Consider the following 72,089-nt stretch of genomic DNA (forward strand, 5'->3'; position numbering starts at 1 on the left):
TTGCCAACTGTTTTTCCTTTTTACGGCAGGTTCGATACATCATCCCAGACGTAACACCTAAAACTCACATTTTGGTCGGAATTTTAACGGATTTGAACCGATAAAATTGCTATTGGGAGTTGATTATAAGGTTTCCTAATATTGTGACGGGGTCTCATCAATTTTTTTCAAAAAATTTCAAAAACTTTTCACCAAAATTACTCTTTTATCTTCTTCAAAATCAAGGAAAATTATTTTTTGATTTGCAAAATAATTATTTGATTAGTTTAATTCATTCACTAATACTGATTAGTTAGTTTAATCATTTTAACTAGTACTCCCTCCGTTTCTGAAAAGTGTTACTTTCACTTTTCAATTTGACCTTATTTTAGGTTAAAATGAAAAAGTAAAAATAACACTTTTCCAAAAACAGAGGTAGTATTAATCAAATTCAGAATCGATTAATCACGATAAAGGTTTTATGGATTATTATTTCATGAACTATGCGGCCCTAAAAAACCGAACCTTTTTAAGCCCTGATAATATGATTCTTCTTATATATGTGGGTCTTGTTGTGTATACTTATTATAAAGAGCTCTTTATGGATTTTTCCAAGCACTGGAGTTTGGGCCCTCCCTAACTAAAGGTATGCACGCATGTTTAACATTGGAATTTCAGCATATACTGAAGTCTATGAGTTTCGCGAGAAAAAATTCTACACATATAACATTTTAGACAACACTAAAACAACCCTCTCACATATATTACACCAGTTTCTTTCATATATCTTCCAAGAAAAGATACAGAAGGAATAAAATTGTCTCAATCCAACAGGAAGATGGTTCTTGGCTTCATAACAGTAATGAAATAGCTCTCTGCTTCACCAACCATTTTGATACTATGGCCACTGCTGAACCTATAACCATCAACCAATCCCTCATTATCCTCATACCCACCACTATAACCATCACTGAGAATGATAGTCTTTTAAGGATCCCTGATGCAGTAGAAATCAAGAATATTTCTTTAATATGGCAGGGGACAAGGCCCCAGGCCCAAATGGCTTCCCACCAAATTTCTTCCAAGCCAATTGGGAAGTTGTAGGTGAAGACATCACCAACATGGTTCAAAATTTTTCACCTCTAGATATCTCCTTAAAGAGATGAACTTCACTTTCATTTCTCTAATCCCCATAACAGAAAACCCTAATGCCCCTTCTCAATTCAGACCCATACCATTATGCAATACCACCTACAAAATCAAATCCAAACTTCTTGCTCAAAGACTCAAACCTCTTTTACCCAAACTTATTTCCCCATTCCAATCTGCTTTTGTACATGGTAGACAAATCTCTTACAACATAGATATAGCTCATGAACTTATCCAACATATGAACACTATAAAAGGGAAAAAAAAAAGGAGCTAATGGTACTATGGGCATACAAATTGATATGACCAAGGATTTTGATAGGGTGAATTGGGAATTCCTCATCAAAGTTATGACCCAGATGGGGTTCAGTACACAATGGTGCAACTTAATTCTTCAATGCATCTCCACCACTAACCTTGATGTGTTGGTTAATGGTTCTCCTAGAGAATTTTTCAAACATACTAGAGGGGCTCAGACAAGGAGATCCTATATCTCCTTACTTATTCCTATTCTGCATGAAGGCCCTCTCTAGATATCTGATCTTTGCAGAATCCCAAGACCTTATTCATGGAATAAAGATCTGCAAGGAATCTCATGACATTAATCACCTCCTCTTTGTTGATGACTGCACCAAGACTTTGGCCAATCCTCTGGACAGTTGATCAACTTTGCTAAATCAGGAATATTCTTCAGCAAAAACACTGCTCCAGATATTGCTGACAACATCAGTGATGCCATGCAGGTCCAAAGGATCAACATCACAGATAAATATTTGGGCTTTCCTCTCTTCACCAATAGAAGTAAAGTCCAAGCTTTCAAACCTTGTGTGGACAAACTAAAACACAGATTTGCTGGTTGGAAAACCAACTTATCAACAGCTGGAAAAGTTACTATGATCCAAACTGTCACCTCTACTTCTATCATTTACCAAATGAATTGCTTCAAGATCCCAAAACATACCTGTAAAGAGATAAATGTTATACAAAGGGATTTCTTTTGGAACACTGAACAAAATAAATCTAAAGGATTATACTATATTGCTTGGGATGCTGTCAACAAACCAAAGGAATTAGGGGGATTGAGATTCAAGAATATGGAGTACTTTAATCTAGTTATGATCTCAAAAATTGCTTGAAGATTAATTGAAGAACCAAACTCTCTATGGAGCAGCAGTATGAAGGCATCTCACTATCCAAATTAAGAAGTCATCAGAATGGACACCAAGCCAAAGACTACTGACTCTTGGATATGGAAAGGAATCTTGGAAGGCACCTTGTATTCAAAAGTACTATATCTGGGAGATAGGGGATGGTAAAAACATCCCCATTTGGAAGGATAGATGGATCCATAACTTACCTTACATGATCCAAAAACCAACTCAATGCCCCTCTAGCCTCAAAACAGTCAATCAACTTTTCAATACCCATGGAGAGTGGGACACAGACTTTCTAGCTCTTTGGTTTACCAAAGATATTCAAAATCTCATTCTCCAAACAAATCATAACCCTAGTACTGAAAAATTTATGATGTGGAGCTTAACTCATACAAGGAAATTTACTATCAAATCCATATATGACAAGCAAATCAATGACAAGTATGTTAATGACACTCTCATAGCCCCTTGGAGTCAAATTTGGAAACTGGAATCTACACCAGCTATTCAACTCTTTACTTGGAAATGTGGCCATGGCATTCTTCCAACTAATGCCAAGTCTGCAAGTATCCTGAACTACATTGATCCCATATGCAACTTCTGCAAGAATGCCCCTGAATATATCACCCATGTTATGACATGGCCGCAAGTGAGGCATAAGGATTATGCGTTACAAAGTTGCAGGCCAAGTCAGTACTCCGCCGTAATGGTGCAATGTGAAGCCATAATAGCGCAACGTAAGCTATAATAGCGCAACGCAAGCCATAATAGCGGTATATGGTATAGACTGTCAAGCACTAAGATAGTAGCACCCTGCAGGTCCAGTGAAGCACAAGAGTGGCGCTACACTGTATATCAAAAGACCACATTTGCTAAGTAATGAAGCTTATCGGCCAACACAATAATGCTTCATTGAGGAATCGACAAGATGTGGCCAAAGTGACAGATGCAACATGCGATGTTGGCATCGATGCATATCCATGGAATTGAGTTGTCCCAAACTCAAGGATGATGCAAAGTGGTAGAATAGACTAAGAGTTGTTCTATGGCATTAGTGCAAGGCTGGCCAAAGCTTGAACAGTGCAAACAAGATGGTAATGCAAGAGTTGCATTACTGTTGTCAAGCTAATTGGCGAAGTGAAGCAGATATGACGCATGAGTAACTAGAGTGAGCTTAAGGAGCTGGCCTCGATGATTGAAGCTTAAGGAATGTCCGTGCATTAGCTTAAAGTGATAAGCATGTAGGTCCAAGAGGGATGAGCGTTGGAGCAAGACAGAATCCAGTATGGCACAACAAGTGGTGAAATACGGCTCAAGTGAGGGTTGCAAGTCAGTTATGAGCTTCACAAGCATGCCAATGATGCGTGATGAAGAGGAGAGGTTATAAAGGAGTTTATAAGCGTGGGAGAAGAGTTCTAACTTCTAGAGAACAGGTGTTGGAGGATTGGCGCGATTTAGAAAAAGAACTGGCTAGTTAGCACAGTTAGTGGCGGTTATAGAACTGCTCCATGGGACAGATGGCTGTCTCCAGCGTGTATAACGGTTGTGCACGGTTTGGCCAAGTAAATTTGTTGTATAAATAGTCTTAAGGAGGGAAAAATTCGGCAGTCTTGCAAAGATTAGCATATGTGAGAGTGAGGCTTGCATATGAGAGTGAGAGACTCAAAATATGAGAGTTTTTGTAAGACTAAGGCTTGGTTCAAGGTGAACAAGTCTGTGTAATGGGCAAGTTTCGTATTTCTTCCTTTTGATACAATAAAATGAAGTGATTGTGTCATGTTCTAAGTGTTCTTAGTTGGCTGATTGATGTTAGCAAAGTATGGCAAATATTGAATGTATTATGGGGTGTATTTGATGAGTTCAGAGAAGCGAAAGAAGGTTGTAAAGACTTCCGTTGTTTACCTAAAGAGTTAGTTGTTTGCATAGGTGCAAACTTATAAGGCTGAAGTGCAGGTGGGTGAAGATTTGTTCACAGAACCACTGTGCTGCCGGGTTACACTTTCGCATAAAATTTCTGTGGTGTTTGAAGGTGTGACACTACGGGTATCAGAGCTGTGTTTGGTACACAGTTCGAGTGTATTTGTTGGATGATATGCTGGTGCTTCTTTCCCTCTAAAGTTTTTTTCCTGTGAGCAAGTAAGTGACGCATTATTTTCATAGTATTGCATTAGAAATGAGTTCTAATGGCATGATGATCGACGAAGAACTACCGGGTACGTTCGATCAGATTGAGGAATATGGTGATCTTGGCGATTTAACCATTGACTTTGGTGCTGATGGCATTGAAAATCCTCTAGTTTCTGAAGATAAGGGCAGGCTAGACCTACTTGAAGGAAGAACATCAGATTGGTTTAAAGAATTCGATGAAAGGGTAAGTGTTGTAGAAGACAAGGTGTCTGATACAACCCTTTTGAATTGTGAAACCAATACTGAAGTGACTAAATTGAAGGTGCGATTCAGTGACATAAAGACCATACTAACAAGCCATGCGAAGCAAATGTCAGAGGAAGTGGCAGGCATTCGCGGGTTAATCAGTAACGGCATGTTTGCAGGGGGAAGTTTGCATGGAGAAAGCTCAAATTGAGTCTCTGAGCCAAGAATTTTACGCAGTTTCCATAAATGCTAGATAAATTGAGAATTTCTTGTATGACGTTGAGGCATACTTTGAGGCGAATGGAACTGGGGAAGAACAAAAAGTAACTCTCGCAGGAAATTACCTTGGTGGTGATGCAAAGGTTTGGTGGAGAACTATGCTGCAAGAAGATGAAGCTTCTAGTTATGACAATCCTATGTCATGAAATGACAATCCTATGTCATGGAATGACATGAAAGATGGGCTGAGATGTCAGTTCTGTCCAAGCAATGGTGCTTGGTACACAAGAGAAAGTTTGCGTAGGCTAAAAATGACGGGTACACCACAGGCCTATGCTGAAAGCTTCCTTGCATTGGTGCAAGAAGTACATGTCATGAGTGAAGAAGATCAGATGTTCCAATTTCTGGATGGCGCAGGTTCGAGTGTGATTTCCGAACTCAAGAAGCGCAAAATCCAGAGTATCGAGATGGCTATTCAAGTGGTAAGAGGACTTACCAGTTGCACAACAACTGAAGATGTGCAAAGTTGTGAAGGAGAAGCCAAAAGGAAGGAAAAATCTGTTGGCAGTAAGCGCAAGCATGAACCTAAGGAAGATGAACTACTCCCTTAAGCCCGGAAGTATAGGGGATGTTTCATTTGCAAAGGTTTACACTTCGCAAGAAGCTGTCCACTCAAGGCACAACTTAAGGCATCCGTTGGGGATGATTATGGGAATCATTCTAGCAAGACTCGTGAAGGACGAAGTGAAAGTTCGAGGAAGAGGCTTCGCAGCGAAGTGGTCGCTCAATTCGACAAAAGAAACTAAGGCTAAGAACAAGAGTAAGTGTTTCTGTCTCCATTGGTGACACTTTATTGCCAAAATAAGAGTGTTTCTGGCCTTGTTTTATGTAAGCTTTAGTTGTTGGTTGTTGCAAACTCTGTGTGTAGAGTTTGGTTGTAGAGACTTTTATTTGAGTCTTCAAGTTTGTATATACTTTGCTTTGGTGTAAGCAAGTTGTTCAGTTAATGAAATTTTAACTTTCCAAAAGTGATCAGTGGATCAATCATGTAATGGTACATGGTCTTGTTATGTAAGCGCAGTAATGAATGAAGGTGTTTTCGTTTATAAAGTTTTGCCTCTTTATTTACGATGTAAAGCTAGTTCATGGGGAGATGCTGCAAGTAGCATACTTAGCCTAACATATGCAATAGACAGACAAAGTTGAAATTTAATAAACAAAGCATAGGAAAAGGGTCCTAGTTGATGTAGAAATGATGTTGCTGTTTGGGGATTGCAAAATGGCACGACGGCAGATGGGCGGCGACAATGCAAGCAATACAACAAGTTGGGAATCACATCATCAGCAAGCATGAGTTGGGTAGAACTCATGGCCTTGGAGAAAGACACACTTTCCAGGCAACAAGCAATGCAGTTCAAAGAAGTATTTGGAGACATATTGGCTTTGAGGGCATGGCGAATGGATGGCTAATGGGTTAGCTAATGATATGTCCGAAAGATAGTCAGTCACAGTTTTAAATGTGTTGTGCAACTCAATAGTTTTGTTGTATGGAAGTTGAGCAAAGAAAACTCACCATTTCAGTACGGGTATGGAAGATGGCATAAGTATAGATTTTATACTTGGTGGCCACATTCATAGAAATGAGTTCTTGAATGAGGTTTGCATAATCAAAATTTGGCGAGGCATGAAGTATTGAGTGTGGGTGTCTTATACTAAGAGAACCCATGTTTACTTTGTGACGTGCTTAATGAGGATCACGGAGAACAACAGTTCAAAGGCATGGGCTAGCAAAACTGATTGAAAAATGAAGCCAAGTCGTTTATAAGTCCTTGTCACGTTGAGTGAGATGAAAAGGAAGAGTCGGGAAGCGAAAGGATATGGCAGTGATCGTGAGGATCAGATTAATAAGAATCATTATGTACACTTAGCCCCGTAAATGATGCAAGCAGAAATTCAAGATAAAGGGAGTTGGCTAAGAAGAATTTCAGATTTGCATTTGGGTATTGATGCATGATTTGAGTAGCAGAGTAAGCGTAGTGCATGACGCCTAGAAGTGGCTCAAATATATGAGATCAATGGCAAAACAGTAAAGCTAAGTAACGCGGATGCAATCGAAAGGGACCATTGACAAGGGTTTAGTCAAAAGTAGTTGTCGATTTTCAGAAAAGGTTCTGAAAGAAAGTGAAGCAAAGCTAAGACAAATATGGTGTTCATACTGGGTCGCGTTCGACGAGGACGTTGAACGGATTAGGTAAGAGAGGTCTATGACATAGCCGCAAGTGAGGCATAAGGATTATGCGTTACAGAGTTGCAGGTCAAGTCAGTACTCCACCGTAATGGTGCAATGTGAATCCATAATAGCGCAACGCAATCCATAATAGCGGTGTACGGTATAGACTGTCAAGAACTAGGATAGTAGCACCCTGCAGGGCCATTAAGCGCAAGAGTGGCGCTACACTGTAAAGCACATTGACTAAGTAATGAAGCTTATTGACCGACACAATAATGCTTCATTGAGGGATTGGAAAGACGTGGCCAAAGTGATAGACGCAACATGCGATGTTGGCATCGATGCATATCCATGGAATTGAGTTGGCCCAAACTTAAGGATGATGCAAAGTGGTAGAATAGACTAAGACTTGGTTTATGGCATTTATTCAAGGATGTCCAAAGCTTGAAAAGTGCAAACAAGTTGGTAATGAAAGAGTTGCATTACTGTTGTCAAGCTAATTGGTGTAGTGAAGCAGATATGACGCATGAGTAACTATAGTGAGCTTAAGGAGCTAGCCTCGATAATTGAATCTTAAGGAATTTCCGTGCATTATCTTAAAGTGATAAGCATGTAGGGCCAAGAGGGATGAGCGTTGGAGCAAGACAGAATCCAGTATGGCACAACAAGTGGTGCAATACGACTCAAGTGACGGTTGTAAGTCAGTTACGAGCTTCACAAGCATGCCAATGATGCGTGATGAAGATGAGAGGTTATAAAGGAGTTTATAAGCGTGGTATAATAGTTCTAACTGCTATAGAACAGGTGTTGGAGGATTGGCGCGAGTTAGAAAAAGAACTGGCCAGTTAGCACAGTTAGTGGCGGTTATGGAACTGCTCCATGGGACGGATGGCTGTCTCCAGCGTGTACAACGGTTGGCACGGTTTGTCCAAGTAAAGATGATGTATAAATATTCCTAAGGAGGGGAAAACTCGGCAGGCTTGCAAAGGTTAGCATATGTAAGAGTGAGGCTTGCATATGAGAGTGAGAGACTCAAAATATGAGAGTTTTTGTAAGACCAAGGCTTGGTTCAAGGTGAACAAGTTTGTGTAAGACCCTAAGTGGGAAAGTTTTGTATTTCTTCCTTTTTATGTAATAAAATGAAGTGATTGTGTCATGTTCTAAGTGTTCTTGGTTGGCTTATTGATGTTATCAAAGTATGGAAAAGATTGAATGCATTATGGGGTGTATTTGATGAGTTTAGAGAAGTGAAAGAAGGTTGTAAAGACTTCCGATGTTTACCTAAAGAGTTAGTTGTTTTCATAGGTGCAAACTTATAAGGTTGAAGTGCAGGTGGGTGAAGATTTGTTCACAGAACCACTGTGCTGCCGGGTTACACTTTCGCATAAAATTTCTGGGGTGTTTGAAGGTGTGACACATGTCCACTTGACATGCCCCAGCTGCTTCTGATGTTTGGGCCACTCTCTTTGGGAGAATGATCAACTCATCAATGCTTACACTTCATTCCATGATTGGTTCAACAGTTGGTTTCTCCCCAACAATCTCATTGCTAGCTGGAATGCAACCTTCGCTACTATTTGTTGGTTCATCTGGAAAGCTAGATGTGATCTGTTTTTCAGAAATATAAACTCTTATGCTGCTTCTACTGCTATAAAAATCACTCAACACCTATGTACCTTTTCAAGAGTGAATCATAACCTTGAGCATATTCTAAATAACCTCTACTACCAAAAAAATTCAAATGATGAAAATCTAAGGCTCAACAGTATGATCAGAAGCAACAAAGAAAAATTTGGAATCACTATTAGCATTCACTTCTTGGAAGTACACAATAATATGGCTAATAGTGATTTACCACCTTATACTAACTTTGCTTTTATGGCTATGGCTTTCACAGGTCAATGTATGGGAGAAAGGAACATCAAAGACACTACAACTGGACTCAGCAGAGCACGAAGAGCAAGCAGAGGAGCTCATCTAGCACTGAACTGGAGCAAGGAAATGCACCAGACCAATATTAACTTTGCAGCAGAGGAAGAAAAAGTGTTACAAGCCATTCATACAGGATACCAATTAGAAGTTCAGGAAATATTTCAAGGAGACCTCACTCAAAACAATGACAGGAATTTCGAAGCAATTGACTTTGTTTTAGGCAAGCTTATCAAACTTGCTCCACAGCAAAACACTATTGCAGCCAACTTAGCTAGACTATCTAGTTACTCTCATCTACTCCAAAACTTTAATTGGAAAGGTGTTGTATCCCTACAACAAATTGAACAATCAGAGAGGATGGAATGGTGAAGAATCACCTCTTGAATCAAGATTTAAGCCAAAATCTGTGTCAGAGGCGCAGCCAAATGATATTTCATTAAAACAAACTTCATGTTATTTTTAGAGATAACTCTCTTACACATTAAGTAGCGAATTATTGAACCCTAAACAGACTCAATCAGTAACTAACGCGTGGCTAACCATCAACGGTCCACAACTAAACCAATTACAGCATGTCTGAATGACTAAGGCACACAATTAAAAGGATAGGGGCAGAATACATAGTAGTATTTGAAGAGAGGACACAACATTGCCTACCCCTGAAAATTGTCCTTGTCCTCAAGAAAAAACCTAGGGTAATGATATCTAAATAATAGAGGAGTCCTCCCAGGTGGAATCTTCTGCAGATGAGTTGGTCCATTGGATGAGTACTTGGTGCACCAAGTTGCTACCCCTGAGCAGTGTTCTAGTCTTTAACACTTTCTCTGGGAGCATGATAACCTCAATATTGAGATCAACAGCAGGTATAGTAGGAGAGGGAGTGTGTTTCATACTAATATGCTGCTTCATCTGTGAGACATGGAAAACTGGATATATCCTTGAATGTGAAGGAAGCTCAAGTTTGTAAGCTATTGTACCCACTTTTTGTAAGATTTTGAATGGACCATAGTATTTAGCTGAGAGTTTAAAGTTCCTTCTGAGAGACATTGAAGCTGTCCTGCATGAATGGAGTTTGAGGTAGACTAAATCCCCTTCTGCAAAAGTTTTTTCCACTCTGGAAGAATCAGCATAGAGCTTCATTCTGGCTTGTGTATGATGTAAGGATTCTTTGATGATGTCAAGCATAGAGTCCCTTGATTTTAAGTAAGCTTCCAAAACATCCACAGAAGTAGTAACATTACATGGGAAAGCTAGATGTGGAGGTAAATATCCATACAAAGCTTGGAGTGGAGACATCTTTAGACCTCTGTGAAAGCTGGTGTTGTACCACCACTCTGCAAGGGATAACCAATTGCTCCAACTGCTTGTTTTATGACCTGTGACACACCTCAAATAATTTTCCAAGAAAGCATTCACCCTCTCAGTCTGATCATCAGTTTGAAGGTGATAGGCACAGCTTAAATTCAATCTTGTGTCCAAGGCCTTGAATAAATCAGTCCAAAAATTGCTGGTAAATACCTTGTCTCTGTCTGACACAATTGAGGAAGGCAAACCATGCATCTTGAATATTTGATTGAGAAAAACTTGTGCCACAGAAGAAGCAGTTTATGGGTGATGCAGGGCAATAAAATGAGCATACTTAGTGAGCCTGCCTACTACAACTAAGATGACATTCTTCTTGTTGCTAGTTGGAAGGCCATCAATGAAGTCCATTGTAATATGTTTCCAAGTATAATCATACACATGGAGAGGTTGTAGAAGGCCAACAGAATTAGTTGTGTCACTTTTGTTCCTTTGACATGTATCACAGTGAGACACAAATAGTAAAACATCCTTTTTGCGGCCTTGCCAATAGAAATGTGCTTTTTCTCTTGCATAAGTAACTTGAATGCCATAATGGCCTCGCACAGCAGAATTATGTAGAGAGTGCAAGATTGCTTGTCTAATATTGCCACCAATACCAATATATAGTTTGGTTTGGTATCTCAAGATGCCCTCCTTGTATGTGAAGTTTTCAACACTAGAAGGACTGAGGAGAAGTTTAGAAATAATACCTTGAGCTTTCTCATCATCAGTATAACTAGATGGTACTTCTTGATCCCATGCCGGTGTAGAAGCAGCCAATAAATTGCAATGAGCTGAATTAGGAGGTCTTCTAGAAAGTGCATCTGCCACTACATTTTCGGCTCCCTTCTTGTATTGAATTACATAATCAAATACCAACATTTTGATCAAGTATTTTTGTTGTAATGGTGTGGTGATTCTTTTCTCCAAAAAGTACTTGATACTTTGATGATCAGTTTGGATTATGAACTTAGTGCCTTGTAAGTAATGCCTCCATCTTTGGACTGACATGACAATGGCTAGAAACTCCTTCTCATATGTTGATAAATCTCTAGCTCTTGGACCTAATGGTTTGCTAAAGTAAGCAATGGGCCTTCCTTCTTGAAGTAATACAATTCCAATACATAGGTCACTTGCATCACTCTCAACCACAAATGGTTTGGTGAAGTCTGGTAAGGCTAATACTGGTATTGTTGACATGGAAATTTTGAGTTGTTCAAAAGATGAGGTGGTTATGGAAGTCCACAGAAAGGAGTTCTTCTTGAGAAGATCAGTGAGTGGTTTACTGATTACTTCATAATTCTTGACAAATTTCCTATAATAGCCTGTAAGGCCAAGGAATCCTCTTAATTCTTTGAGAGTGGTGGATGTTGGCCAAGATTGCATGCAAGCAATTTTACTTGGATCAGCACAAACACCTGCAGCTATAATAATATGTCCCAAATATTCTAGTGAAGACTGACCAAAACAGCATTTAGATAGCTTAGCAAATATTTTGTGTTATCTGAGTAAGGATAAGGTAAACTTTAGATGTTCCAAATGTTCAGACACGTTCTTACTGCAGATTAGGATAACATCAAAAAATACCAGTATAAATTTTCTCAATGCAGGTTGAAATACCTCATCGATTAGAGCTTGAAAGGTGGCTGGAGCATTAGTGAGGCCAAATGGAATCACCTTAAATTCATAATGGCCTTGATGTGTTCTGAAATCAGTTTTGAAAATGTCTGAGAGATGCACTCTGATTTGATGATATCCAGCTCTCAAGTCAATCCTGGTGAAGACAGTAGCTCCATTCAATTCATCCAATAATTCTTCAATAATTGGAATGGAAAATTTGTCCTTGACTGTAATGTTGTTTAATTTTCTATAGTCAACACAAAATCTCCATGTGTTGTCTTTCTTCTTGACCATAAGTATAGGTGATGCAAAAGGACTATTGCTTGGCTGAATGATGCCAGACTTGAGCATTTCTTGAACAAGTTACTCTACCACTCCTTTCTGAATGTATGGGCACTTATAAGCTCTGAGGTTGATAGGTGTGGAATTAGGCTGTAAAGGAATTTTATGGTCCAAGTTTCTTTGTGGAGGTAATTGAGTTGGTTCTTGAAAAATATCATCAAACTCATTTAACAAGGGTAAGATAATGTCAGGAGTTATAGGTGGTGAAGTAGGGGTAGAAATGGAAAAAAGGTGGCCTACCATGCCATGAGAAGTGTTGGAAAAAAAATTCGTGAGGGCTTCACCACTCATCTGGAGTAAAGAAGTGGGTGGAAAAATACCCTGTTAGGTAATTTTCTTACCCTGATATTTAAATGTAATGCTCAGTTTGGAAAAGTTAAAGACAACATCACCTAATGTCTTGAGCCAATCTGCACCTAAGACAATATCACAGCCCCCCAATGGTAGAATTCTGAGATTCTCCACAAAGGTAATTCCCTGCATGCTCCATTGTAGTTGTGTGCAAATACCATTACTGAGTGTTTGCTCTTCAGTTGCAACAGTGACCTTCATTGGTGTAGTTGCTTCAATGCTGCAATGGAGGGAAGCAGCCAATTCACTGTCAATAAAACTGGTTGTGCTGCCAGAATCAATAAGTATGGAGACATTGTGATTGTTAAGGACACCAGGGATTCTAATGGTATCACCAGTGGCATGACCAATTAAGGCATGCAAGGAAATTTCCATATCTGACTGAACTGGAGAATCTACAGCTTCTTCAAAGACATCTTCCTCCTCTCCAGTCTCTTGGGATTCAGTATTCTCTACCTGAAGCTTAAAGATCTTCCGCTTGCTTTTACAAAAATGGTCTGACCTATACACCTCATCACAATTGTAACATAAGCCATGAGTTATCCTCTTGTTTATCTCTTCTTGGGTGAGTCTCTTAATTGTAGGAGTTGTGGGTGTAGGTTTGGAATTGTTGTGGAAGGGAGACTTTGGAGTCACCGGGGCAGATTTAGGGGATGTGAGAATTGTTCTAGGAGAGAAATTTGTATATTGGTATTGTTTTGAGGAACTGAAAGGGGTATTAAATGATTTTGTATAAGGTTTAGTGAGTTGGTTGGCTGAACTGAGTTTTTGTTATTGTAATCTGGCTAATGAAAAAGCAGCAGCTAAGGTTTGTAAGTGAAATACAGACACAGATTTTCCCATCTCATCCTTTAGGCCACTAAGAAAACTCATGACAAAATAAGTTTCAGTAAGTGTAGGGTTCATATACAGCATTAAGGCTTTAAGAGATTCAAATTCCTCATAGTATTCATCAACTGTGGTGGTTTGAACTAGCTTATTGAAACTGCCTACAAAATTTTCTTCTGTAGGATTCTCAAATCGAGCACATAAGTGTCTGGCTAAATCTGTCCAAGTAATACGTGGTTGATTCACCTGAAAATTGAGATACCATTTTTCTGCTTTACCCTCTAAATAAATTGCAGCAATATCAACTTTCTTGTGTTCCTCGATATCATTCAACTGAAAATAGCATTCGCTCTTCTGTAGCCAACCTCTAGGATTATTACCATTAAAATGTGGAAAATCAAGATTTGGAAGATGATGAATATTACCTGAATGAGATCTATGTTGATGGTTATAGTTCGAACCTTCAGTATCGTGCATATTAGAACCACCAGTATCCTCAGGACGATGAGGATTCACAGGCCTAGTGAATAAGGTGATGAGATTTCGATTATTTTCTTGTAATGCCTCCTTGAAGCTAGTTTTTACTGTATCGATCTGAGAAGTAAGATCTGCGGAAAGGGTTTGGAACTCCGAGCGGAGTTGAGTGATTGCAGTGGTGTTAGCATCAGTTTTATCGGAAACATCCTTGAGAGTCACCGAAAAAAAAAACTTGGGTGGATTGAACGGCTTTGATGCCAGTTGTTGTATCCCTACAACAAATTGAACAAGCAGAGAGGATAGAATGATGAAGAATCACCTCTTGAATCAAGATTCAAGCCAAAATCTGTGTCAGAGGCGCAACCAAATGACATTTCATTAAAACAAACTTCAGGTTATTTTTAGAGAAAACTCTCTTACACATTAAGTAGAGAATTATTGAACCCTAAAAAGACTCAATCAGTAACTGACGCGTGGCTAACCATCAACGATCCACAGCTAAACCAATTACAGACTGTCTGAATGACTAAGGCACACAATTAAAAGGATAGAGGCAGAATACATAGTAGTATTTGAAGAGGGAACACAACAAAAGGTCCCGATCTCCGGTTGCTTTTATATGCTTTACAATTTACTCCAAACAATGTCTTTAATAATAACTGTAACAACTCTAATATCAGTGTTAAGGGACATTTTGGTGCTAGACATAGCCCAGATAATCCCTCTGTGGATTTTTTGCGTAAACAACTTTTTTGAGCTGTTTTTCTGTTTTCTTAAAAGAAAAAAAAGGACAAATGAAAATAATGTCTTTAATAATAACTGTAACAACTCTAATATCAGTGTTAAGGGACATTTTGGTGCTAGACATAGCCCAGATAATCCCTTTGTGGATTTTTTGCGTAAACAACTTTTTTGAGCTGTTTTTCTCTTTTCTTAAAAGAAAAAAAAGGACAAATGAAAATAATGCATGTGAAGAAAAAAAACATAACTTTTTATTATAGGGCCTAAAAATGAATTCCTGCTAACTCCATGTGAGGAGGTTGTTTTTGTATGTCTATGTTTTAACGTTGTCTAAAATGTTATATGTCTATGTTTTAACGTTGTCTAAAATGTTGTATGTCTATGATTACGGCTGAAGCTCCATATTCTAGGCCCCTTTGCGGGCATCGGCAACGACAGCACCACTATACCTTTCATTTCATCAAAAGGCACAAAGAAAGGAGACTTTATTTTCAACTTTCGGATTTGGCTCTGCTTCTCTCTTACGTGATCTTTCTTTTTGAAAAAACAATCAAAAACTTCATTTTTTTTCTGTGAGTAACCCGTAATTTTCGTTCTTTTTCTTCTTAAAACTATCACATAGCTTCAATCCTAACGAAGAAACCAAAAACAAAAGCATCTTTTAGAATTCAGCTGGCGTCTTTGCCGAGATTCAAGGTACATCCATTCCGGTAACAACCAGAATTTTACTAAAAAAAATACACCTCCAAACAAAACAATCCTTGCATCATAAGCCGAAATAAGTGGATGAGATAGTATATCATAATGCTGATCACCTAAGTCTGAAACACGTCGTATCATGATGTTGATCCTGTCATATCAATTACCTCACCGGCAACTCCGTCTAACTCATCAAGAACGTCATCCCATGGGGTACGGGCCCGGCGTGGACGAACTGTGTATCTCTTTGAACTTTCTCCCATAGTTTCCAATGATGCGAAGGTATTTACATGAGCAATTACTCCGACAGCATTGAAATTCTCGGTTAATGCGTCGTTGGAAATCATCTTCAGCATTGTAGCTTTCGGGTCATAACTATATAGCGCAGATCTGGCAAATAAGAATATGATTTCACCGTTCTTTGTAAGACAAATTGGCTGAAATATCCTTCTACGAATACCGACTATGTCTTCGTAATTTATATCAAACTCCGCACGCCAAGTCTCTTTGGAGTCGCTACTTCTCGTCAAGGACCAGATTTTCACACTTGAATTGGCTGAAATATCCCTATAAGAACACAAATGCCTTCCAAGTGATACAAGTGACAGTTTTGCATCCAAGGAGGGACAGATAGCAATCGAAATTCTTCATCAGCCAAGTCGAAAGACACAACTTTTTTACCCGAAATCCAATAAATAGCACCATTTGCGTAGGTACCCCGGCTTATTATATCCAGCCGATAGGAAACTTTACCAATCACTCTCCACCCACAACCACTGCCTAGGGTGTATACTTAGACATTTCCTTCGGAAGACTCGTCGCTGGGTAATGGATTCTAACAACCTTGTACTCATTAGTTGACCCAAATACCCAAATCCACATGCTACACGACCACACATGTCAATCTCTCCTCCCTCTATAAGCTCTGAATATTCTTCCTTCACTACTAGTCGAGGAAGATAAACATATTCTCTGGTAAGGGGATTACAAATATAGATGGGATCTAGAATTGTACCGTGTAGTTGAAATGCACAAACCAAACCATTGAAGGAGCCAACTAAGTGATCAAATATAGGCTCATCGTGCATGGGAGGATGACAGATCCTTTTCAGATTTTCATTGTAAATGTATTTCTGACTTATTTGTCCTCCAAGGAAAAGTAAAGTTGTGACGTCATCAGGATCGTCAATGAGACAAGCAAAAAAGAGACTCGACTCCACCTTAGCGGCTAGGTTATCGTTGCCATCATCGCCAACATGCAGATGGTTAAGCAGGCGACTGAGGTGCATATTAGCAAAGTAAAGTATTTCTTGTACCACATCCGAGGGAAGAGACTACATAGGTCCTTGCACTAATAACACAAATCAAAAATAAGAAAATAAGAAAACTTTGGTGCATGTGCTTTTTCTACCATGATGGACCTTGTTATTACTTATAGGCTGCCATGTTTCCTAAAACAACACAAAGAAAAGGAAATTATCGAAACTAGGAAACAGGGCTGAGCGAGCTAGAAAAGAAATTAACACCGATAACCGATTTCTAATACTGATCAAATTAACACCCATAACCGATTTCTAAGAGCATCTTAAGGTGCAAAAAATTTTATGCGGATTTTTGATTTAGTCCTTTAATTTATAGGGTCTAAACATAGAATAAATATAGGACCTCAAATCTAATAACACTTTCTTGAACACCTTCATATTTAATAATTGGTTCCTCCTAAATTAGAAGACCCTACTGTTGGAGATGGATTTATGCAAAACAGAGTTTAAAATCCTACGTGTCATTTAAAATAGATAAATCTACCCTCTTCAGGAGATGCTCTAATATAGTAGGAAAATAAAAAATCAGAAAGAAATAGAATTGGCCAAGTCAGCAATAAAGGTGTCACACTGTGGCAACACCAACATTTTTAAGGGAAACTGACCTCAGATTTTTCTAGGGAAACTAGCAAGGTCCAACTTTCCATGACCAGGGCTGTTTGTTTTTCTTTCTTTCTTTTTTTTTTGATGCGGCCACAAAATTGATTTTTTTGGGTCGATACCTCAGAAAAATTATTTAGATAGAAATTATTTTTTATCACAAAAAGGAAATCCTTTCAATTTTTCCAAAAATAAAAAACTTCTTCTGTCGCCCACTCACACCATACTAATGATCATCATAACCAATTAATTCTTGCGTCACTAACTATTTACTGTACTTCTAGAAGACTAGAACTGCAGGGATAAATTCATGAGGTCCACCAAAAAATTTCTTAATACAACAAGATTATTAATTACTGAAACAAAATTCAATTGATTGATTTATTTTTATCTTTTCTTTTTCAATATTTTAAATAATCATCATTTATACGTATTTTAATTGTACTTGCAATCTCTTTCTACTTATTCTGTTGGGCTTGGACAGATCTGGATATTCATAGACATTTACACGGCTGGCAATGATCAATCCGTGGGAGAGGGTCCGTTCTTTATAATATGCAGCTGAGATTTTATTATTCTGGATGCAGCGCAGAAAGCTAATCTCAACCAGATGCCATTGACCATAAGAAGTTGTGAAGAACTAAACGAAAATGCTATGTGAACCAAAAACAAATCCGGAGCTTAATCCCGCAACACACGAACAGTGGGATCCACTTTTGCCTTAAAAAATCCAAGTGCTGAAGCTTTCTTTTTGTCCATCAGATCCCTTTCTTTTGGCCCATCAGATCTCATATCAGGATAAACCTTGGGACAAAATGTCAGAACTAAAAGAATGGGATGCTCATGCATTCACCTAAGTCTCTCGGCTGACTGCCCATATTGACCTATCCAAACAATGTTATTTCTGATCGACAAAGATAAAACGACCGATGGTACCTTTGTCAGCATCTGATGTTACTGCTTGGGAGCCACAGACGTTTGGTACCGACAGACGGGTATTAATTGAAACTTCTCTTTTGCCGGTTAAATCATCATCAAGATGATTAATGCTTTCGGAATCCAGAAATTCCACAACAGTTCTTTGACATATTTTACCTGCAGTTTGCACAAATCTTTAGAAATAATGCAAAATAGTAATTTCCAACATAACAAGAAAGCCTGGTGCAGAATCCAAACTTAAGCTGGTAGGTCTTGAAGTGGCCATGAATCTAATCTTGAGTTGCTCTGCAACCTTCTCCGTATATATATATATAGAGAGAGAGAGGTTAAAGCCTCTAAAATGCAGACAGTGTAAGAGCCTGTAGAAAAATAATAACCGATCAAAACAAAAACTGTCAAACAAATACATATATCGATTCAAAGCAAGAGAGCGAAAAAGAACGCAAGCTGGTTGGTGTTGTAACGGTCATGAATTTAATCTTGATACAATATATATATAGAGAGAGAGACCAAAACCAGTTCCACATGAAACGATTAAACACAGAACCACTCATCCTTGTAAAGCAGGACAATTATTTGCATGCTTGCAACCGTGTATATGCACCAGTGAACAGTCATATCAGCAATTCTATGAAACCCAAGTCAGCAAGCAAGACAATCTACGAAACTAAACCAACAGAACCACACACACAACAATCGCGGCAGCAAGATGTTCCAGTGAATCAGAACAAGGAAGGAAAAGAGCACTTAAGTCAAGAGCATTTGATCTAAGAGGAAGTTAAAACGAAACTGATGCATTTTCTGAACAAAAAAATAGAAAATGAATCAGGAGGAGCAGATATGAGGAGAAACAGGAAATGGCATTGACGCAGAAATTATGAAATTGGAATAAAAGAAATTGAAGAATTCGGAATTGAGATTGAAGGTAAACAGTTGAAGATGCGTAATACGCCGATCTGGAAATGATCACAAAATAATGCTAGAGATCTTTGCACGAGTCTTGCACGATATTGAATTGAACAATAATGATGATCTTGCATCAGTCTCACATGATTGAGATGAAACTAAACAAAGCTGGTGATCTTGCACCAGTCTTATATGGAAACCGATCTCTAATAGATCTAAAATTAAATGAAAATAAACCAAAATTGACATCGAATTAAAAAACAAGTAAATTGCAAAAACTTGGAAAAAGAATTGAGAAAGAAAATTGCAGAAAACGTACAGAATTTATAGACCCGAGAAGAATTAATCTACACTGATCGAGTTAAGCAGCAGAAACTGAAGAATCCCTACATTCCAAAATATTTAGAGCAGACGCCCAAGGATATGAATCCGTAGTTAGATTGTGAATCCTATCTTTCAGGACCAATTACAGGACCACTTATAGAGGCATATGATATAAGAGAGACCGCACTCATGCAACTCACACACACTTACATGGCAACTCATGGCGACTCACTGACTCACACTTACACTCTCTATACACCATTACGTTCCTCACCGTGTTGGTTAGTCTGGGCAACTCCACTGAATCCCGGTTTAGGAAGATGGCTTTCAAATGGGATAACAAGGTTGATCTTCTATAGAAAGCAAACCCTTTAAAATCTCGACTAAAACTGAATGGTTACTAGTTACTTCATGTTGTCACCTAAACAACTATTGAACCAGTAGCCAAACTCTACCGAGCACAGCCTAATTGTTTACAACTAAACAGACCTAATTCTAAGTTCTAACATAGAGAACAGGTACATGACTTTAGTGCTACTAACAGATGATGGAAGCTCAAATGAATTCCACAACTGTTTTACATTGTACAATGAAGATGGGCTAGATAGCAGTCATACCTCTTTCTCTATATACTAGCCTTCAAAAGTAATCTGCCTCTGCTGCTTGGTACTAGTGGTTGCGTGATCAAGAGCTGCGAATATTCACGTCCCTTAGTGTTGTGTTCTTATTATGCTGCAAAAAGATAAAATATATTTTCAAGCTTAGAGGAAGTCCATGTTATAAAATAATGAAACACTGGCCATTCGGTTATGAGTCAACCATCATGACCCTACTCATCTGTAAGCAAATCACGAATAGAATGAATGTTCAGATATGGGCAAAGTATAAGAAAATTATAAAAGTTCATAGACATAGCTATCTTTTAAGATACACTAGCAAGGAAAAGTTTGTTGGCGGGTTATACACAAACAATCTACAAGCCCAAATATGTCACACTGTATTAAAAAAAAATTACACTAAAAAAATGAAGAACTGCGGTTATATTGGACTTGTCTAAACCTAACATTGAGTGTAGTAAACTAAAAAACATTGTCCCGGAGCAATAGTAGTTTCCATTGTTTTCAAAAAGTGTGCTTTGGATAATCCACGCAAAAGAGGTGCAAAGTGTATCAGTAATAAGAGGGATAGCACGACACATGAATTGCACATGCGCGACTGTGTTGTGCCAAAAATTAAGAGAAAAAGCATCAAAAGAGTAAATAACTTTCTGAAAGCAGCATATTATATTTTCAGAAACAAACTGTACTTTCATAAAAATATAACTTTCTTGAATATAGAAAACTTGTATATCGAGATAAACTCTTTCTTGGAATGAGAAATTATAACAAACTAAGATTACTTAGCCGCACCAAACATATTGGAGTCAGTCATCCAGCTACAGACCAGTTCAATTAGCTGGATGACTAATTTCAGTTCATACAACATTGTCATATTTGATTTTAATTTTAATACCTGATTTCCAAGAAAACGAAAAACATAAAAAATGTGGATTTCTTTCTGTACGCAACAAATTGTACTTTTTGAAAGATATAACTTTCTTGAATAGAAAACCTATATATCGAGATAAAGTCTTTTCTCCAATAAGAAAATATAAGAAACTAAAACTACTTAGCCGCACCCAAACATATGCATAACTATGGCATGTATGAATTCAAATCAGTCGTCTAGATCAAGAAAAAATCTTTCCTGGAACGAGAACTTATACCAGACTAAAATTACAAAGCCGCACCCGAACATGTAAACAAATATGATATTTATGAGTTGAAACTAGCCATCTTGATTGAAATCTGTTCAATTATCTAGACGAAAGATTTCAATTGATATAATCATTGTCATATTTGATTTCAATTTTCATTTTATTTATATATGTGCAATTACAGTGAAGGATCTAAGGAACAATGTTTCTTAGATCATTGTTTCTAAGGAACAATGTTTCAATTTTCATTGTCATTTTACCTAATCATTGTCATATTTTACCTAGTATTGGTAAGTTTCTCATCTCCCCGCTCCTTCCCAGATGAGAAGGATCTAAGGAACAATGTCGGCTATTCACATAGCCTAGAACAATACTCCATCAGATGCTACTCGATATACTAAGTAACTCAAGAAAAACTAAAAATACTATTTTACTTTCCACTAAATATTGAAGGAGGCAATTTCAGAATAACATATGCAGATTTCAATCTAAGATAAAAAAATTCAAATAATTTGAGAGAGATTTCAAATTATAGAAAAGAAAAGAAAAAACCCAAAAGTAAAACAAGATTCAAGGATTAGGTAACAATTTTGATTTTGCAAATATTCAGAGTGACCCTAACCAAAACAAGAACTGATTTATGTATCTGATTTCCTTTGTACTTGGGCATCATCTTGCACTAAAGGGGTAAACTTTCAGATCTAATTAAAAACTAAAATATGACCCAATAACCAAAATATCATAAATTCGCCTTCACAATCCCAAACCAATCAAAATAGAGAGTGATCAAAAAGTCTAGAATTAGAAAAACATATCACTGAAAAACAGTACATCCTGTACATTAAATTAAGAACACAAAGCGTCATGACATCAGAACCTTAATTAGAAGTACGGAGTTTGCACTTTGCAGTGCTTACCTGACAAACACACATGTTTCTCCGTTCAGACCAGATTTAAGAGGAAACCGAATTTTGCTTTTTCAGATTGGAAGCCAGCCGCCGTCACAGAGCCTCGAACTATCTTCTGATCTGTGGGTTGGAGATACCGATAGTAAAGGGCACACAGAATAATGACGTAAGAAGATAGGGTCATAATGAGATGGGTCCCGTCGCCACCTGAAATTTTTGGGTCCCACCAAACGTATCTTCTTCCACAAAATTAAATTAAACTAAAAAAATAAAATTAAGAGAAGAACCCCATTTCACTACAAAGGTTGATTCTTTGTCATTCTCTTCTCTTGTCCACTGTTTTTTTTTCGTTGTATCTCTCTCGAAAACATTCACATAGACTTGGTTTTTGTTTAATGGAGGTTCAAACACCCTTCTTCTTCGTTCCCTTTGTTTAAAACAGTGGTACATCTTGATGATCAACAAAATGAGGATATGATTGATCATTCTGAACAGTTGATTAGTATGAAAAACAGTAAATCGATTTTTGTAATTGTTGAGGGAGAAAAAAGAAAAAAAGGGCCATGTGAGTTTGCCCCTCAATATTTGTAGCTGTAAAGCTAAATATGAATTGATCATCATGAGTAAATCCTTCAAACCCACCACATTCCTTCACTCTGTAATCTCAAACCCTTCAACCTTACATTCAAATAGAAAATGGGTTTCAAAAATATCAAGAAACGGATTTACAGAGCTGCCAAATTGGCCTAAGGAAAGTGTCTCATTATTGTTCACTGATGACCCGCGGGTTCGAACAAAACCAAGTTATGAATTCGCTTTAGTTTCAGCTCTTAAGTTCTGTTCATCCCATTATTCGATATCACAAGGAGAACAGATTCATTCTTTAGTATTGAAATCTGGGTTGGTCTCAAATATATATATTCAGAATAGTTTGATTAATATATATGTAAAGTGTGGTAGAATTGATGATGCAATGTGTTTATTTGGTTCATGTTCGGTTTTGGATACTGCTTCATGGAATATATTGATATCTGGGTATGTAAAGCTTTGTAGATTAGATAATGCTTGCAGATTGTTTGAAGAAATGCCGAATAAAGATTGTGTATCTTTTACCACAATGGTCATGGGTTTAGCTCAAAATGATAGATTTTATGATGCTTTAGAGGTTTTCAAGGAAATGAGACTTGTGGGAGTGAAGCCAAATGAGGTTACGTTGGCGAGTGTAATCTCGAGTTATTCGCGTCTAGATGGGATTTGTAATGGAAGTATGGTTCATGCATTAGCCCTTAAAGCTGGGCTTGAAGGTTTTATCCTTGTTTCCACTAACTTGATTCATATTTATTCAGTTGATTCCAGATTAGATGATGCAAAAGGGATCTTTAATGACATGCGAGAACGCAATCTTATTACTTGGAATGTGATGCTGAATGGGTTTTCAAAAGCTGGGTATGTTGATGCTGCCAGAGATCTTTTTGAGAAATTTCCTGGAAAAGATTTGGTTTCTTGGAGTACGATGATTGGTGCATTTGTGAGAAAAGATAGGTTAGATGATGCTTTGGTAACATTACGAGAGATGGTGTGTTATGGTTTCAGACCCAACGAGGTCTTGACTGTGGATTTGGTTTCTGCCTGTGGACGTTTGATGAATATTAACGGAGGTCAGCAGTTGCATTGTATAAGCATAAAGATTGGCTTGGATTGCTATGTGTTCATGCAAGCAACAATAATCCATTTCTATGCAGCTTGTAAGAAGATGGAACTAGCTCATTTGCAGTTTGAATTAGGGTGTAAAGAAAATATCTCGTCATGGAATGCTCTTATTGCTGGTTTTCTTACAAATGGCATGGTTGATTTAGCAAGTAAAGCATTCAATTCAATGCCAAACAGAGATGTCGTTTCGTGGAGCACTATAATTTCAGCTTACGCTCAAAATGAGCAATCTGAATTAGCATTTGAACGCTTTCAAGAAATGCTGACTAGTGGAGTTCAACCTAACGAAATCACTATGGTAAGCATTCTCTCTGCCATTGCTCAGTTGGGTTCATTAAAACATGGAAAATGGGTTCATGATTACATACTTGATAAATCCATTCCTTTGAACGATAATTTAACCGCGGGACTAATTGATATGTATGCCAAGTGTGGGAGCATTAAGGAAGCCCTAGAGCTGTTCAATCAAGAACGAAACAGGGCAAAGTCAGTTTCACCATGGAACGCAATTATCTTTGGGGCAGCTGTGCATGGGAACCCTGAAACGTCGCTTAGAATATTCTCGGATCTGGAAAATACCCACTTAAAACCTAATTCAGTCACATTCTTAGGTGTGCTGACTGCATGTTGCCATGCCGGATTGGTTGAGCAAGGGGAGAGCTATTTTAAGTGTATGAAGCAATTTTACAACATCGATCCAAATATTAAGCACTATGGGTGTTTCCTCGATCTTTTAGGCAGAGCCGGGCGGTTAGAAGAGGCCGAGAGAACGATAGCAAGTATGCCAATGAAGGCTGATGTCGTGATATGGGGCACGTTGTTAGCTGCCTGCAAGACTCATGGAAATGTTGAAATTGCAGAGAAGGCTGCAGTGAGTCTTGAGAAGTTGGAGCCAACTCATGGTGGCGGTAGAGTTCTGCTGTCAAATACATATGCAGATGCAGGGAGGTGGGACGAAGTTTTCTTAGTTAGAAATGCAATGCTGCGCCAGGGAGTGCAGAAGGTGCCTGGCTGCAGTGATGTTTCTTGATGAGATCATGCTGTTCTAGCCCCAGAGTGCTGTACACATCTTCTGAATCGCTTGATTCAGCCTGCAGGAATTTCTTTGTTGCCAGTGATTTAGAATCTGGACACTTATAAAGGTTGAGTGACAAATAGGGTTATCCATTTACGACGACGTAGTCTGCTGAACATACTGCACTGCATCAATTGGTAAAGCATGTTGTATCGTACTGTGCTTTCACTTGTTTAAAGCAACATTCCTTTGATATTTGTACAGATAATTTTTCTTGTAATGTTAATATGCAAGAGTAAACAGATTTTATCCAAGAGATGAAACATATACTTGAGGTGCTAGTTCTTGTTTTTTAAGGTTCAGCTTTTGATGAAACTTAATGAGTCTGTACACCTGGTGAGGCTCAGTTTAATTTAGCTGATGAAGCCCAGAATGTAATGTGAATAGACAACAATTTCAACTTCCATATTACTATTGCAAAACCTTCCATCAATTTCCATGACTACTTTCTGCAACTGTACACGGGCGATTCTACAAAGACCACTGGTCTACTAGTACGAGAAGTCCGGATTTCTACGATACAAAATTAGGAATACATAACCTCTAAAACATACTGTACAACATTCTCGAAGAAAGAGGTGAATCATTCACTACTACTTAAAACAATCAGTTCAGCAGCTGCACCCATTGTCGCATTTCCGCCTCTTCCTAACAGAGCCACAGCAAGCTCTTCCTCGTTCCAATTCCTCAATCCTTTACATAATCTCTTCAAGATGTCTACATCCACTTCCAACAGCCACTCCGGTGTGCAAGCGACCATCAAAGTCAGAGATCCTAACATATATGCACGCCATGTAGCACAATCACAACCAAGTGAGATCTTCCCATCGAGCACACTTGCTAGGAATTGGAAGTGGGTTCTGATTACTTTAGGCCGTCTCTTTGAAGCTGTTGATACAGATTCTACACCCCAGGCAAATGTTCCACACATAACCGCAAAATATGCTAGTGCGTAACCACCTAACATTGCACCCATCCCTCCACAGCTTCCTTCCTGTTCTGATCCATGAACAGATAGGAACCATGATGGTAATGTCTCTTGGATCAAGCGCTGAGCAAGAGGTGCCCCACCAGATAACCACACCAGTGAAGCTCCTAGTGATGCTGCGAGCTTCACCTGTTTCATTGCTGCGGCAAGAGAAATCTGCCCATATCTCGTCCCATATTTGGTCCTTTTCAGTTTCTCCATTCTTTGTCTTTGCAGTTCGCTAGCTGCGATTTCCTTCACCGAGTCCATCAAGAGAGAGAGAATCACCTCCGTCATGAACATAATATTTCTAATACATCGATATACTCGTAAATAGAGAATCCCAGGGGCAACAGGGGAAAATCCTCCGTAAAAATGAGAACCAAATCCATGGCCAAGAAGCGCTCCAACACCACCATTACTCGTTATAGGTGAACCACTAAGGCCTAGTGTAGCTGTAAAGCAGCTCTTGAGAAGCTGAACTACAGCATCCTTATTATGGTGGAAAACTGTGCGTGATGCAGAGAAGATGAGGAAATCGCTCCAGCGCTTCACTTTCTGGACCCACAGGGAAGACACAATCGGCATGCATGGCCACGGGCAACCTGCTGCAAGGTTTTCCAATGCAGGACCAGCAAGGTTGAGGAATCTTTCTGAGTCTTTATCGAGTTTGTAGGTTATTGTAAGGCTTACGAAAGCGGCCAAAGGTAGTGGAAGTGTTGCTGGAGAGCTTCCTCCTGGCAGCAACAAAGTTTAGGCCATTGATGTCATAAAATGAGAAGTTACTGAACTGTTTATGTGGAATATTAAGAACATTTAACTTTTTGGACTTTTTTTTTTTTTTTTTTTGAGAACACATAGCTTAAGGGTGTTTGATGGCCACAAGGAAATACCTGCAACAAGGCTCGGAACATCAACGCCAGTAGCAGCTACAATTCTTTTGATCTGTTCTTCAGTAGACGAGAGATTTGCTGCAGGGCTTGGCCAATCAGTTCCATTCATAAAAGCTGGCTTCCAAATTCCACGAGTTACTTCGGCAGAAAAGTAACTGATAATGGTTCCCAATGATGCAGGAAGAAAATCAGCTAGATCTTTGAGGCCTGAAACCCCAGTAATGAATGTTAACTAGCGCCCATAAAAAATGTAAATAATTTCAACAATGAAGTAAGGAACTTATATAAAAAGAAGTTATCTAGAATAATGACCGAAGTTTTTGCTCAAAAAGGTTTTGCTGCTGCCTTCTTTACTCGAAAAAATAAGATAGAAAAATTGCTAATAGATTTCAGCTCTTAAATGATGACTGAGTTTCGTAAAACAAACAATATTTTCATTGACATATTCCTCTAATTATCTATTGAAGTTGGTTAACATTTGACAATACTATTCAACAAGATATATTGCTTGGGAGTAAACAGTAAATATTTAGACTGTAAGTCAATCAAAACTAACCTGTAGCCAATTCACGAGGCGAAAGTCTTCCATGAGAGCAAGCTGTAAGAGCTGCATCGACCACAAAAGGAACAGCTTCCATGATTTCCCAAGCAGGTAGTTTAGGTCTTAGAGAGGCGTCTTCACTTCCAGGACCAGATGAACTACTACTTCCGGAAGTTAGAGGCTGGTTTCCACTTTTATTCATTGTCTTCCTGAACATCATGTTTAAAAGGTTATCAACAATTTGATGCACTGGAGTTCCATGCACAAGACCAGAAAGGGTTGATGCCAAACATGCTTGATGCTGCCGGTACCAGACTTTCAATTTTGGAAACGAGTCCACAAAGATGGGTTCCACAAATGATGAACTTCTGACTCTTGATTTTCTGTGACTTCTACTTTGAACTGTTGATGTGTTGCCAGAAACTACTAATTGAGAATTCCGCACCAACAAAAGATATTCAAGAGTTAAGTGGGACCACACTGGGGGAACATCTCCAATGACATGTTCAAGAGGTGGATAATTAAATTTCCACAGCCTCAACAGAAGAGTAAACGCATTCGAAAAAACTGAATGTGCATTGATTTCTTCTCCTGTTGGAAGAGTCCATGAGACACTCGGCACACATGAACCAAAAATCTCACAGATGGCAATCAATGCACCCGCAAGTTGTGGAACCTACATTGTGAAAAGAATCATGAGAATACAAAGATAATATCCTTCCTGCATTGCTGTAAACTTAACAATAGCGAACAAGGTAACGAGGTTACTTAACACTATGGAATTGTACAAGTAAAAGCCTACCAAGCCATGCAGCGATAAAATTTGGACCAAGTCAACTGCTGCCATGCCAACAAGAAGGGTGTTCAGCAAAGGAGCATAAGCTATCAAATGACTTTCGCTCCCGGAATAATCTGCAGGAACTGGAGGAGATAGCAGTTCTGTAATAAAACAGACAGTGTGCTCCTACATGAAGCAGGAAAAGGGTCACAGTGGATTAGAGTTAAACAAAATAAATTACATAAAACATCAACCGACGAAAAGTTTTCTTCACCTAGAATTAAAGTTAGAATATAGAACAAACACCAATCTTAGTGGATAAGAAGGAAGTTCCTCTGAAGAGTCTAGAGAATGAATACATAAGATTCATGCTATCCCTCTTAAAAGACGAAAATCTGTGTTTTACACATACACGAATAAGAAAATAAAAATATATAAAATAAAATAAAAACCTCATTACCTGTATGTTCCAACCTCGAACCAGAGATGCTCCACAGAGAATGGTGGCAGCGGAGACCTTCTCATCGTCTGATCCATTTATTGCAATCTCAAATATTTTTTCGAGCTCCGCCAAGCTTCCACCAATACCATGAGCATAATCAGTCACTTGCTACAGTAAATTAAGCGAAGGACATGAAAACAAGAGCTAGGGACTCAGTTACTTCTATATGGGGGAATATGGGAAATTGGACAGTTTTGACATTGATTAACTAAACCATCGAAAGTAATCAAAATTCTGATGGAAATGTATTTAGTAATGGTAGTGTAGTATTACTAGTTTGACAACAAAAGATGGATATTTGGAGCACACCTTGAAGCCGGTACTGAAACCAAAACATTTACCATTGCTGGAGTTAATGGGGCCCCTTTCATTAATGATGACCAACCAAGCACTTGGCCAGGTGCAATATGAGGCAATTGGCTGATTCGCCCATTCACGTAACTCGGCCAGAAATATGCTGACGTATCCAGCAGATTTCTAGCAATACAAGACTCAACTATCAAATGCCGCATGTTTCCAGCTGCAAGCAAACATAAATGAATGAGTAAAATTAACATAATTTACAGGAACCCCAGAATACACCAAACAACTCAAAAGAAAGAAAAAAAAAACATAAACAAGCCGTTTCAGAAAATGACACTTAAGAAAAAGGGATAGCCAAACAGGTATAATAAATATGAAGAAAAAAAATCTATCTTACACCAAAGAGAACCATCCATAAAAGGAATCATTTGTTCAAATTAAAAATTAAAGTGTAAGAGATTCTTACAGCAGTTCATTGGCATGTCACTCATGCTAATGCAATCAAAGTAGCCACTTTCTACTGAGAGGCCTGAGACAAACATCATTGCTTTTGCCGCAGCCTGATTGGCTGCAGAAATAATAGATTGAGGTGGGGCCAGCAAAGCCTCATAATCCCCCAGGGATTTTAAGCTTGAAACCAAATCCAACCGACGATTCCCCACAACCTGTCTGTCAGTCCACTGGTTATTCATGCTATTTTGTTCCTTTTCAGCGGCTATGGCATCCTCCTCCTCCTCAATAATATTGGCAATTGCAAGTGTGGTAATAGACAGTAACAAGCATAAGCGAGTATCAAGGCGAGGTACAGGACCTTCAATGGGATCCCTTTCCTGGCAAATTACAAAAATGTTGTTAAAGAAGGAGATGGGCTTTTAAAAGAAGCAATGTTTCCTTTTGATGGACTAATTCTATTTCTCCTTCTCTTTTTTCCTTTTTCTTTAAATTTTTTTGGTCTTATTGGAAAAAATATATTACCCTTTGAACATGCCGAATTGCAGTAAACCAAAGACCTAAGAAGGTGTCGTGCCAGGTAGTACCATTAACTGCTTGAAGAGATTTAATGAAACCTGTGCAATTTAATAGCCATTAAATTCTAACAACATACATGCAATTGAAACCTAATAATAAAAGAGAGCACCAAATATCAAACTGCATACAACTTAAGATGTGCCATACCAGTAAGAATTTCACTGGCACTAGTTGCTAAAACAAGTGATCCATCATTGGTATCTTCCAGAAACAGGTCAAGAGGAAGCCAAATTGAAGAACAACTATGAGCGGATGAACTCAGAGACCCAGAAGCCAAAACTGCGTGGAATTCTTGTTGAAGACCGCCTTTACTTTCTCGAGACAAAATTTTACGTGTATCTGATGACAACTGCAGCAGGGTTTCTGGTGTTATTGTGTTTGAACTCCTTAATGCAGAAGACTGTGCCGCAAGCAGACGTAAACGATGAATGAAACCTTCCCAATGTGACTGCCTAAGAAGAAGTCAGATGGTATGATCAATCGAATTTTTTATTGAACTATCCAACACCTGAATTAATTAACTGCATTACTAAAAAGATAACAACACATTGAATTGAGTATGAAACCAATTTGGAATTTAGAATTTAGATTTTGGAATCTTTCCAGAAGTACTACACACCAAAAAAAGAACAAGTTGAAAGGTTCACATATCTCACATGTTTTCACGTGCCAAGAAGAGAAGCCTGGAAGTCAATTTACTCTGCAGGAACTGACCAATCAAATCTATCGCAAACACTGTATTTGCTTTCTGCAATCTCTCATGATGTTCTGTACTCCTCTCATTGAAGCCAACATCACCATCTATTTCCATATCTTGCGGCCTTGTCGCCCATCTAGACTTCTTTTCCAAGGTCAGTTCCAGCAACCCTTCGTCATCTAAAGTTGCATCAACTAACTGCCATACAATCGAAAACACGAATTCAACGACAAGAATCCCAGCTTCAGATGCTTGAAGACCAAATATCTCTGAGAGATGAAGAGCATCATCTATGGCTTTCATGCACCTGCGTAACCAGATGTGTCAGTATCACCGCATTTCACTCTCACAGAAGTAAATTTATGCACAAATATAACATCAACATTTTCTAAAACTAGGGAGTTTTTATTACAATTCGAACATGCCCACACTATATCATCGGAAACAATACCATCAAGTGAATTTTCCTGACTATGGGATGAGATTAACCCGAGAAAAACTTACTTCTGATCATTTGAACCAGTGAATTGAGATGCAAATGAAAAGGCATGCCTCTTAGTTAGCTCCATAAACAGCCTATATGCAGCTGGTTGAGACCTTCGCCTGGGAATCACCCTATAGAAAATCAAAAAAGAAAATGATTCAACACCAAAATTCATAATGCCCCACTTAAACAAAACATCCAATTTCCATCACACTATTTCAATTTGAAATCAAAATCACCAAAACCTAAAAAAAAAAAATAAGAAGAAGATAGAGAAAAAGGGCTTGCACCTGGAAGAAAGTAGAGCAAGAACCAGCATAGGGTTCACCATTTTAGCAGTCAACGCCTTCTCCAAGAACTTCCATGAGATTGGAACATTATTATCCCAACAAATGTAAGAAACCAACAGATTTGCAAGTTCAGTTGAAGGTAAAGAAACACCCCCAAAACCCAAAACTGAAGAGATTTGAGTAACCCATGTTACTGGATCAATACCTTTACTCCGGCCAGTTTTAGTTACTTCTAAAACACGATCCCAGACATTAGTTGCTGTTTGTCCAATTACAGCCATTTTTAAGAAACTACTCAGCTTACTAATTAGATCATAAATAGCGCCATGAAACAACCAAATTAGAAACCCAGATCACGAAATTGAAATCAAGAAATCAAAGTTAGTATGATGAGAGTGTGAATGAGATCATGGGATCATGATGATGCACACATTGAAGAGGTTTTTCTCTTCTCTGTTTTGAGGAACAGAGAATATTAGTATTTATTTTTGTCCAAGGGAGTGGTATTGTTTGCGGGTCCCTTGTGTTTGAGGACTTTTATGTCCAAATTTGAGGGTTTGATAAAAGTACAGTATTTAATTAGAAGTGAAGGCGAGTCAGTGTGTGTGTGTGGAGTGCGGTTTTAAGAGATTTTTATCTTGATTTATAGGGTTCAGGGTTCGGCTTGGAGCTAGCTAGGGTCCCAGGGTACTCAAGAGAAATGATAGAAAAAATGCACTTGGTGCCACTTGCATGCCATCACTTATTCCCCCGATGTACACCAAAAGAGCACTTACTATCAAAATCTGGTGTTGGAATTTAAGGAACGGGCATTGTGTCGTTTTGGCCGTCTCAACCAAGATTTCGGTGATTTTTCCAGTTTCGGTCACAGAGGAGCCGGCATTGGTATTTTGGCCGAGACGATTTTTTACCAAGAAAGTCGTTGGAATTGCCCAACCTCGGTTGCAATCTCGTTTTTTCACCAGGAAAATCGATGGAATTTAACTTTAATTGTTCCATGGTTTCGTCTGATTCCATTGAAGCTCTTCAATTTTGATCGGCTACATATATTCTATTTTTATTTTATTTTTGATTAAAACTCAAATAATGCTAAATATGAGAGACATACGAAAACAATAAAGAGAAGATACCCAAACATTTACCGGTCATTCCACCATTTTATAGAAATGGAATTTAATTGAAGAAGAGCTTCTTCAAGCGCGGATGAAAAAACAACAAGAAATAAAACACCATGTTTGTTAAAGTCTCTCCGCCTTTAATTCTTATTTTGTGGCTCTTTTTCGCTGTCTTGATTGGTTACAGTGGTGATACCAACTACAACAACGCATGTATCTTGATCAATTATCCTCATTTGTTGATTATAGAAATCTCATTTCTTCATTTGTTAAACTCAATTAGGTTCTTAATAATATGTATAATTCTTAAGATTATTCTGATGATTTTCATTTGAGGTTAACTGCAAATTTTGCTGATTATTATTATTTATTTATTTTTATGTATATATATATATATTTGTTTTTTTTGTACAATTTGGAGCTATTGGGGTTGAAAAAGCGGGGGTCTAACAACCACACCCAATATTTCGCTTAGCAACCTGTATGGAAAACTCCAATATAATTCCAAGAGAATCAACTAGACAGTCAGACTCAATCAATGGAAATATATCTAAGAGTTTGTATCTTGATTTCTCAATTCGATCCGCAATCAAACAAATAGGAATTTGCGAGCCCGATTGAATAAGAGAAATAACTTGGACGGTATCACAAACCAATATCCAAGTGTCAATCAATTCAATCAGCAACCCAAAGGTCGGATTCAAGAACTGGTTGAACTTAACGCACAACCTGTGATATTTCTATTATATAACAAAATATAATGCGGAAAATAAATAACACAGACACCAGAAGTTTTGTTAACGAGGAAACCGCAAATGCAGAAAAACCCCGGGATCTAGTCCAGATTTGAACATCACACTGTATTAAACCGCTACAGACACTAGCCTACTCCAAGTTAACTTCGGATTGGAATGTAGTTGAGCCCTATCTCACACTGATCAAGGTACAATCGCGTTCTTTACGCCTCTAGAACCACGCCGGATTTTGCGCACATGATTCCCTTAGCTGATCTCACCCACAACTAAGAGTTGCTACGACCCAAAGTCGAAGACTTGATAAACCAATCTGTCTCAAACAGAAAGGTCTATAGAATAGATAAATCAGTCTCCCACAGATAAACATATGAGTTTCGTTCAGTCTTTTGATAAATCAAGGTGAACAGGAACCAATTGATATGTCGTACTTATATTCCCAAAGAATATCCTAGAAATACAAATCACCTCACAATAATCTTAATCGCATGGTAGCGAAACAAGATATTGTAGAATCACCAACGATGAGACGAAGATGTTTGTGACTACTTTTTATCTTGCCTATCGGAGAATCAATCTCGAGCAAATCTTAGAGATGATAGTACACAATACGATAGAACAGGGCAAGATCAGAACACGCAACTACAGAGAAAATAGTTGGGTCTGGTTTCACAATCCCAATGAAGTCTTCAAGTCTTTAACCTACAGGGTTTCGTGAAAAACCTAAGCTTAAAGGAGAATCGCCTCTAGTCGCAACTAGTATCACACAGGAGGTGTGGGGATTAAGTTCCCCAGTTGCTAGAGTTCTCCTTTATATAGTCTTCAAAATCAGGGTTTGCAATCAATACTACCTTGGTAACAAAGCATTCAATATTCAATGCTAGATGAAAACCTTATTAGACTCAAGCTAATATCTTCCAACCGTTAGATCGAACTTAGCTGGTTACACCCAATTGAAAAGTGACTTCATTTAGATATGAGTAACTGTACCTAAACGTGTGCACCTTGTTGGCTCAACAATAGTTAACCGAAGTTAGCCATATGAACACTTCATATAAACCTTATTCATCTTAACCACAACTAGTTCAAATGACTCAAATGAAACTAGCTATAGAGTTGTTCAATTGTTTATATTATCATAGAAGTATACAAGACACAATTGAAGAAAAATCGATTTTGATTCACTCGAATCAAGTCATGAACATTATAGCCACGGTTTGCAAAAGATTGCGTTCTTTATTATATAAATGTATTAGTTCATGAACAAACCGATTCTAGAACTTAACCCACTCAAGTATGCAAACGGGTACGCATACTTAAGTAGCCGGACTTGGACTGTGTCCGGAAGTATGTGAATGGGTAAGCATACTATCACACATCCAAAACAACAGTTGAATTAGTACGCGTACGGGTACACATATAAAAGTTCCCGGACTTCAACTGAGTTTGCCAGTACGCGTACGAGTACGCATACCAAGGCTCTCGGACTTTACCTGACCTTCCCAGTACGCGTACGGGTATGCATACTATACCGGTCTTGGATCAACATATATGCAAGTACGCATACTCTGTCTATAATCCAATTATGGTTAAGCGCTCTAAACTCTATTTCAATCATTGAAACTTTCTTAGAGGATGACAATAGTTGTTTTCACTAACTATTAGCATCAAAGCAATTTTCAAGTTATTGAAATAATCAATACGAAACATTCTGAGTCTACATCAATTGATTGTATCACACAAATCATGTAAGATGTTACCAGGCGATTTTCATATGATCATCTTTTGACTTTTGTCAAGAATATAAGATGAACTTGGTTAAAGCGGAAGCTTACGAACGCATATTTCGAGAAATATGTAAGTGAATTAAACTCAGCTCGAAATATCAAATGTGTATAATCGAATACTATATAGTAATACGACTTTTGTCTCAAAAAGGGAGATAGATTAGAAATAGACTTTCTGAGTGATAAATGAGTTTCAGTCTCCACATACCTTTTGTTGATGAAGTTCCACAAGCTCTCCTTAGTTTTTCTTCGTCTTCAATCGATGAACGTCATGAAGTCTAAAGCTCAACTACACAATCTATCCTAGTCCGAGGCATTACTATAAGTAGACTAGAAATCAAGACTTATATTTTTGATCACTAAACTTGACAAACAAGCTTGAGATAGCAACGCTTGCTAGTTCGACCAAACAGTACTCTAAAAATCTCCCCCTTTGTCAATTTTAGTGACAAAACTATCAATACATATGGATTATAAAAAAAAAAGACTTTGTAGATTCTCATCCAAATGCTTGATCTCCTTGGTCTTCAACATTACTCTAAATCTTCGTCACTTCCAAGTACTCCATGATTCTAAAGGTGTTCAACTCAGCATCATAGTTGTTGAAGATCCGTAGCTATAACAATGAGAAAACAGTTACTCTCAATCATTATTATACAGTGTCATAGTATTATTACACGGCATCAAAGTCAAATTGTATCACAACTTTGATAACAATACTTTGGTGATATGTATCACCCCCCTAGTCAATACTTCATCTCATATGAAAACCACTCCCCCTTACATAATGATCTGAAAACCATATGTATTTTAGTGTGAACTACACATTAATTCTCCCCCTTTTTGTCAATAAAATTGGCAAAGGTACGAAAACTAGTGGAATCCTAATGAAATTTCCATAGAGATACTTCATGACCAAAATAGAACAACATATCAACTTTGTTTAGATGCAATCATATAGTCGAAACTAAATGCATTCATCAAGGAGTTTATAAAGATACAAGATAACTCTTACAATATTCCACAGCCGCACTCCCCACAAAGATTTGGAAATTAAGCACAAGTTCAATTAAGAACTCTCCCCCATAAAATGTCACTCCCGAAAGAATAACAAGAGCTACCTTACTTTCACAAGAAAAGAAGGATTTCTTTGGACATTAATAAATCTCATGAAACATGAATTTGTATCCAAAATACTCAATTAAGTTAACCATAAGAGAACCCATGATTAATTTAATCGGAAATGCTCAACATAAGAGAACTTATGGAGCCGCACAATATTTACACAAAGATGTAGATCAAGGAAAGACCAATACTGCGGAATATTCAAAGATTCATCAATATTTGCATAAAGACATATAATAGACTTAATCTTTGTAAACAAAAGTTCATCCTATCTTCCATCAATATTTGTATAATGACATAATAGGCTTAACTTTTTTTTTGTCAAAAGTTCATTCAATCTTTTATCAATATTGACATATGAAAGACTTAACTTTTGACATGTATGGGACAATCAAAGTTCACGGACGCAGACACGCATATCCCATAACAAGTTGCAATATATGAAACCATAAAGATTAATGCTGCAAAATCATCTTCCAAATAACCTTTAGAATTTAAATAAATAAATCTAAAAACATTGCAAGATGAAAATCGTTGGAAATAGCTATGTGTACTCACAATAATGGTCATTCCAAACCCTAGTTATCATTCTTCAAACACAAGAATAAATTCTCATAAGAAGTTTCCTAAACATTAAGGCCTCTAAAAAATTCTTTATCGTCCCTGAACTCCTTTTTGTCAATAGCCATGGGAACATAAGGTTCATGAAGAAAGGAGTCAATTCCAACAAACCTTTTATACTGATGCCGAACCAGGGCCTTCTGAATTTCGAGAGTCTTAAAAACAATAGCCTTTATTTCCTGAATCTCCTTTCTTATTTCCTTCAACTCTTCAAGAACCCCAGAGAACTTTCGTTGATTAGACGGAACAACTCTTGGTTTTCTCACATTCCTCCTTTTTCTTTTCAAAGTTGAAGGTACATGAGATTTATCTTTTTCCTTCATGATTGATGGCTTAACAATCATATTAATTTATTTTCCATCAGAAGACATAATTCTTGGATTCTCCATACCAGTATGAGATTGTGAGAGGAATTCACAAATCAGACTCATCCAACAATCTTGTGATAAAAAGAAGTTTTCAGAGAAGGAAAAAGGAATGTAGGGTTACGGAACCTTTATACACTCAAAAGGATTCACGTTAGCACAACTCGCAACCCTAAAGAAGGCAGAATTGTCAATATTAACCCTTTTTTATTGATTAAACAGAGTAAACCCCTTTCAATATCAATTTAGATATGAAAAGATGGAAGAATTCCAAACCGGCAAAAGCATGACCAAAAAAAAGAAGAAACCAAAACAAAGAAAACGTTTTCTCTTTTTCTAAATCCTGAAGTGTGCAAACTCTTGTCTCTTAAACTATGCACATGAGACAAGATGCAAAACCAACACAATTAATTTATGCTTGGGTGAACAATAATCTGTCCACCACAACCTTCTTGAACGGAATTCTTAGAACCGTGTTTCTCGAACAGTTTAGATCATATTCTTTCATCTAGAGGTCTAATTATTTCTTTGGAAACTAACTTCTTCGGGAAAGAGAAGAGATTACATACCTCATACGACTTCTGAACAAGTTTGAGCTTGTTTGCTAATCGATTTGCTCTTCGTTGAAGTTTATTAACATATCTTATCTTATGTTTGTACTTGAAACATTTGGAGAGTTCATGACCCTTGAGAGTACAATAAGAACATGTCACTATGGAGGATGGTTCAGACGTTATGCTAGAAAAACGGTAGAACCTGAAAAATTAGAAATAGAATTTCCAGTAGACAAAGAGAAATCCATTTTATCCTCCAAAGTAGTTGAAGTTTCTCCCAAAAGTATATCGAGGTTGATGAACGTATTGCTACAATTATCAAAATCAATATTTTCACAGAAGAGTGCAACACTTGATTTTTCGTTTTTATTAGAATCATAATGATCAGAAGTTTCATCAAGAATTGCAGCAAAACCTTTGTTTCCAGTGTATTTTCTACGATTTGGACACTCATTCGCAAAATGACCAAAACCTTTACACTTGAAGCACTATGGCATATCCTCATCATCAGTATCGTCAGCATCCCTGTTTTTAGGAGGAATACGATTGTGAGGTTTAACTGATGACTTAAGTTTGTCTCTGGTGAACCGTTTACTTCTCTTCAAAAGAAGATCTCTAAACTGTCTTGCGATCAAAGAGACTGACTTGTCAAGATATTCATCTAATGAATCAGTTTCAGATAGATCATCTTCAGAGATGCCAACACTTTTACTTTTATCAAGTAATCTAGTGTTCTTTTGTGCTTTGAAAAAAATATCCTTTCCAGATATGTATACATGCTCATGATCAAAGATCTTTACTTCCCAACCAGAGTATTTCTGGAAAGCACATCAAGGTTATTTCCTTCAGCGATGGAATGTTTCTTAGAATCGTATCTAGATGGCAATGATCTGAGAATTTTCATCACAATGTCCTTTTCATGAATAGTCTTACCTAACGAAAAAGATGCATTAACAATTTTAGATACTTTGTGATTAAACTCATCAAATGAATCTTCATCTGCCATACTAAGATTTTCCCAATCAGAATTTTGGTTTTGAAGCCTAACTTCTTTTTCACAGGTATTCCCTTCAAATACGGTTTCTAAGATATCCCAAGCATCTTTAGACCGAGTGCATATAGTCACATGGTGCTGAAGATATGGGTTAATGGCATGGATGATTGCATTCAATCCGTCAGAATTTTGCTTTGCAGCAAGAATCTCGAGAGCATCATAATCACCAATATCCTTTGGAACGGTTACAGTACCTATTGTAACAACCGGTGGATTATAGACATTAACAACGTAAACCCATGATTTAAAATCACGTGCTTGAAGAAAAGTGATAAGTGCATAATTCATATGATTTTAGTGTCCTTTCCATACTTGTTTTAGCTATTATTCTTGCATATTTTCGTATTATTACTTTTGTGTACTCTTATTTGCCTCTATTAGGTGAATCATCCAAAAAGGAGATACAAAGTGCTGAAAAGAGCTACGAAGAGAAGTATTCCAAGTATCCAAGTGCCCAAGTCCAAGAGAAGTTGAAGAAATGCGACAAAAAGGAGCAAAACGCTCAAAATCAAGAGACGGACCAAAGACTGATCTTAACTCATTCAAATTAAGGATATCTCATCACAATCTCGAAGATAATTGAAAGAGGAAAATAATTCAAAAATAATGAGGTCATTCCGAATTCGGACGAAGAAGTTGTGGTCAAAACAAGCTTTTATCGAATACCGAAGACAGTAAAGTATGCAAACGGGTACGCACGCTTTAATTCCGAAAATTTTCTGCTGGAATTTGAGGTACGCATACTAGTAAGCATACTTCACAAGTATACAAATGGGTATGCATACTTGTGAAGGCCTAAGGTCACGTTTGGGATCGTTATTTCGTATTTTCGGGTCGGGTTCTTGAACCGAACTAGATACTTGATGGCCAAGCAATGTAAACCTATAAAAATAGGTATTAGGCCTTTCACATATCATCAGTCTATAGAATATCATCTCATATCACAAGTTCTATATCAAAAACCTAGGGTTTACCCCGTTAGGGGGAAACCGCCATTATTCATCTTCTTTATAATATGAGTAGCTAAATCCTTTGTTGATTAAGGATGAATTCAATGTTCCAAGCGTGAAGATTTATTAATAATACAAATCTATTTGTCGTTTTAATCATCATCGTTTGTTTTCATTATATCTAGGGTTTATGATTGATTCTTAGATTGGTTTGGGTACGCAACTAGATTAGTCTATTTATCATTCTATTTCTAGTAGTGAGTTGAGCGATTCGTAATTTTCGTGCATCTCCTACACAAGTAGAAAACATGAGACCTTGCAGAGGGATTCTCTAAAGAAATCGTGTGTGGAAATAACACCAGTAAGTAAACCGAGTTTAACTGCTGAGATCAAACCTAAATTCACAAACCCTAAAGTGTTCGATCGAGTTAGACCTTGTAATCGTACCTCAAGGCGTCTCAGTTGAATAGAATCCGGTGACTAAGCGTACCTGTTATCCGGTGATACAAGGAGTTTTCGGGATAGCTAAGTGTACCTGCTATTCTACGGTTGGTGATGAATGGTTCTAACGGAAATATAGATAAGTATATTAATCTAGTTATCGCTTGGTAACGGCGAAGGAATCCTTAATCATCCCTTTCTTCTTATTGTCTTTTTATTTATCTTAATACCAAAACTACCCTTTGTTATTTACTTTATTTTGCTAATACAAATAACCTATTAATTACACAGCTCTCTGTGGGAACGATCTCTTAATATCGCTATATTACCAGTTAATTAGTGGGAAATATATTTATTAATTTGTTGAGGCTACGACAGCCCATACAAATTTTGGCGCCGCTGCCGGGGAGCAATCACTAATTGATTTGTTATTTGTTTAGCTTGTTTTTGTTTTTAGATTTTTGTTTTTATTTTCTCTTTTATTCTTGTGAGTCGTCATGTTCTCTTACGGAAATAACATGTAAGGAGCACAAGATCAATCATATAATAGTGGTAATCAATATGGTTTCTAATCTCATTCTATGACAACTTCCAACCATCCTATGGGTATAATCAAAACCAATCTTTTGGCTGTGATCAATATCCCACGGAACCTTACGGATATTCTCATACATGGCAACAACCTTATGAAGGGCATGTAAGTGAACAATCATGGGGATGGAAGGATAGTTATGCTTCTGATCAAATGTTTTCTAGTAATGTGCAGATGACAGAGAGTTTGGAACTAAAAAGTTATGATAGTGAATCAAAACTTATTCCTCTTTATCGTGTTTTTCCTTCACTCTTTCCAAAAGAGAAGATTGTGCATTACGGTGGAAAGTGTGTTGACATCAGAAAACTATATGCGCGATACAACCAACTGGAAGAAATCGGTGCATAACAAGAGACTCTTGATGAAATTAAGAAGGCCATAGACATGGAATTCGAACGTTGTTGGGATGTTGACGATTTTGAGGTTGACAATGATTCTGATGAAGATGAACAACCTCTTGAAAGTCCTTGCAACAATGATATGATTATTCCAACTCTGGATCATTATAATGATCACTCTCCCATTCAAAAGGAGAAGATGGGGCATGACATATCTATTGTTATAAATGGTGTAACGTACTCAAACGAAGAAATTAGGAGTTGCATCAATAAACTAGACGTTTTAGGAGTGGATTCCAATTCCGATGTCGAGGTTGTTGAAGAGATTGAGATTGAGAATGAAACCAAATTGATTGAAGTCGTGGAAGACCCAATTGAGCTAGATAACAATAGTTTGATAGAGGGTTGGAGAATGCTAGCGTTGAAGGAGCAAGTAAGATAGTAAGTCCCTTTCGAGACTTACTTATCTCCAGACCTTCGTGGAGAAATCCTATTTCTTACTTATCGAGATAGTAAGTCCCTTTCTTTGCTTTGCCAAACCTGCGGTTGCTACGTGACCACGATATACTTGAGGTAAATAATTCATTGGGGATAATTAATGAGGATCTGATACAAGGTTTGTCTAAATATTTGCAGAATTCTATATTTATTAATCTTTTCCGTCCAATTGAAGTAGTTTCTCAAAGAGTTGTTAACCCAACTTTTAAGAAAATACCTCACTTAGGATTAGAGTTGTGTGATTCCAAATTTTTAACGAATTATTTTGCTTCTAAGTATCCACCGCTTGATGTGTTTGAGTCGAGTATTGTGCTGGTTCACCAAGCTAAGGAACCATTTGAAGTTCCCGAAAACTATGTTCTACATCCACTTCTGAGTGTAGAAAGTACTAAGTGTGGCGGAAACTTCAATAGAGTGATAGCTTCAATATTTATATTTTGTGCTAATGTTTTTGTGAAGCTGTTATTTGAATTGCAGGTTGTTATTTGGAAGGATTACCAAATTTTCAGATTATTGGTGTATGGACGATAACAATCACGTCGGGCTGACGACTTAAACCAAGCGCTTCATGAGAGGCAACCCATCGGTTTTGTATCTCTATCCCTGTTTTTTTAGTTTTCTTAGTTTTTCATATCGTATATTGTATTCCCATCTTAGATTTTACAAAGTCCTATATCTATAATGAAAATTTTGACGAATTCTCGTCAGAAAAAATCTGACTGCGCAGTTGTCATGAAAACAGCTCTTGAGACTTCATACGGAGTCCGATTTGAGTGGTTGACCCCAAATTTTAAAGAGCATAGACTCACCTTTCGTTTACAAAAAGAAAATATGAATTAAGAGTCTGTTAAGTTGGACCGATATGCCTGGACATTTGAGTTTCAGAATTTTTCCAGAACTTTTTCAGATTGCATGTCTGTGAGTCCGGAGGCCATAAAAGTCAGACCGTTTATCGAAACACTGTTCCCTTTTGAACAACATACAAAAGACTTAGGAGAACAACTTTAATTTAAGAGTTTTTTCCTAGTTCCCTACTCATTTGTACAGTTTTCGAGTTGTCCAGGGTTGTTATGTCAGAAATCAGAATTTTCGGTTTTGAAGATTGAGCACAATGTTGAGTTTAAGTATGGGGGAGTTGTTAAGCATGGTTGGATTGTATAAAATAAATAAATAATACTCTTTGATTTCTTGCATTCTTGAGACTTCATCTTTTGGAGTTAATTATGAGCTATTTAGGATGACACTCTAAACCTTTTTAGGTTGAAACAATTCTTATAGCTATAGATTGAGTTCCACTATATCATTCTACAATCCTTACATATACGTTCATAATTGGATGTGACACTCAGATTCTATAAATGGCATGGTAGTCGTTTGAAAGATTCATCCTCGCAATTAATCATTACTGAATCACTTTCTTTTTATTTTTGCAGTTATATGTTTCTCTAAAGTGATTTGGTGAGATCGTGATACTGTCGTGGATGTTGTAGCAAGGTAATCATTGGTTGAGTATATAAAAGCCCCGTAGACAATTGTCTAACACTCATAAAGAATGAGCCAGAAAAATAAATAAATAAATAAGGCTCCTCTTCATTTATCGACGCTAATAAATGATAGGTCTGGGATTGCGGATTAATCATATTGTCGATGAAACAAAAACCTATCATCATTATATAGCAAGTCAAAAAGACTATTGATGAGGTTCTTGACACTTGGATAGCAGTATGTATGAAACGTTTTCCATGTCTCCGTCGCGTAAACAAGCGTGGAATGCAGGATCCAAGATAACTATCACATACTTGTTGAAAAGGAACATGCGCTTAGAGTATCTAATCATGCTGTCGAGTTAAATGGGTGCTTCTCTCAACTATTGCGCTATAAATAAATATCCTTTGACGATATTCTGATGAGTGCCAAATATTGTATATATTTATCCCTTTTTGTTGGCATTTAACTCATCTTTTGTGCATTAATTCTACATTTTATCCCATATTCTGTATTTTCTTTGTTTTCAAGAATAAATATTTTTATTAATTAATTTTGCATTTTTAGGTAATAAATAAAGTTTGGATGAATAGCGGAGCGGAAAAGAGCAGAAAAGTAGTGAAAAGCCGGGAGGAATTACACAAGGAAGCCGCGAAGAATGTTGTGCACAAGACCAAAAGGCTAGAAGTGGGCTTGAAGAAGAAGAATTGTCCTTAAAGAAGATATGGGCTTGGCATACCCAAGGCCCAAAACCCTTACTCAAACACATCTCCACTATCCAAGCCCGTCTCGGATTTCAGCCGTCAGATCGAAGCATCTCAGCATCCTACGGTCGCTCCATCATCGCACATCAAACTCCGAAGCCCCCGCTTTACATCGCAACGCCCATCTCCATCTTGGGTCGTCCGTTTTGCTACATCCCTTCATCCGACGGTCGCTCCACGCTTACCTCCGTATCGCCGTTGGATCCACCTACCATCTTCACATCCGACGGATCTCCTCGCTGCGCATCAACTTCAGATGATTCCGCTCAACACCTTAGCCATCAAACCCATCGACCCAAAACAAACACCCACCTTCTTCTTCCCCAAAACTCACTTCCCCCAAATTTCTCCTCTTCCCCCGACCATGGCAGACACTTCCATGTCTGCTCCGCCGTCTCCATCTCCACCACGACCACAAGGACACCACCACCATCACCTACCTCTTCCCTAGTCGTGTCTGTCTTGTTCTTAGCATTAATTTTTGATGCTACCAAGAAGACAAACATAGCTAGGGTTTCACAGTGGAGAGAAGAAGGAAATTGGAGCAGCGTTCGAGTAGAGGATTAGCAGAGGAGGAGAAGTACAAGCATGGGTCGAGTCTATTTGCATCAGAGGGTGAGTTAATTTTATTTTTATCGAAACCCTAATCCTGCTGATTTGGGGATTTTCAATTTAGGGTTTGTAGAAATTTAGGGTGTTGTAACAAACTATAAATTGATGTTATGGGTGTTGTAGAAATCATCTCTGGGCTAGCCAGTGAACAATATTTTCAATCAATTTTCATTTTCCAATTTCTATTTTAGCAACAGTTGATTGTGTGTAACCTGTGTGCATGTTGTATCTTAATTTAGCTTGTTTGATGAATGTTGTTGTTATACTCATGTCTAGCATGAGCTAATTCACTGCAACTAAGGCTCTGATGAAGCCTAATGCACTGTTAGATGATGCATGGTTAGGATAGTTTTCTTGATGCCTGTTTGCTTGAGCAATGGGAAGTACTCAGTGCTCTGGCATGCCTGTGATTGATTGTGCTGTCAAAAGACAGTCAATGCTAGGGGCATATCAGTGAGCAAGCTGATTTTCATCCCATTCTAGATGTATGCATAGGATTTTCAACTCAACCTAGATTGCATTGCTTGATTAGGGCACAAGGTGGATTCAATTGCCTTAGTAACTTCACACAGTTCTGCATCTTTTTTCCTTTTCTGTCACTGTTGCTCAATACCCTTGCCTTAGGATGCTGCCTTTGTTTCATTACCACTCTAGATCATTGTCACTGTCACCATAGTTACTGCCCTTAGCTCACTGTAAACTTTATCTAGGAAGACTTCTTGTATGCTCCCACTCCCTGTGGACAAACCCCTACTCATCCCTATACTATAAAACTTGGCCTTGTATACTTGCAAGAGTTTTGTGTGCTCCCCATTTTCACACCAAGTTTTTGGCGCCGCTGCCGGGGAGCTGGATGCCATATTTTGGAAGTTTTCATTGCTATTTTGTGGCCTTGTTGTGCTTGAAGTTGTCTGAGATCACTGCAATCTTGTTCACTTGCAGGTGCCACTGAGTTGATGCTGCTGTTGCTGCTGCTGCTGCTGCTGCTGCTGCTGTTGCTGCTGCTGTTGCTGCTGCTGGTGAACCAAGCCTGCTGCTGCCAAGCCAAAGCAACTGGGCTGCCAACTGAAGCTGCTGGGCTCTGCCTTCTACTGGTGGGCTTGTACTTCTCTGAACTGGGCTTCACCAACTTCAACTAAACTGGGCTTGCCAAGTGCTGCTGGGCTCTGCCTTCTTTGTTACTGGGCTCGTGGTCTTCTGTGAGTTGGGCTTCATTGCTGCTGCTGCTGGGCTCGAGCGTGAGCTGCTAAGGACGATCCTAAAGCCCAACTGGGTTGTGCAACTAAAAGGGAACAAAAGCCTAACTGGGCTTCTCTCCTTAACCAAGTAAGCCTAAACCATGAGTAACCCACTTGGGCCCCATTAAATATTCAATTTGGGTATGTAATAATTAATTTATTTTTAATTTGGGCTTGTAATAATTATTTTTGTTTTTAATTTTCTTTTATCGGTTGTGCTAATTTATGCTAGGTTTAGTTCAAAAACTTTTCCAAAGCCCAATTTTAAACCAAAAACAAAATCCCTTATTAAAACCAAAATTCCACTCCTTAAAACCAAATTCCACTTAACCCTTTCAAAACCAAATCTTCATAAATCCTTATGGGCCCTGTTTTCTCCCTTATCTGTGGGCTTGTTATTTCATGAGTGGGATATGATTGTAACCTTTAGAGACCAATCAAATAGACTAGTTAGAGTAAATCAAATAGACCCAATTGACATACCCACAACTTCTGAGGAAAACACACCGGACCAATCTGAAACAATGGGAGAACCCCGTACCCTCAAGGATTATATGTACCCAACTAGAGCCAGTCAACCTTCTTGTATTGTGCTACCCGAGGCTAATGGCCATTATGAGCTGAAATCGAGCACAATACAGATGCTTCCTATTTTTAGAGGTGTTGAGAATGAAAACCCGTACCACCACGTGAGAGAATTCGAGGAAATTTGTGGAACTCTGCGTTTCACTCAAATGTCCGACGAAACCCTAAAGTTAAGGCTTTTTCCTTTCTCCCTGAAGGATAAGGCAAAGGCCTGGCTTTATGCTTTACAGCCTCAATCCATCATGACATGGGATGACCTCATAAAGGAGTTTTTCAAAAAGTTTTTCCCAAATCACAAGACTGCGACAATTCGTCAAAGTCTAAATAGCTTTGTGCAATTAGAGGGTGAGACCTTAGCTAGATACCTGGAGAGATTCAACGAATTATTGCTCCAATGTCCCCATCATGGTTTTGAAAAATGGAGACTTGTGCAAATTTTGTATGAAGGTCTAGATGTGTCCACCCGAACAACGGTTGAGTCAATGTGTAATGGTCTATTCGTAGACAAAACTGCTGATGCGTCTTGGGACTTCTTGATTGAAGTAGCTGAAAAGACGCAACAGTGGGAATCCATCCGTGAACCCAGAAAGACTACTTCCGAAGCTAAGGCTTTTAGGATTGAAGCAGATTTCGAGGGAAGAGCAAACATGGCATCAATAGTTAGGAGATTAGAAGAGTTAGAACTACATAAAAATTCAAAACCTTCCACCACTACTCTCCGAGAACATGTCGCTTCGTCTGTATGTGCCGCTTGTAACGATCCCAACCATCAATTCCAAAATTGCCCCGATTTGCTTGCAGTCCAGGAATCTAGGCTTGAACAGGCACAGTCCATGTTTCAAAAACAAGAGCATAACCCCTATTCACAGACCTACAATCCAGGATGAAGAAACCGCCCTAACTTTTCATGGTCCAAAGGACCCACTCAGGGAGGACCATCTCAACCCAATCAGAGCTATCAAAACAATCAGGGATCTCAGAACAATCAAGGTTATCAATATCCTAGGAACCCTCAACAACAATCGAACTCTCAACAATCATATCCTCAACACAATACCGACAAGAGATTATCCACCCTAGAGGAGATGGTCCAGAGTTTGGTGCAAGGTCAGAAAAATCTTGATCAAAAGATGAGTCAAATGTGCGATTCCATGAGCGAGAGAGAAAAGGGTACACTTCCTAGCCAACCCCAACAAAATCCAAAGAGGATATTTCAAACAGGCACAACATCCTGCACTGAAACCTCACCCGATCAAGTCCATGCCATTTCCACCCTCCGAAGTGGTAAAATCATCGAGAACAACGTGGGCGAACCTAATGAATCTGATACAAATTCCACGCTGTCTCCACAACCCCAGAAAACCAAAGAATCTGAGCAAGTTGGAAAGCCTGACAATTCTACTGCTGTGAATGTCCCTTTGCCAACTCATTCTCCTGTTGCCCCATTTCCTCAAAGATTGATCTATCAACAGAAAAGTACCCATTATAATGAGATGTTAGATCTGTTCAAGAGAGTCAACATCAACATTCCTTTTCTTGAAGCAATTAGGCAAATCCCTGCTTATGCTAAATTCCTCAAAGACTTGTGTACTCAAAAGCGCAAGCTTAATGTGCAAAAACGTGCTTTCTTAGCTGACAGGTGAGTTCCATCATTCTGAACAAAACTCCACCCAAGTTTAGGGATCCAGGATGTCCAACAATTTCTTGCACTATAGGAGAACACACGGTCAATAAAGCGTTATTAGACCTAGGTGCAAGTGTTAACCTCTGCCATATTCTGTTTATGAGCAGTTAGGTCTTGGGGAGTTGAAGCCAACATCTATCACTCTACAACTGGCAGACCGATCTGTCAAGATTCCTCGTGGAGTGGTCGAAGACGTTTTGATCAAGGTTGACAAATTCTATTTTCCCGTAGACTTCATTGTCTTAGACACTCAACCTGTACAAAACCCAGACTGTCACATTCCTGTCATCTTAGGACTCCTTTCTTGGCTACGTCCAACGCAATCATTAATTGTCGTAATGGAGTGTTGAAACTGTCTTTTGGCAACATGACGGTAGAATTGAATGTGTTCGATATTAGTCAACAACCTGTGAATCTTGATGATGATGATGTGCATGAAGTTAATATGATTGAAGGATTAATACAAGATTCGTTGACTAACATTCTATCCGTCGACCCCTTTCAAGCATGTATGGAGAACTTTAACTCAGATTCCTATGATGATGCATACTGTAGTGACGTCCTATCTCTGCTCGAATCTGTACCTCAAATGGACGTCACTGAAAGGAATATGAAGTGGAACCACCCTTACTCTCTGATTCCAAGCTCATTCCATCCATTGTTGAGCCACCCAAGCTTGAATTGAAAACATTGCCTAGTACGTTGAAGTACGCATTCCTAGGTTCTTCTGATACTTACCTGTCATTATTTCATCATGTTTAGACACGGAACAGGAAAGTAAGCTTAGAAGTACTTAAGGAACACAAAGAGGCCTTAGGATGGACCATCTCAGACCTCAAAGGAATAAGCCCCACCATTTGCATGCACCACATTAATCTCGAAGAGAATGCCAAACCATCTAGGGAAATGCAAAGGAGACTTAATCCTAACATGAGAGATGTAGTCAAAGGAGAAATCCTGAAACTACTTGATGCGGGTATCATATACCCAATACCAGATAGTAAATGGGTTAGTCCCATTCAAGTTGTGCCTAAGAAGTCAGGCATTACTGTAGTTCAGAACGACAAGAATGAGTTAGTCCCTCACGTACAACCACAGGATGGCGAGTATGTATCGACTACAGAAAGTTGAACACAGTAACTAGGAAGGATCACTTCCCGCTCCCTTTCATAGACCAAATGCTAGAACGTGTGTCTGGACACAGTCACTACTGTTTTCTAGATGGCTTTTCCGGTTATAACCAAATTCACATTGCACCAGAAGATCAGGAAAAAACTACGTTCACGTGTCCTTTGGGACATTTGCTTATAGACGCATGCCCTTTGGGTTGTGTAATGCACCTGCTACTTTTCAGCGATGCATGATGAGCATTTTTTCTGACATGATAGATAGTTTTCTCGAGATCTTTATGGATGATTTCTCCGTGTTCGGTTCTTCGTTTGATAAATGTTTAAGACATCTTACCCTTGTGCTGTCCAGATGTAAGAAAAGGAACCTTGTTCTAAATTGGGAAAAGTGCCATTTTATGGTGAATTCAGGAATAGTTCTAGGACACATCATCTCGGAAAAAGGCATTGAAGTAGATAAAGCTAAAGTAGACCTCATCCGACATTTACCAAACCCCGCTCTGTGAGGGAAATTCGATCATTTTTAGGTCATGCTGGTTTTTACCGGCGATTCATCAAAGACTTTAGCAAAATCTCAAGACCTCTGTGTAGTCTACTCGCCAAAGATGTTACCTTCAATTTCGATGATGCTTGTGTGAAGCTTGGGAGGAATTAAAAACTCTTCTCACCGCGCTCCTATAGTCCGACCACCCAACTGGGAACTACCGTTTGAACTCATGTGTGATGCCTCTGATTATGCTGTTGGTGCTGTTTTAGGACAGCGTGTTGATAGACTACCATACGTGATATACTACGCTAGCAAAACCCTTAATGATACTCAACTCAATTACACAACTACCGAGAAGGAATTGCTTGCTGTCGTTTTCGCATTAGACAAGTTTAGATCTTATCTCATAGGATCTAAGATCATCATATACACTGACCATGCGGCTTTGAAGTATCTTCTTTCCAAGAAGGATGCTAAAGCTCGCCTTATTCGATGGATACTCTTATTACAGGAATTCGATCTCGAAATCCGTGATAAGAAAGGTTGTGAGAATGTGGTTGCTGATCATTTGTCTAGATTAACATTGAGTCTATTGATGAGTCCATGCTAATCAGAGAATCATTCCTGATGAGCAATTGATGTCTATGTCAGACCTTCCTTGGTTTGCCGACATTGTTAACTACCTTGCTGCAGGTAGGATGCCCTCACATTGGTCGAGACAAGACCGCTATAAGTTCTTGGCTGAAGTTAAACATTTCCTTTGGGATGACCCATATTTGTTTAAGTACTGCCCGGACCAAATCATTAGGAGATGTGTCCCCAACACTGAACAGAAAGATGTGATATCTTTCTGTCATGACCAAGCATGTGGAGGCCATTTCAGTGCCAAGAAAACCGCTGCAAAGATCTTGCAGTGTGGATTCTATTGGCCATCATTGTTCAAGGATTGCCATGATTATTGTGTTGCTTGTGAACGCTGTCAAAAGCTAGGAAGCATTTCGAGGAGAAACATGATGCCATTGAACCCCATTTTGATTGTGGAGATTTTTGATGTTTGGGGGATCGACTTCATGGGTCCATTCCCTATTTCTGACGGTAGATTGTACATCCTAGTCGCAGTTGATTACGTTTCTAAGTGGGTAGAAGCCATAGCAACCAGAACAAATGACCACAAGGTGGTACTTTCATTTCTAAAGGAAAACATATTTGCACGTTTTGGTACCCCTAGAGCTATCATCAGTGACGGCGGTTCACATTTTGTAACAAGTACTTTGAGTCTTTAGTACGCAAGTATGGCATAACTCACAAGGTTGCTACTCCGTACCACCCTCAGACTAGTGGACAAGTAGAAGTTTCTAATAGGGATTAAGCACATTCTGGAGAAGACGGTCAACCCGTCAGGAAAGATTGGTCATTGAGATTGAATGATGCTTTGTGGGCCTATAGAACAGCTTATAAGACACCAATTGGCATGTCCCCCTATCGTCTAGTGTATGGAAAGCCGTGCCATCTACCTGTGGAATTAGAACATCGTGCCTACTGGGCAATCAAAGAGCTGAACTTCTCTCTGGACGAAGCTGGAATTCAAAGGAAACTTCAACTCAACGAGTTGGAAGAATTGAGAAATGAGGCTTATGATAGTGCCAAGTTATATAAGCAGAAGATGAAGATGTTTCATGATAAGCGTATTCTGCGCAAATCCTTCACTCCTGGTCAGAAAGTTTTGCTGTATGACTCCCGATTACATCTTTTTCCGGGAAAACTGCGTTCCAGATGGAAGGGTCCGTACCTAGTACGCACAGTTTTTCCTCATGGAGCTGTAGAGCTGGAGGATGTTCCAACAAGAACATTTTCAAAGTCAACGGGCAGAGATTGAACCATTCCTTGAACCATTCCCACCCGACATTGAAACAACCAACCTGGAGGACCCGGTCTATGTGGACTAAACTGGTCCACTCTTTCCCTAAATAACCAAAAAGTTTTCCAAATGTTTCCCTAAAAACCAAAATTTTTCTTTTTCCCATCAAAACCAAATGTCTCCCGACAAAACCAAATTTTTCCCAAAAGTCCAATCCCATTAAAAACCAAATTTTCTTGTAGATAATGTGTTAGTTAAATTTCCTTTTGTATATATTTTGTGCTCATCCATTGTGACTCCTAATATGATGGATTTTTGCCTTGAATAACGGAGTTTTAATCGAGCTTTCGCCGTACAATCGGGTATTCTCTCTCCTTTTACTCTACTCAGCATGTTCCTCTTCATATATTGTTTTATAATTCTTTCCATATTTTGAAACATTGAGGACAATGTTTAGTTTAGGTTTGGGGGTGAAAAGTAGATACTTCGATAATATGCCATAATTGAAAACAAAACTCCATCTTTTTGAAAAAATTGAAAAATCAAAATAAAAAATTAAAAAAATGAAAAATCATAAAAATGGAGCTCATTTACCTTGAAATGTTGACTCTTGTGCAAATATGTAATTATTAGGAGTCTTAGTCTAGATATTTAGGCACCCTGATTCTAGCACAATTCACATAGTGATAAGAAATTTGCACGCGCACGATCTACCAATACATGTATGGCCTCGATCTTCAAGGTGTTTGATAGGAAGTTACGATTGCCAATCACTTTAGAATACTGAACGAAACTTGACTAGCTTGTTCTTTGGTTGGTTGGGATAGAAGGTGGAGGTTACATTAAGAAAGACAACCATCGAATTTAACTGGGTGCATCAAAAAGGGCTACCTCTTGCAAAGTGTCATGTAATATTTTGTTTCCTTTTGTATATGTATCAAAAGTGTTTCCTTATCAATCAAAAAAAAAAAAAAACGATGTATTTATTCAGAAGAAAAAAAAAATATATCAGAAAAATACAAAAAAAATCAAGTATTTATCAATTTCATCATCTCTTGTTCCAAAAATAAAAAGAGAGTAGTCAATGTAAATAAGAGTCATGTAAATAGTCATTTTGTTGTTTCATTGTAATAAGCAAGGAGGGTGTATGCCATTGATGTACAACGCGAGTAATTGTGAAATACCTCCAACTCATTCACAATTCTCGTAAAGTCCGGACAGCTAGCTAGATTTCGACCTTGGTTCTTAGCCTGAGAAACTATCTCTTGGTGATTAGTAGTCATAACATCCGATCTTTCTTTACACATGTGTAGATACACTTTAAACTCTTATCACATGTCTTTATTTGTTATCAGTGCTAGGATTGTGCCTTTGATAGCTAGATTGACATCTCCATTTTGCTGTGAGCTTAACTGACTTGCACATGTCACATTTGATGGAATCTGAGCTTATATTTTGACCTAGAACTTTGTAGGTACGTTCTAAGCAAACCTTCACGAGACTTCAACTCGTCCACTAGGGACACTTAGTGGTTTAAAAGGCTTAGTGCATACGCTAAATGCATTCGAGAGACCAGCGACAGTGGTATAGGTAGGATTTCCTTAGTTTTGTTTTACTTGAGGACAAGTAAAATTCAGGTTTGGGGGTATTTGATGAGTGCCAAATATTGTATATATTTATCCCTTTTTGTTGGCATTTAACTCATCTTTTGTGCATTAATTCTACATTTTATCCCATATTCTGTATTTTCTTTGTTTTCAAGAATAAATATTTTTATTAATTAATTTTGCATTTTTAGGTAATAAATAAAGTTTGGATGAATAGCGGAGCGGAAAAGAGCAGAAAAGTAGTGAAAAGCCGGGAGGAATTACACAAGGAAGCCGCGAAGAATGTTGTGCACAAGACCAAAAGGCTAGAAGTGGGCTTGAAGAAGAAGAATTGTCCTTAAAGAAGATATGGGCTTGGCATACCCAAGGCCCAAAACCCTTACTCAAACACATCTCCACAATCCAGCCCGTCTCGGATTTCAGCCGTCAGATCGAAGCATCTCAGCATCCTACGGTCGCTCCATCATCGCACATCAAACTCCGAAGCCCCCGCTTTACATCGCAACGCCCATCTCCATCTTGGGTCGTCCGTTTTGCTACATCCCTTCATCCGACGGTCGCTCCACGCTTACCTCCGTATCGCCGTTGGATCCACCTACCATCTTCACATCCGACGGATCTCCTCGCTGCGCATCAACTTCAGATAATTCCGCTCAACACCTTAGCCATCAAACCCATCGACCCAAAACAAACACCCACCTTATTCTTCCCCAAAACTCACTTCCCCCAAATTTCTCCTCTTCCCCCGACCATGGCAGACACTGCCATGTCTGCTCCGCCGTCTCCATCTCCACCACGACCACAAGGACACCACCACCATCACCTACCTCTTCCCTAGTCGTGTCTGTCTTGTTCTTAGCATTAATTTTTGATGCTACCAAGAAGACAAACATAGCTAGGGTTTCACAGTGGAGAGAAGAATGAAATTGGAGCAGCGTTCGAGTAGAGGATTAGTAGAGGAGGAGAAGTACAAGCATGGGTCGAGTCTATTTGCATCAGAGGGTGAGTTAATTTTATTTTTATCGAAACCCTAATCCTGCTGATTTGGGGATTTTCAATTTAGGGTTTGTAGAAATTTAGGGTGTTGTAACAAACTATAAATTGATGTTATGGGTGTTGTAGAAATCATCTCTGGGCTAGCCAGTGAACAATATTTTCAATCAATTTTCATTTTCCAATTTCTATTTTAGCAATAGTTGATTGTGTGTAACCTGTGTGCATGTTGTATCTTAATTTAGCTTGTTTGATGAATGCTGTTGTTATACTCATGTCTAGCATGAGCTAATTCACTGCAACTAAGGCTCTGATGAAGCCTAGTGCACTGTTAGATGATGCATGGTTAGGATAGTTTTCTTGATGCCTGTTTGCTTGAGCAATGGGAAGTACTCAGTGCTCTGGCATGCCTGTGATTGATTGTGCTGTCAAAAGACAGTCAATGCTAGGGGCATATCAGTGAGCAAGCTGATTTTCATCCCATTCTAGATGTATGCATAGGATTTTCAACTCAACCTAGATTGCATTGCTTGATTAGGGCACAAGGTGGATTCAATTGCCTTAGTAACTTCACACAGTTCTGCATCTTTTTTCCTTTTCTGTCACTGTTGCTCAATACCCTTGCCTTAGGCTGCTGCCTTTGTTTCACTACCACTCTAGATCATTGTCACTGTCACCATAGTTACTGCCCTTAGCTCAATGTAAACTTTATCTAGGAAGACTTCTTGTATGCTCCCACTCCCTGTGGACAAACCCCTACTCATCCCTATACTATAAAACTTGGCCTTGTATACTTGCAAGAGTTTTGTGTGCTCCCCATTTTCACACCACATTCATACAAGTATTGTGGGTAACATCTTTCACTTTAGTCAACATTTGCACACCTCACTTTTCCATTTCCATTTTCTTATCTATCCATGTGATTTTACTATGCGAGTGTTGTGACAAACGTTGCAACAGGTACGATGACTATCTTAGTAGAGTTGTGCAATCAGGTTGAATGTCACACGTAAGTAATTGCTTGTGTCTGATGATTGGAATGTATGTGGGATGTTTATAGCTAAAGAACGTATGCAAGCTAATTATTTGGCTATTACTTTGTGTTTTCCTTAGTGATTCTTCCAAGGCGAGAAATTGGAGTAGGTTTTGTGCGTATACCTCTTGTAAACCTTCACGAGACTGTAACTCGTCTACTAGGGACACCTAGGGCTTGTTATACATGCTAAGTGCAACCGTTTTCTCAATGACATGGAGTTGTTGTATTTAGGATTATTTTTATTTAGTTTGATCGAGGACTAGCAAAATCTAAGTGTGGGGGAATTTGATAAGTGCATAATTCATATGATTTTAGTGTCCTTTCCATAATTGTTTTAGCTATTATTCTTGTATATTTTCGTATTATTATTTTTGTTTTCTTTTATTTGCCTCTATTAGGTGAACCATCCAAAAATGAGCTACAAAGTGCTGAAAAGAATTAAGAAGATAAGTATTCCAAGTATCCAAGTGCCAAGTCCAAGATAAGTTGAAGAAGTGCGACGAAAAGGAGCAAAACGCTCAAAATCAAGAGACGGACCAAAGACTGATCTTAAATCATTAAAATTAAGGACTTATCATCACCATCTTGAAGAGAATTGAAAGAGGAAAATAATGCAAAAAGAATAAGGTCATTCCGAGTTCGGACGAAGAAGTCGTGGCCAAAACGGGCTTTTATTGAATACCGAAGACAGTAAAGTATGTAAACGGGTACGCATACTTTAATTCCGAAAATTTCTGCTGGAATTTGAGGTACGCATACTTCACAAGTATATAAATGGGTATGCATACTCGTGAAGGCCTAAGGTCACATTTGGCATCGTTATTTCGTATTTTCAGGTCGGGTTCTTGAACTGAACTAGATACTTGATGGCCAAGCAATGTAAACCTATAAAAATATGTATTAGGGATTTCGCATATCATCAATCTATCAAATATCATCTCATATCACAAGTTCTATATCAAAAACCTAGGGTTTACCCCTTTAGGGGGAAACCGCCATTATTCATCTTCTTTGTAATATGAGTAGCTAAATCCTTTGTTGATTAAGAATGAATTCAATGTTCCAAGCGTGAAGCTTTATTAACAATACAAATCTATTTGAGGTTTTAATCATCATTGTTTGATTTCATTATATCTAGGGTTTATGATTGATTCTTAGATTGGTTTGGGTGCGCAACTAGATTAGTCTATTTATCATTCTATTAGTGAGTTGAGCGATCCGTAATTGTCGTGCATCTCCTACACAAGTAGAAACACATGAGACCTTGCAGAGGGATTCTGTAAAGCAATCGTGTGTGGAAACAACACCAGTAAGTGAACCGAGCGTACTGAGTTTAGCTGCTGGGATCAAACCTAAATTCACAAATCCTGAAGCGTTCGATCGAGTTACACCTTGTAACCGTACCTCAAGGCGTCACAGTTGAATAGAATCCGGTGACTAAGCATACATGTTATCCGGTGATACAAGGAGTTTTGGGGATAACTAAGCGTACCTGCTATTCTACAGTTGGTGATGAATGGTTCTAACGGAATATAGATAAGTATATTAATCCAGTTATCGCTTGGTAACGGCGAAGGATTCCTTAATCATCCCTTTCTTCTTATTGTTTTTTTATTTATCTTAATACCAAAACCCCCCTTGTTATTTACTTTATTTTGCTAATACAAATAACCTATCTATTATAAAACTCTCCGTGGGAACGATTTCTTACTACCGCTATATTACCAGTTAATTAGTGGGAAATATGTTTATTAATTTGTTGAACCTACGACAGCCCATACAAAAAGCACGCGTAGCAATTTTCCACCAAAAGTAATTCGAGCCATCAAAGATTGGCGGTACGTTTACAGATATAGCGCCTCTGTCCATATAGTCAGTTCGTTACAAACACAGATTTATGAGGTCTTGAACGTGTTTGCCTGCTCTGATACCAATTGAAAAAGCGGGGGTCTAACAACCACACCCAATATTTCGCTTAACAATCTGTATGGACAAATCCAATATAATTCCAAGAGAATCAACTAGATAGTCAGACTTAATCAATGAAAATATATCCAAGAGTTTGTATCTCGATTTCTCAATTCAATCTGCAATCAAACAAATAGGAATTTGCGAGCCCGATTGATAAGATAAATAACTTGGACGATATCACAAACCAATATCCAAGTGTTAATCAATTCAATCAACAACCCAAAGGTCGATTTCAAGAACTAGTTGAACTTAACGCACAACCTGTGATATTTCTATTATATAACAAAATATAATGCGGAAAATAAATAACACAGACATCAGAAGTTTTGTTAACGAGGAAACCGCAAATGCAGAAAAACCCCGGGACCTAGTCCATATTTGAACACCACATTGTATTAAACCACTACAGACACTAGCCTACTCCAAGTTAACTTCGGGCTGGAATGTAGTTGAGCCCTAATCAATCTCACACTGATCAAGGTACAGTCGCGTTCCTTACGCCTCTATAACCACGCCAGATTCTGCGCGCATGATTCCTTTAGCTGATCTCACCCACAACTAAGAGTTGCTACGACCCAAAGTCGAAGACTTGATAAACCAATCTGTCTCAAACAGAAAGGTCTATAGAATAGATAAATCAGTCTCCCACATATAAACATATGAGTTTCGTTCAGTCTTTTGATAAATCAAGGTGAACAGGAACCAATTGATATGTCGGACTTATATTCCCAAAGAATATCTTAGAAATACAAATCACCTCACAATAATCTTAATCGCATGGTAGCGAAACAAGATATTGTAGAATCACCAACGATGAGACGAAGGTGTTTGTGACTACTTTTTATCTTGCCTATCGGAGAATCAATCTCGAGCAAATCTTAGAGATGATAGTACACAATACGATAAAACAGGGCAAGATCAGAACACGCAACTACAGAGAAAATAGTTGGGTCTGGCTTCACAATCCCAATGAAGTCTACTTCAAGTCTTTAACCTACAGAGTTTCGTGAAAAACCTAAGGTTAAAGGAGAATCGACTCTAGTCGCAACTAGTATCACACAGGAGGTGTGGGTATTAGGTTTCCCAGTTGCTAGAGTTCTCCTTTATATAGTCTTCAAAATCAGGGTTTGCAATCAATGCTACCTTGGTGACAAAGCATTCAATATTCACCGTTAGATGAAAACCTGATTAGACTCAAGCTAATATCTTCCAACCGTTAGATCGAACTTAGCTGGTTACACAAAAATGAAAAGTGACTTCATTTAGATATGAGTAACTGTACCTAAACGTGTGCACCTTGTTGGCTCAACAATAGTTAACTTAAGTTAGCCATATGAACAATTTCATGTAAACCTTATTCATCTTAACCACAACTAGTTCAAATGACTCAAATGAAACTAGCTATAGAGTTGTTCAATTGTTTATATTCTCATAGAAGTATATAAGACACAATTGAATAAAAATCGATTTTGATTTACTCGAATCAAGTCATGAACATTATAGCCACGGTTTGCAAAAGATTGCATTCCTTATTATATAAATGTATTAGTTCATGAACAAACCAATTCTATAACTTAACCCACTCAAGTATGCAAACAGGTACGCATACTTAAGTAGACGGACTTGGACTGTGTCCGGTAGTATGCGGACGGGTATGCATACGATCACACATCCAAAACAACAGTTGAATTAGTACGCATACGGGTACACATACAAAAGTTCTCAGACTTCAACTGAGTTCTCCAGTAAGCGTACGAGTACACATACCAAGGCTCCCGGACTTTACCTGACCTTCTCAGTACACATACGGGTATGCATACTATACCGGTCTTGGATCAACATATATGCAAGTACGCATACTATGTCTATGATCCAATTATGGTTAAGTGTTCTAAACTCTATTTCAATCATTGAAACTTTCTTAGAGGATGACAATAGTTGTTTTCACTTACTATTAGCATCAAAGCGGTTTTCAAGTTATTGAAATAATCAATACGAAACATTTCGAGTCTACATCAAATGACTGTATCACACAAATCATGTAAGATGTTACCAGGAGATTTTCATATGATCATTTTTTTAACTTTCATCAAGAATATAAGATGAACTTGGTTAAAGCGAAACCTTACCAATACATATTTCGAGAAATATGTAACGAGTTAAACTCATCTCGAACTATCATATGTGTATAATCGAATACTATATAGTAATACGAGTTTTTTCTCAAGAAGGGAGATAGAGTAGAAATAGACTTTCTGAGTGATAGATGAGTTTCAGTCTCCACATACCTTTTGTTGATGAAGTTCCACAAGCTCTCCTTAGTAGTTCTTCGTCTTCAATCGATGAACGCCGTGAAGTCTAAAGCTCAACTACACAATCTATCCTAATCCAATACATTACTATAAGTAGACTAGAAATCAAGACTTATAGTTTTGATCACTAAACTTGACAAACAAGCTTGAGATAGCAACGCTTGCGAGTTCGACCGAGCAGTGCTCTAACAAGGGTTTCTACGAGAGAGTTTGAGTTTGAGTTTGAGTTTAAGGGAGACAGATTCAATTCTTCCAGGTAAGAGAGAAAAGAGAAAGTTAATAATATATTCCCCCAAAGGGCATACAGGTGTTGCTGCACATGAGAGTTAAGTACATAATCTTGACACTTGTAATTACACAAGTTTCTACTCAATTTTTATAAGTAGGAGATGTGAAAAATATGGATTGTGAGATTCTGCGAGTCATATCTACGGGATAGTTTTGTCTCGGTGTCTGGGACAGTCGAGACATTCCCGAGATACGATATTAACCACACTGGGCATGCAGAACCTAGCTAGTTCGAAGCCTATTCCGATTTTTGATCAATAAGCTAAAATAGATTCATTTTGAACTGAACTATTTTTGTTAATAACGGTTGTATTTCTGATTAATTAGTGTTAATTTTTTATTTTTTAATGGGTGTCACATTTCAATTCATTCAAATCAAAACAGTGATTCTGCGATCACTTTTAAGAATATCAAATACACCAAATTACAAGATAATCAAAACCCAACTGCAGACAATATCAATTGCAAGTACATCGTGAAGAGAAACAGCCTTGAACCAAAAATTATCCAATTTTTGTGTAAGTAGTAGTGAGAAATGATGGTGTAAACAGAAATCAATACCGAGTATTCAAATAATATGTCTTCTTCAATAAGAGATGCTCCAAAGAAAAATGAGTATTTTGTCTTTACTTTTTAAACTCTTGAAGTGGTCAAGTGATTCCTTGTTTCTTACAACGGGTCTTTACTAAAAAAAATGGAATGTATGCGTAACGTAATAAACCAACTTGTTTCTTCAAATGGTCCTTCACTTTAACCGACTCCCATGACACATCCAAACAACTCTTTGACTGAACATCATCGAAAAAAATCGACAGATCGGAATTATCTAGTTTATTCATTGAAAACAGTACGAGAGAAACTCAAAATTATTGTTTTTCAACGACACAATGTTAAACTCAACACAGACAAACAAACCTAAAAAACCGTGTAAAGAAAACCTACCTCTTATATAAAAATAAGAAAATACAAGCATCTAACCCGGTGCATATGCACCGGAATGATGTAAAGTGGTGTGCCTAAAATTCTCATTTACGACACTACTTTAATAGTATGAAGTACAACCTCATACCGTTTGAGTCGACATCTTTAATTGGTATTCCTGCCGGTATGATTTTATCATCGTTTAAGGCTGACGTTGGCTTATTTTGGTGACGAAAGAAGAACAAAATAAGCGCATGCCGAAGCTCTCGCTTTTGCAATTCAATGGTGTAAATTGTTGAAACAAATAAATAAGTAAGATATCGTCTAGGTAGAATGCTTTATCTTGAGTTAGATAATAGTTTACGCACCTGCCCCGACCTTGCTAAATGTTTTTGCTTCTCGATGAGATGGTGACACAATATATCTCGGGTCTTTGGTAAGGAAAGATGGTGACACAATCTTCTTTTTCCAATGTGGGTGATGTGCGCCTCACATCAGCACTTCATTTTTCAAACCAAGTTAATTGAGATCTGATCTTGTTTTTGTTTTCTTCAACCAAACTGAATTTTGGCTCTTCTGCCAAATATTGTCAGAATAGACAACTTCCCTGAAACTGAAGATCTCTTTAGTTACCACCCCGTGCGAGTAGAGCAGAAACCTGTGTTACAGGTGAGTTATACCGGCGACCATCTTTTTCGGGATGCAATGACTATCAACCTAACTGGCGCCCTTTCATATTCTTGATGGTGATCTTTTGCCATTCTGAACCATTTTGCAAGAAGATTACTTTCATTTACAGCGTTGATGAAACCCTCCAACTGTTTTTCAGAACGCTCAATCTTTGAGTCAGCATCATGTATGGTTGTGTAAATCTCGGATCTTTGCCATTGTCTATTAGTAGTATGCCAATAATCGTATGATGATTTTAACCATTCGTTTTGAAAACATAAGGCTCTTTTCTATAAGGCAATTTGCGCTCTTTTCTATAAGGCAATTCCTATTAGGAATACCATAATGGTAAAGTGCACTTTTTTTATAATATATATAAGGGAATATTGGTACAAACCTTTCATCATAGCATCATCAATTTCCTTTTCATGACCATGAACTGGTTGGTACGTGTTCAATTGTCTTGGGTCTTGCTGGATGATTCTGCTACGGGAGTTTTACCTATGATCATTTGTTCTCAGGAACAACATGATGGGAATTGGGAAAATGTGTGATGAACGTTTCCTCTGTTGCGCCTCTTTTTATTTGGTGCTAAGTACTCGAAGGTGGAAGCCCTTGCATCTGTATCATGTTCACAACATTTCTTTTCTTTTGAATAACACCGTAAAATAAATGTGATATGCATATATATGTGCTAATGTTGGACTTTAATTTTGTTCCAAATGATTACCTTTATGGGTGAAATCGAACTTTATTTGTTCTTTTGTGGTTCCGGCGTTCCGCCAAAAGTAGCTTCTTTTCTTTCCTGTTTTTTCTTCCCGGCGCAATGCTTAGTTAACTCATTCATTTTGATTTTGAGAGTTCTCTCGGTGCAGACTCTTTTCTTCTATGCAAAGTTATAAATTTGGTGGTTATGGTAATTAAATATTGAAACGTTTCCAGATTCAGGCAACTGTTGGTAGTTGGTATCTGTTGGTGGTCATCCTAGTTGTGTTTTCTTTGGGTATTTTTTTCCTTCAAAGGGACGCATTTTCTTTTGGTAGTTTTTTCCTTTAAAGGGACGCGTTTTCTTTTAAATACCAATATATAGTGACCCTTGAATTTGCTACTAGATTGCATCTAATATATAAGTGACGGTTGGATTAGCCAATCAGATGACGCTGACAGGGAAAGACACTGCTGATGTGGCATCACCAGCATTTAGAATGAATGTGGAGTCGACATGTGGTGACTTTGGATCCCTTATTATAAAGAAAGATATCTCCACCACAACGGATGTTACTTTATTGCAACGAACAACTAAGAAAAAACGAATATGAATTCATATTCACATTCTTCAACTTCAAGTTAAAAAAAGTTAGCAACATGAACTGATGACGATTGATAACCAAAATTATTTTTTCTCTTGATCTGAAGAAATAATAAGACTTTTACATGATAATATTTTCATCTCAACTTCAATCAATATACAAATCCAAACTACGATATTTGTGCCTTACTGTGTCTTTCCACGCAAACACTATCCATATGAAAAATCAATAAACGTCTTCCTAATGAACCATGATAATCTCATATGGTACGAAGTATAAAGCACAATCTCTTAACCTTTTTAACTTCATAACATGGTTAAATAAAACTTAATTGAATTGTAATATATAAGGTTTACACTTCAATAAGTATCAATGTCAAACCTCCAATGTAGAGCAACACAAACACCAAGACCATTTATATTGGCCATATCGAATACATATCACTAGATATAATCGCATTCCTTTAAAGCCTGCTTTTATGTTGATTTGTACCAAAAACTAATAAAATCAAATCCTATACATACTTGATAACAACAAACACTACATCTTCACATTTGTAGAATCAAATATTCACATACTTGATGAAACCAAATCCTTCGACTTCAAAATTTCTTGCCGACTAGAAAATTCAAAACTTCTCTCTTTAGAATTCTCTATCCAACCAAATATGCAATTGGAAAGTTGTAACGGGCATAAGCTAACGCTGTTAACTTAGTTTTATTAGTGTTTGCTCACTTCTTTAGTGAGTATCACTTCTAATTTGAATTTTCTTTTTCGTAAAAAAAAAATGAGAATCCTCTATCCAACCAAAAGTTCTGGTAACAATTGTTGGGCCAATCAGCTTTACTAAATCAATGGTCAAGGTTCAGAGTTATCTACTTGCTAACTTGCAAAAATAAAATAAGCAATAAGAAGTCTTAGATTTCTCGGATTGCTCCATGAAACTTTTTATTACCATATATGATGGGAAAAATAGAAAAAGAACCACATGTATGCAAAGCATAAACAAAAGCGACAAGTAAAATAATCGATTTAATGTGATTCAACAACATACATAATGTGTCTTTATTGTCTACATCCACCTTCAAATATCTATAACCTGTTTCTTTATTATAGATTCATTAAATGAAAATTACACATATTATTGAATAATCAATCCATCGATTCACCGCAGTATGACCGAACACAAGAAACTCTCACAAACGCTCTATAACTCTAAAGTGGTGTCTTCAATGAAAGATGATAATGTTTACCACATCCTCTCTCACAACGAGAAGATCTTCTCAGTACATCCTGACATAAATTATCATGGACGCATTCTACTCAATACCAATAATTTACTCAAGAACCACCAAGATGATCTCCTCCTCATGCATGATTTCTTATCAACATCTCCATACTAATACTCCATAACGATATATCTTTCAACATCATAACGATTTTGTAAACACCATAATGATGGGTTCCTTCCACCACGATGGTCGTATACCACCCCAAGAGATTGGGTGAATTCCTTACATTAATAACTCCATAACTAAACACATAGCCTAGACCTCCTTATATATGAGTCACAAAATTGATTCTCAAATATTAGTCTCCTTGGAATAGGAGATCCATTTCAACTAGGAAACCTTGGTAAATTTAAAAAATTCATCCTATTATGGAAATGACCCAAACTAATAAACCCAATTTTTCTTAAATAATAATAATTTAAAAAAAAATTTACAATCAATCAGCAACATTACAAGGATTAACCTCATCAAAAATAGTTGGTTCATAATCATAAGGCAACATTATTACACAGAGACACCAAGAAAAAAAAATAATTCAAGACTAATCCAACCAACATATGTATGGTTACAACGGTGAAACACACCTATTAACTCAACCATTTCTACCTTTTCTTATGAGTTAACTATTTTTATGACCCTAAAAAGTACTCTGTTGGCCTAAGGTCATACAAGTAATGCAATAACCCTAAAAAATTCTTAAATATGGGCTAGGAATATCAAAGTAACCTACTGGTTGTGGATATCCCCTGCACAAATTCTAGTTGTGAATATTTACTGCATGTAGCTTAGTTGTGAATATTTTTTACACAACTTCTTGTTAATTTTTTTGTTCATCTTTAACAAACAATTTTCAAAACTCATTTTCTTGATTCGACTGATTGTGCATATTTTCTGCACATATGTACTTGTGTATGCATGTTGCAATCAAGAGAGAGTTTAAAGAAACAAATGGGAGTTTTTAGCTCATATAGCGATGTATACATACTATAATATAAACAATTATGGAAGCTTAATTAACATTATGGATAATAATTGAACTCTAAAAAACATTGTGCTTAATAGTTGCATTTTTAAAAATAATGTGCATAATAGTGGTTCACTAAAAAAAGTTCTGCATAATAACTATACACTAAAAATATGAAAAAATAAATAAAATCATTTAGAGAATAAAAAATTTAGAAAAACGAAAATTTGATATGCATATTTATGCTCGTTGTGTAGGTCTCTCAAGAAGCTTTCCAAATATATAAATTTGTGAGGTATGTTATATTTAAATAGGTTTGATAATTATACCCCATTTATATCAATTTTATAATTTTTTACCCGTAAGGCCACTCATATGCCATGCAACTATACTCTCAATTGTGCACGCTCAGTGCTCTATCGTGTATAAATAAAACCATTCTCTTAAGTTTTTATTCACACATATTTCATCTTCTCTTCTCTATAGAGAGTAAACCAGAGCGATCTTTGATTCGTTTCTTCTCTTCTCATGTAAAAATGAGTACCAAACAACTAGACAAAGAAAAAAATAGAAAAAAGACTAAAGGAAAATTGACTGCCGCAGTATGTGATGGCGTCTGGGTCCAAGATAAATAAAAAGAGTTTGGAAATATTACGAAACTAGTTGGTCCTGGTGTATTACCTACACATATATCTAGCCATCCCGAGTGAGTTGGTTTACTTAAACTAAGAGGTGCATGGTCCGAGATAACCGAAGTGTTTGGGATTCTCCTTGAAGATGTTCAATACTCCTTGTGATGATATCCTTGGAAGCGTTTATACGTTATGAAAGGAAAAAACCACATGATTCAAGTTGTGCGAGTTATAGTAGAACGTTGGCGGAACACTGCAAATACGTTCTTTTTGAAGGATATCGAGTATGCTAAGTTTTATTTTTTCAATTCAATTGTTAGTTTCATTAATATTCAATTTTTAGTTTTAGATACAGACTTTAATTATGACTGTGTTGTTTCTAAGGTTTGGACTGTTATATTTGTATATGTTGACAAGAATAAAATGTGATGGTGACTTACTTCAATTTAACCAATTAAAGCGAACATCGGAAGAAAAATGGAAACAACTAATTCCCTTGTACTCAAATTATAATAAAGGAAAGTCAGAATCCAGAATGTTACATTCAAATAGCCTAAGAATGTCTGGGTTAAAGGCTTTTTTGAAGTGTTATTCTACCAAGAAAATAGTTAGCAGAGTGATAGACACATTTTTGTGTCTAATTTGTCCTCAATGTTCTGTATAGTTAGTACTCGATTTCGTACTTATTATGGTGTTTTATGTTTTTGTAGATGTTTTTGGAAAAATAAGCTCTTGCGGCAAAATTGGCTCGAAAAGTGGTGTTTTACACCCCCGAAATGTGTTAAAGGCACCCCAGAAATGCGCTGAAGGAATCCCAAAAAAATTACTATTTACGCCAAAAAATACTATTTTCACCCCAGGGCAAGTGCTAAAGGGACACCCGTACATGATTAAGGGGAGGACATCTTCTTCCCAAAATTCAAAAATGAAAAAAGGCGGGAAAAATGGCAGCAACAATGACAGAGTTTTCATTCGGATTTTGGAGAAGTTTTTGTGTGATTCAATCGCTGAAACTTCATGGGTAGTTGTGATATGTCCTAACAAAGCTAGTATGGGTGTTTGTTTCGATCAAATTTGTCTGGATAACTTGGTTTAATCCAAACAGTGAGTTGGAGGAAAAACATGAGCTTACACGAGTTGTGGTGAATCTAAACGTGTACTGCACGTGTTTGGAAGCCTTAATCAACACTTTGGAACGTGAAGAAGATTTATAAGGAATTTAATCCAGCTGCAGATGCGTAAAAATCAAAATCATTGATAATAAAAGAAAGAAAATATCCCGAGTAAAAGAAGATTATTTGGGATTAATGGAGGAGATTCAACGCGTTGTTTTTTTTAAATAGATTCCCTGGGAGTCCTAGAGAGGGGGTCGAGAGTCTGGGGGGATGAGGAGAGCCAGAGAAGAAGAAATTCGAGTTTTCCCAAACTCGGTTTATGCTGCTGCTGCTGATGAACACGAAGAACGGACCATCCAAGACCGTCGTTTTCCAACAGTAACAACGACTCACAGCCGTGGGTCGTACATCAGAGGCGGACTTATTTGCCAGCGTTTGCGACACAGAGCCGTGGGTCTTAGAGCAACAATAATAGTGACACATCCTCTGTATCGTTTTTTTTTGGTTTGTAACAAATATAATTGTTACAAAACCCGGTTTTGAATTATTTCTCCATTTTCATCATTTGTAAACACCCTTTGAGCAATAATAATGATTTTTGAGCGTGTTTCCAACATGATGAGCGGCTAATTCTCCCACAACCAAGGCAATGAGGAAGCTATTTACGCATGAATAATTGGTAACTATTTTATTTTCTCTAATATTTAATTATAATTCACTCAATCACTGCTTTTGCAGAGTTTTAAATTGTTTGCGTAATTTTCCTAATCAGTTGTGATTCAATTAGATAGGTTATGCTTTGTTTAGATAATCTATGCTTAAGGGATACAATTGATGTTTGAGAATTTGCTTGATTATTAGTGAGTTAAGATATAAAGGACTTAAAAGATAATTAGAGTTTTGGATTATTTACCATCATTAATTCAAGTGTAATAGTGGAATCAGTGTCTTGGTTATTTTCTCATACCTCTCGCCCACTTTGTTAATATTTTTGTATATAATTTTATTAAATCTTTAAATTTAATCTTCACAAGTCCAAGAGTTTGAACCTCATTACTACAACATCATTCAAAAAATATTAATCATTTTGGCGCCGCCGACGCGGATTTGTGCTTAGGTAAAATTTTTAGGTTTTTTATTTTATTTTTTTTTTTTTTTATTTTATTTTTCATTTGTTCTTTTTACGCTTCTTTGGGTGTGTCTTTGTATTACATTTGAAGTTGGATACTAAAGACTTGGAATCAAAGCTTAAAGCCAAAAGAGAAGGAAAAAGACAAAGCAAAAAAAAAAGCGAAAGAAAAAAAAAGAGAGAGAATTTATTTTATTTTTTTAGAGACCTTCCATTTTTTGTAATTATTATTTTTTATTTCTTTTCTTTTGCACTTTATTTGGACTTTGGACTTGGACAATTATTTTTTTTAGACCCTAAGGAAGGGTGCATTAAATATAAAACTGTTTGCAGGGAAGGGCGATGATTACAATATCGTCTCGGCCCCTCGGGTTCGCACATGACATAGGAGTCGTGGCCCGAGTCGACTTCAGCAGTTCTGCGCCCGTCTGGTACGGGAGGTAAGCTTTCGAAACACCCGCGAACCCCTGTCAGCGGGTCTATTGTATGCCTTGAGGTAAATATATGTTGTGGATTTGAATACGGTTTTTTAATTTCCTAGTAAAGGGAAAGGCCTGGCCAAATTAAGATAAGGACTCGGATTTCATCACCGTTTCCTTCTTGCCCGCCTTAGGGAAACGAAACCAAACGCGAACCTAAGCTTAAAATTTTGACTAGAACGAGACCTATAGGGTAACGAGCTTAATAGGAAAGTCGTTCGAAAAATATTGGTTACTCTTTTGAGCATACTTTGAAGTTCATGATGGTTTATGTGAGTTGAATGCGTGACTGCTCCGCTTTATAATACCGGTGAGACCTTGGGTATCAAAGCTCCTCGCAGCTTCCCTCGTCTCAATTCAACTTACTTAAACTCGGATTAATTCCAGAGAGGTTTGCTCAGATTGTAACGAATTCCTTTTCGAAAGATTATAAGCTGGTCTAGAAACAATCTAAGTGGAGCCATCATGCTTGTTGTTTGCTAGATTTTATAGGTTTGATTTGGTCGAGTCAGCCTTGTTTGTGATTGTGTAGAATTCCCTTGCGGTTAGGATGTCGAACTGGTATTATAATAGCCAATACAATGAGTATCCGACTGAGCAGCTTGGACATTATCCTTTTTATGACCATAGTGTGAATAGTGATTGGGAACGCGAAACTTTTGAAGGTTATGGTCCATACCATTGTGAGCCCAATTACTATCCATATACCCACAGGTCATACGAGCAAAACAATCCTTCTATTTCTAGAAGAGTCTCTCAAAGTTTCAATGAGTCAAACAAGTTATTTATGAAAGAGACTTATAATATTCTTCTCCTCGAAGAGTCCGTAGAGCGGTCAACTAAGATATCTCTAGAAGAGACCCTCAAGCAATTTACTGAGAGTACAAATAGGATTGTGGAAAAACTTGCTCAGGATAGTCTTAATTTCCAGTGTAGTTTTCCCAATACCACCCTCGAAAATGAGGATAGTTTTTATTCACATAATCAAGATGACGAGGTTAGAATTGGTAACACTACTTGTTTTGATGAAGTTCGACCTTTTTCATGTTATATAATGAGGACTGTGATGAGGATAGTATTGATGAAGAATCTGAAATATATAGGCATAATGATGAGGAATCTGTTACTCCCAATGAGCTCTTTAATGATAATATTATTTCTAGTTAAAATCCAAATAATTTTAATAATTATTCACCTATTCAAAAGGACGAGGATTTGACTAGAGATACCCCCGTTTTAGACGATGTAGTATTTCCTGTTTACAAAGCCGATAATGATTTTATAGGAAAGAGGTTACCCTGAGAATACTGTTTTAGAATATAGCGATTTAGAAACACTAGTCTTAGAAGATGATAAACTCGTAGAAATGAGTGAGGATGAACCCAACTTAGAAGAATCAATCGACCATTTCCAGGAATCTGATGACCTAGAAATTAGGGAAGTTGTGACTAGTCTTTATAGAGACACAGAAAACTCTAAGTTTTGGGGTGATTATCATTATCCGTGTTCTTTAACTCTTAGAAAGTTCCCTCGTGTAGGACTTGACATTTATGCCTCAACCATCTTACAAGATTATCTTCATACATGTTTTACCGAACCTAATGATGTCCAGAAAGAAGCTCAGTCGTTAGAGACCCATCCTCTGGTTGATGTGGTTAACCCAGGCTATGATACCAAGATTGAGTTTGTTTTCCCACCAAAAACTTTTCTTCTAATTGTGGGAACATATGATTTTCAGATGTGTCGGTATTTAAGTTTTGAGACTAAACCTAATTACTTTAGGATATTAGGGTCGACACATTTTCTTAAGAATGACCATTATTATGGTCAACTTTGTGAGTCAAATATAATTGACTTAGAGGATCCCCAATTATTCAGGTTGTTGTTATGTGCTTCTAAATTTTTATTTGAGTTTTTACAGACTCTATGACCTAATAATTCGGATCTCACTTTTGAGGAGTTGCAGCCTAAAGAAATATATTTAGACCTTTTTATAGAACCTGAACCTGAACCACAATTAGATGTAGTTGTCTTAATCAAGAAACTAGGTAAGGGCATGCTAGTCTTGTTCATTTTCTTGGTTTACTGCAGTTTCCTTTGGTCAGCTCTATTTGGTTTTGAAGACCCACAGTTATTCCGGTTACTGTTATACGGTTCGAGTTGACTAATCCTTTCCTAAGTATGGCTGAAGACTTTAAACATAACACTTCTTGGGAGGTAACCCATGCTCATGCAACATGGTAATATCTTTCCTTAACTCTTTTTCTTCAAGTGGTAACAGTTTCTCCTTGTTCATGCTTTTAATTTTATCTTTAGAACATCGAGGACAATGTTAGATTTAAGTTTGGGGGTGGGGAAGAACTTTTTAGTTGCACTTTTGAAACTTCTAGCGTTACATTGTATCCGGTTAGCTAAGTTTACATACTGTTTCTCACCGAAAAGATAGAAATTGGAATGCTAGGGATAACAACCTTTTGAGACATTAGAGAAAAAGACATTGAGATCTTTCAAATTCAGGAGAGAACTTGTTCCTTTTAGAGGGTAACCGTGATGGACCTAACCATACATGGTGGAAAGGCAAGTAGGTCAGGAAATGGCAGAAAGACAAAGAAACCTCACAATGTAGTCTTAGTTACTGGATTGCGACTCTCTCTCAGTAGAAACTTATCATCATCAACAAGCGGAGCGACATCAAAATCTATGAAGAAAGTTGAAGACGTTTTAGGTTTAGAATCAACAATTGAAAAGAATAATTCAAAAATCAAAGTTGAAGTTATAAGAGCAAATGATATAAGTTGTTAGAATCCATGATACCAAGACATCACAAGTTGCGAAGATCCAAGTTTTGAAAGTCCTTCTCTCATGGCCATGTAAATTGTTGTCTTGTAATTTTTGTTTCCAAAAAAAAAAATGAAAATGAAAAAAAAAAACAAATGAAAAAAATGAAAAATGAAAAAAATCATCGTTACGTTTTGTTCAATAAGGCCAAAGGGAAGTAGAAATTTATAAGTCAAGGAAGAAATCGAAGAGAAGAGTTAATTGTCAAGGTTATATGAGGTTCGATAGTTTATCATTAACAGTTGAATACCGAATAAGACGTTGTTTCTACTGAGCACTATGAGAGAGTCGAAGAAAGATACATTTGGTTGCTTTGTTAGTCCGCTTTCAATCTGGCAAAAGATCTTTCTAGCACTGGTTTAACTCATCACACGTAATTAGTCCAGCTGTGTAGCAGATGTCCCTCTCATCTTTATCTCTCTCCTAATATTATCCAGCTGTAAAGCAGCGGACGCATCTTACAATGTTTATCTAGCTGTGTAGCGGATATCTCTTTATCTAGCAGTGTTGCGGATGTGTCTCCCCTTTTCTTCAGTCAGCTTTAAAGCTGACACCTTTAATTTCTCTGGCATTCTAGTTACTTGGAGATAGGTTGAGAATATGTATGTCCTCATATCTCATTAGATACTTGTGACCAATTAGAAGTAATGGTTTTGTGGGTACACCTCTGGTAAACCCTCCCGAGATTAACTCGGTTTTATTTTTTATTAGTTTTGCTCGAGGACTAGCAAATAATAAGTTTGGGGTATTTGATAGACACTTTTTTGTGTCTAATTTGTCCTCAATGTTCTGTATTGTTAGTACTTGATATCGTACTTATTATGGCGTTTTATGTTTTTGGAAAAATAAGCTCTTGCGGCAAAATTGGCTCGAAAAGTGGTGTTTTACACCCCCGAAATGTGTTAAAGGCACCCCAGAAATGCGCTGAAGGAATCCCAGAAAAATTACTATTTACGCCCAAAAATACTATTTGCACCCCAGGGCAAGTGCTAAAGGGACACCCGTACAGGATTAAGGGGAGGACATCTTTGTTCCCAAA

General features: G+C 37.7%; 2 protein-coding genes and 1 long non-coding RNA gene across 4 annotated transcripts; 1 reads left to right on the forward strand and 2 right to left on the reverse strand.

The window, feature by feature from the left end:
- Positions 1-17,692: 17,692 nt before the first annotated feature.
- LOC113355331 lies at positions 17,693-22,333 on the reverse strand. Its single transcript, XR_003362360.1, has 4 exons — positions 22,203-22,333; positions 20,147-20,261; positions 18,537-18,658; positions 17,693-18,455 (listed from the first exon to the last, which is right to left on the reverse strand). It is a non-coding gene; the product is annotated as an uncharacterized LOC113355331 (long non-coding RNA).
- A 177-nt stretch (positions 22,334-22,510) lies between these two features.
- LOC113355333 (pentatricopeptide repeat-containing protein At5g19020, mitochondrial-like) lies at positions 22,511-25,384 on the forward strand. Its single transcript, XM_026598164.1, has one exon. The coding sequence runs from the start codon at positions 22,813-22,815 to the stop codon at positions 24,931-24,933; it is 2,121 nt and encodes a 706-aa protein (XP_026453949.1). The 5' UTR covers positions 22,511-22,812; the 3' UTR covers positions 24,934-25,384.
- LOC113355332 (mediator of RNA polymerase II transcription subunit 33A-like) lies at positions 25,359-32,878 on the reverse strand. 2 transcript variants are annotated; one of them, XM_026598163.1, is made up of 13 exons: positions 31,668-32,876; positions 31,463-31,530; positions 31,193-31,303; positions 30,648-30,995; positions 30,139-30,443; positions 29,938-30,029; positions 29,429-29,792; positions 28,969-29,179; positions 28,618-28,732; positions 28,182-28,343; positions 27,395-28,055; positions 26,839-27,045; positions 25,359-26,682 (listed from the first exon to the last, which is right to left on the reverse strand). In XM_026598163.1, the coding sequence occupies exons 2-13, from the start codon at positions 31,501-31,503 to the stop codon at positions 25,562-25,564; spliced, it is 3,738 nt and encodes a 1,245-aa protein (XP_026453948.1). In that variant the 5' UTR covers positions 31,504-31,530; positions 31,668-32,876; the 3' UTR covers positions 25,359-25,561. The 2 variants fall into 2 exon arrangements, with proteins under 2 accessions (XP_026453948.1, XP_026453947.1); XM_026598162.1 differs by having other exon boundaries at positions 31,463-32,878.
- Between the last annotated feature and the right edge of the window lie 39,211 nt (positions 32,879-72,089).

Source organism: Papaver somniferum, chromosome 3 (genome assembly GCF_003573695.1).
Source record: "Papaver somniferum cultivar HN1 chromosome 3, ASM357369v1, whole genome shotgun sequence".
Lineage (NCBI taxonomy): Eukaryota > Viridiplantae > Streptophyta > Magnoliopsida > Ranunculales > Papaveraceae > Papaver > Papaver somniferum.

What these genes read in the sequence shown, in the direction of transcription:
- LOC113355333 (XM_026598164.1), top strand. Translation starts at nt 22,813, where the DNA reads ATGAGTAAATCCTTCAAACCCACCACATTCCTTCACTCTGTAATCTCA.
- LOC113355332 (XM_026598162.1), bottom strand. Translation starts at nt 31,743, where the DNA reads ATGGCTGTAATTGGACAAACAGCAACTAATGTCTGGGATCGTGTTTTA. An exon ending in CTTGCTCTACTTTCTTCCAG is followed by an intron (nt 31,304 to 31,462) that starts GTGCAAGCCCTT and finishes GATTTTCTATAG; the next exon opens with GGTGATTCCCAGGCGAAGGT. An exon ending in TGCCAGTGAAATTCTTACTG is followed by an intron (nt 30,030 to 30,138) that starts GTATGGCACATC and finishes TAAATTGCACAG; the next exon opens with GTTTCATTAAATCTCTTCAA.